Source organism: Castor canadensis, chromosome 6 (genome assembly GCF_047511655.1).
Source record: "Castor canadensis chromosome 6, mCasCan1.hap1v2, whole genome shotgun sequence".
Taxonomy (NCBI): domain Eukaryota; kingdom Metazoa; phylum Chordata; class Mammalia; order Rodentia; family Castoridae; genus Castor; species Castor canadensis.
The window spans coordinates 52947326-53019414 of NC_133391.1; positions in this window are offsets into that span (position 1 = coordinate 52947326).

The following is a 72089-nucleotide window of genomic DNA, read 5'->3' on the forward strand; positions in this document are numbered from 1 at the left end:
AGTTAGATTTTGAAAGGAAAATGTCCTGCTATGGAGGATGGCTCTGATTGTTCCAAATAAGCCTATTCAGCTGAGGTGAAGAAACACAGGTATCAATTGACAGAAAACCATCTGAGTTAGAGGCACGATCATCTATCACATTGTTTTTTATTCGTGTGAGAATTGAGCTACTGTTTGAAAGGAAAACTTCATGCTACTTGAGGATATCAAGGTCGTGGTAGGCGCTCTTTATTCCAAATAGGCCTATTCAGCAGATTGAAGAAACACATATACCACTGCAAAGATAACCATCTATGTTAGAAGCTGCAGAATTGAGCACATTGTTTGCTTGTTGGCATTGAGTCAGTTTTGAAAGGAATTACTCTTGCAACTTAGACTTTTCGAGGTGGAGGTAGGCTCTGGTTGTTCCAAATAGCCCTATTCAGATCAGTTGAAGAAACACATGTATCACTTCAAAGAAGACCATATGTGTGAGAGCTGCAGCATCTAGCACATTGTTTCCCGGTGAGAACTAAATGAGTTTCTGAAAGTAATCCTTCCTCCAACTTATGCTTTTCATGCTTGAGATATGCTGTCTTTGTGCCAAATAGGCCTATTCAGCTGAGTTGAAGAAACAGCTGTACTACTCTAAAGAAAACCATCTATGTTTCAGACTGTACCATCTATCACCTTGTTTCCAAGTGAAAATTGAGTTACTTTTTGAAAGGTGTTCCTCCTACAACTTAGATTTTGAACGTTGGAGATTAGCTCATGTTGTCCTAAGTGGCATAGTCACCTCAGTTGAAAAACCCATATATCAATGCAAAGAAGAACATCTGTGTTAAAAGCTTCATCATCTAGCACATTGTTTCCCTATGAGAATTGAGTAATTTTTGATAGGAACTCCACCTTCAACTTAGATGATTCAAAGTGGAGATAGGCTGTCTTTCTTTCAAATAGGACTACTCACCTGAATTGAATGAACACGTTTCTCTAGAAAGAAAACGATCTGTCATGGAAGCCAGATCAAAAGTCACATTGTTTCCCTGTGAGAATCGAATGAATTTTTGAAAGGAAAACTTCCTGCTACTTAGGTTTTTCAAGGTGTATACAGGCTGTGTTTGTTCCATATTGGGCTGTTCAGCTCAGTTCAACAAACACATGTGTCACTCCAAAGAAACCATCTCTGTTAGAAGCTGCAGCATCTAGCACATTGTTTCCCTGTGAGAACTGAGATTCTTTCTGAAAGCAATACTTCTTGCAAGTTAGGTTTCTCAAGGTGGGGATTGATTTCTTGTTCCAAATAGGCCTATTCATCAGAGTTGAAGAAACACATATATCACTGCAGAGAAAGCCATGTTTGTTAGAAGCTGCAAAAACTAGCAAATTGTTTCCCAGTGAGAATTGATTTCTTTTTAGAAGGGAATACTTCTGCAACATAGGTATCTCAAGGTGTAGAAAGGCTGGTTTTGTTAGAAGTATGTGTGTGCAGCAGAGTTGATGTAACACATGTATCTCTCGAAAGAAAACCATCTGTGTGAACTCTTTGAGCATCGGACACACTGCTCCCTGTGAGAATCGAGTTAGTTTTTGAAAGGAAAAGCGCCGGAAACTTGAGCGTTTCAAGGTGAATGTTGCCTCTCTTTGCTCAAAATAGGCCTATTCATCTCAGTTGAAGAAATACATGTATCACTAAAAAGAAGAACACGTGTGTGACAAGCTGCAGTATCTAACACATGGTTTGCCTGTGAGAAATGAGTTAGTTTAGGAACGTAAACTTCCTGCAACTTTGCTTTCTGTAGGTGGAGATAGGCTCTGTTTGTTTCAAGTAGGCCTATACTGTTGAGTTGAAGAAACACATGTATCTCTCGAAAGAAAACAATCTGTGTTAGAAGCAGAATCATGGAGCACATTGTTTCCCAGTGAGAAATGATGTACTTATTGAAAGCAAAACTCCTGCTCCCTGGAATGTTCGTGGCGGACCTAGGCTCTGTTTGTTCCAAGAAGCTCTATTCAGCTCAGTTGAAAATACACATGTATCACTCCAAAGAAACCATCTCTGTTAGAAGCTGTACCACATACCACATTGTTGCCTTAGGAGAATTCAGTTTCTGATGGAAATACTTCCTGCTCATTAGGTTTGACAAGGAGGCGCTTCACTTTCTTCCAATTAGGCCTCTTAAGCACAGTTGAAGAACCACATGTATCATGCAAAGAAAATCATCTATATTAGAAGTTGCAACATCTAGTACATTGTTTTCCTTGTAGAATTGAGTGAGTTTCTTAAAGTGATACTTCTTGCAACTTATGTTTTTCAAGGTGGAGGTAAGCTCTTGTTCCAAATATTCCTATTTAGATGAGATGAAGAAACACATGTATCTCTCCAAAGAAAACCACCTGTGTTAGAAGCAGGATCTTCCAGCACCTAATTTCCCTGTCAGAATTGAATTAGTTTTTGAAAGGAAAACCTCCTGCTTCTTAGGATTTTCAAGGAGTAGATATGATCTGTTTGTTCCATGTAGTCCTGTTCAGCTTAGTTGAGAAACGGATGTTGAACAAAAAAGAAAGCCATCTGTGTTAGAAGCTGCAGCATCAAGCACATGGTTTCCCTATGAGACCTGAGTTACTTTCTGAAAGTAATACTTCCTACAACTTATGTTTTTCAAGGTGGATATAGGCTCTTTTTGTTCCATAGAGGACTATGTAGCTGTGGTGAAGAAACACATGTATCATACCAAAGAAAATCATTTTGGTTAGAAGCTGCAGCATCTAGCTCCATGTTTCCCTCTGAATATTGAGTTAATTTTAGAAAGGAGTACTTCCTGCAGCTTAGGTTTCTCAAGGTGGAGATGAGCTTACTTTGTTACCAGTATGCCAATTGAGAAGATGTGATGACACACATGAATCTCTCAAAAGAAAATAATCCACCTTAGAGGCAGGAGTACCTAGCACATTGTCTCTGTCTGAGAACTTAGTTTATTTCTGAAATTAATCGATCCTGAAACGTAGGTTTTTCAAGGTGCAGTTAACCTCTCTCTGTGCCAAATATCTCTATTCAGCTGAGTTGAAAGAACACATATATCAATTGAAAAAAACCCGCCGTTCCTAGATGCAGGATCATTGAGCTTACTGTTTCCCTATTAGATTTCAGTTATTTTTTCCAAGAAAAACCTTCTGCTACTTAGCATGTTCAAATAGGCATATTCAGCTCAGTGGAAGAAACACATATGTCCCTGCAAAAAAGGCCATCTGTGTTAGAAGCTACAGCATTTAGCACATTGATTCCCTGTGAGAATGCAGTTATATTCTGATAGCAATACTTCCTGCAACTTAGGTTTTTCCAGCTGGAGCTAGTCTCTCTTCGTTCCAAATATCCCTATTCGGCTGGGTTGAAAAAACACATGTATCTCTCAAAGGGAAACCATCTGTGTTAGAAGCAGGGGCATCTATCACACTGATTCCCTGTGAGAATTGAGCTATTTTTTGAAAGTAAAAGTTCCTTCTACTTAGGAATTTCAAGATAGTGATAGGCTCTTTTTATTTCCAGTAGGCCTACTGAGCAGACCTGAAGAAAGACATATATCACTTCCAAGACAACCATCTATGTTGAAAGCTGCAGCATCTAGCACATTGGTTCCCTGTGAGAATTGAGTTAGGTTTAGAAAGGAATACTTCCTGTTACTTATGTTTCTCTAAGTAGATGTAGGCTTAGTTTCTCACCTGTAGGCCTATTGATTAGAGTGGATGGAATACATGTATCTCTCCAAAGAGTACCATCTGTGTTCAAAGCCAGTGCATCTAGCACTTGGCTCCTTGTGAGAATTGAGTGAATTTGTGAATATAATACTCCCTGCATCTTCGGATTTTCTTTCTGGAGATAGATTCGGGTTGTTCCAAATAGGCCTATTCAGCATAGTTGAAGAAATGTATGTATCAATCGAAAGAAAATCATCTGTGCTAGAAGCAGGATCATCAAGCACATTGTTTCAGAGTGAGAATTGAATTAGTTTTTGAGAAGAAAGCTTCCTGCTACTTCGGTAATTGATGGTTAAGTTAGGCTGTGTTTGTTCCCAATTGCCCTGTTCAGGTCACTTGAAGAAACACTTGGATCACTCTAAGGAAAACCGTCTATGTTAGAAGCTGCAGAATCTGGCAGACTGTTTCACTCTGAGAATTGAGTACGTTTTTGAAAGGAATTCCTCCCATAACTTCGATTTTCCCAAAAGACGTTTGACTTTCTTTGTTCCAAGTAGTCATCCTCACCTCATTTGAAGAAGCACATGTATCAACAGGCAGAAAAACATCTGTGTGAAAAGAAGGATAACCTAGCACATTGTTTTCCTGTGAAAAGGGAGATAGATTTTGAAAGGAAAATGTCCTGCTATGGAGGATGGCTCTGATTGTTCCAAATAAGCCTATTCAGCTGAGGTGAAGAAACACAGGTATCAATTGACAGAAAACCATCTGAGTTAGAGGCACGATCATCTATCACATTGTTTTTTATTCGTGTGAGAATTGAGCTACTGTTTGAAAGGAAAACTTCATGCTACTTGAGGATATCAAGGTCGTGGTAGGCGCTCTTTATTCCAAATAGGCCTATTCAGCAGATTGAAGAAACACATATACCACTGCAAAGATAACCATCTATGTTAGAAGCTGCAGAATTGAGCACATTGTTTGCTTGTTGGCATTGAGTCAGTTTTGAAAGGAATTACTCTTGCAACTTAGACTTTTCGTGGTGGAGGTAGGCTCTGGTTGTTCCAAATAGCCCTATTCAGATCAGTTGAAGAAACACATGTATCACTTCAAAGAAGACCATATGTGTGAGAGCTGCAGCATCTAGCACATTGTTTCCCGGTGAGAACTAAATGAGTTTCTGAAAGTAATCCTTCCTCCAACTTATGCTTTTCATGCTTGAGATATGCTGTCTTTGTGCCAAATAGGCCTATTCAGCTGAGTTGAAGAAACAGCTGTACTACTCTAAAGAAAACCATCTATGTTTCAGACTGTACCATCTATCACCTTGTTTCCAAGTGAAAATTGAGTTACTTTTTGAAAGGTGTTCCTCCTACAACTTAGATTTTGAACGTTGGAGATTAGCTCATGTTGTCCTAAGTGGCATAGTCAGCTCAGTTGAAAAACCCATGTATCAATGCAAAGAAGAACATCTGTGTTAAAAGCTTCATCATCTAGCACATTGTTTCCCTATGAGAATTGAGTAATTTTTGATAGGAACTCCACCTTCAACTTAGATGATTCAAAGTGGAGATAGGCTGTCTTTCTTTCAAATAGGCCTACTCACCTGAATTGAATGAACACATGTTTCTCTAGAAAGAAAACGATCTGTCATGGAAGCCAGATCAAAAGTCACATTGTTTCCCTGTGAGAATCGAATGAATTTTTGAAAGGAAAACTTCCTGCTACTTAGGTTTTTCAAGGTGTATACAGGCTGTTTTTGTTCCATATTGGGCTGTTCAGCTCAGTTCAACAAACACATGTGTCACTCCAAAGAAACCATCTCTGTTAGAAGCTGCAGCATCTAGCACATTGTTTCCCTGTGAGAACTGAGATTCTTTCTGAAAGCAATACTTCTTGCAAGTTAGGTTTCTCAAGGTGGGGATTGGCTTTCTTGTTCCAAATAGGCCTATTCATCAGAGTTGAAGAAACACATATATCACTGCAGAGAAAGCCATGTTTGTTAGAAGCTGCAAAAACTAGCAAATTGTTTCCCAGTGAGAATTGATTTCTTTTTAGAAGGGAATACTTCTGCAACATAGGTATCTCAAGGTGTAGAAAGGCTGGTTTTGTTAGAAGTATGTGTGTGCAGCAGAGTTGATGTAACACATGTATCTCTCGAAAGAAAACCATCTGTGTGAACTATTTGAGCATCGGACACACTGCTCCCTGTGAGAATCGAGTTAGTTTTTGAAAGGAAAAGCGCCGGAAACTTGAGCGTTTCAAGGTGAATGTTGCCTCTCTTTGCTCAAAATAGGCCTATTCATCTCAGTTGAAGAAATACATGTATCACTAAAAAGAAGAACACGTGTGTGACAAGCTGCAGTATCTAACACATGGTTTGCCTGTGAGAAATGAGTTAGTTTAGGAACGTAAACTTCCTGCAACTTTGCTTTCTGTAGGTGGAGATAGGCTCTGTTTGTTTCAAGTAGGCCTATACTGTTGAGTTGAAGAAACACATGTATCTCTCGAAAGAAAACAATCTGTGTTAGAAGCAGAATCATGGAGCACATTGTTTCCCAGTGAGAAGTGATGTACTTATTGAAAGCAAGACTCCTGCTCCCTGGAATGTTCGTGGCGGACCTAGGCTCTGTTTGTTCCAAGAAGCTCTATTCAGCTCAGTTGAAAATACACATGTATCACTCCAAAGAAACCATCTCTGTTAGAAGCTGTACCACATACCACATTGTTGCCTTAGGAGAATTCAGTTTCTGATGGAAATACTTCCTGCTCATTAGGTTTGACAAGGAGGCGCTTCACTTTCTTCCAATTAGGCCTCTTAAGCACAGTTGAAGAACCACATGTATCATGCAAAGAAAATCATCTATATTAGAAGTTGCAACATCTAGTACATTGTTTTCCTTGTAGAATTGAGTGAGTTTCTTAAAGTGATACTTCTTGCAACTTATGTTTTCCAAGGTGGAGGTAAGCTCTTGTTCCAAATATTCCTATTTAGATGAGATGAAGAAACACATGTATCTCTCCAAAGAAAACCACCTGTGTTAGAAGCAGGATCTTCCAGCACCTAATTTCCCTGTCAGAATTGAATTAGTTTTTGAAAGGAAAACCTCCTGCTTCTTAGGATTTTCAAGGAGTAGATATGATCTGTTTGTTCCATGTAGTCCTGTTCAGCTTAGTTGAGAAACGGATGTTGAACAAAAAAGAAAGCCATCTGTGTTAGAAGCTGCAGCATCAAGCACAAGGTTTCCCTATGAGACCTGAGTTACTTTCTGAAAGTAATACTTCCTACAACTTATGTTTTTCAAGGTGGATATAGGCTCTTTTTGTTCCATAGAGGACTATGTAGCTGTGGTGAAGAAACACATGTATCATACCAAAGAAAATCATTTTGGTTAGAAGCTGCAGCATCTAGCTCCATGTTTCCCTCTGAATATTGAGTTAATTTTAGAAAGGAGTACTTCCTGAAGCTTAGGTTTCTCAAGGTGGAGATGAGCTTACTTTGTTACCAGTATGCCAATTGAGAAGATGTGATGACACACATGAATCTCTCAAAAGAAAATAATCCACATTAGAGGCAGGAGTACCTAGCACATTGTCTCTGTCTGAGAACTTAGTTTATTTCTGAAATTAATCGATCCTGAAACGTAGGTTTTTCAAGGTGCAGTTAACCTCTCTCTGTGCCAAATATCTCTATTCAGCTGAGTTGAAAGAACACATATATCAATTGAAAAAAACCCGCCGTTCCTAGATGCAGGATCATTGAGCTTACTGTTTCCCTATTAGATTTCAGTTATTTTTTCCAAGAAAAACCTTCTGCTACTTAGCATGTTCAAATAGGCATATTCAGCTCAGTGGAAGAAACACATATGTCCCTGCAAAAAAGGCCATCTGTGTTAGAAGCTACAGCATTTAGCACATTGATTCCCTGTGAGAATGCAGTTATATTCTGATAGCAATACTTCCTGCAACTTAGGTTTTTCCAGCTGGAGCTAGTCTCTCTTCGTTCCAAATATCCCTATTCGGCTGGGTTGAAAAAAACACATGTATCTCTCAAAGGGAAACCATCTGTGTTAGAAGCAGGGGCATCTATCACACTGATTCCCTGTGAGAATTGAGCTATTTTTTGAAAGTAAAAGTTCCTTCTACTTAGGAATTTCAAGATAGTGATAGGCTCTTTTTATTTCCAGTAGGCCTACTGAGCAGACCTGAAGAAAGACATATATCACTTCCAAGACAACCATCTATGTTGAAAGCTGCAGCATCTAGCACATTGGTTCCCTGTGAGAATTGAGTTAGGTTTAGAAAGGAATACTTCCTGTTACTTATGTTTCTCTAAGTAGATGTAGGCTTAGTTTCTCACCTGTAGGCCTATTGATTAGAGTGGATGGAATACATGTATCTCTCCAAAGAGTACCATCTGTGTTCAAAGCCAGTGCATCTAGCACTTGGCTCCTTGTGAGAATTGAGTGAATTTGTGAATATAATACTCCCTGCATCTTCGGATTTTCTTTCTGGAGATAGATTCGGGTTGTTCCAAATAGGCCTATTCAGCATAGTTGAAGAAATGTATGTATCAATCGAAAGAAAATCATCTGTGCTAGAAGCAGGATCATCAAGCACATTGTTTCAGAGTGAGAATTGAATTAGTTTTTGAGAAGAAAGCTTCCTGCTACTTCGGTAATTGATGGTTAAGTTAGGCTGTGTTTGTTCCCAATTGCCCTGTTCAGGTCACTTGAAGAAACACTTGGATCACTCTAAGGAAAACCGTCTATGTTAGAAGCTGCAGAATCTGGCAGACTGTTTCACTCTGAGAATTGAGTACGTTTTTGAAAGGAATTCCTCCCAAAACTTCGATTTTCCCAAAAGACGTTTGACTTTCTTTGTTCCAAGTAGTCATCCTCACCTCATTTGAAGAAGCACATGTATCAACAGGCAGAAAAACATCTGTGTGAAAAGAAGGATAACCTAGCACATTGTTTTCCTGTGAAAAGGGAGTTAGATTTTGAAAGGAAAATGTCCTGCTATGGAGGATGGCTCTGATTGTTCCAAATAAGCCTATTCAGCTGAGGTGAAGAAACACAGGTATCAATTGACAGAAAACCATCTGAGTTAGAGGCACGATCATCTATCACATTGTTTTTTATTCGTGTGAGAATTGAGCTACTGTTTGAAAGGAAAACTTCATGCTACTTGAGGATATCAAGGTCGTGGTAGGCGCTCTTTATTCCAAATAGGCCTATTCAGCAGATTGAAGAAACACATATACCACTGCAAAGATAACCATCTATGTTAGAAGCTGCAGAATTGAGCACATTGTTTGCTTGTTGGCATTGAGTCAGTTTTGAAAGGAATTACTCTTGCAACTTAGACTTTTCGAGGTGGAGGTAGGCTCTGGTTGTTCCAAATAGCCCTATTCAGATCAGTTGAAGAAACACATGTATCACTTCAAAGAAGACCATATGTGTGAGAGCTGCAGCATCTAGCACATTGTTTCCCGGTGAGAACTAAATGAGTTTCTGAAAGTAATCCTTCCTCCAACTTATGCTTTTCATGCTTGAGATATGCTGTCTTTGTGCCAAATAGGCCTATTCAGCTGAGTTGAAGAAACAGCTGTACTACTCTAAAGAAAACCATCTATGTTTCAGACTGTACCATCTATCACCTTGTTTCCAAGTGAAAATTGAGTTACTTTTTGAAAGGTGTTCCTCCTACAACTTAGATTTTGAACGTTGGAGATTAGCTCATGTTGTCCTAAGTGGCATAGTCACCTCAGTTGAAAAACCCATATATCAATGCAAAGAAGAACATCTGTGTTAAAAGCTTCATCATCTAGCACATTGTTTCCCTATGAGAATTGAGTAATTTTTGATAGGAACTCCACCTTCAACTTAGATGATTCAAAGTGGAGATAGGCTGTCTTTCTTTCAAATAGGACTACTCACCTGAATTGAATGAACACGTTTCTCTAGAAAGAAAACGATCTGTCATGGAAGCCAGATCAAAAGTCACATTGTTTCCCTGTGAGAATCGAATGAATTTTTGAAAGGAAAACTTCCTGCTACTTAGGTTTTTCAAGGTGTATACAGGCTGTGTTTGTTCCATATTGGGCTGTTCAGCTCAGTTCAACAAACACATGTGTCACTCCAAAGAAACCATCTCTGTTAGAAGCTGCAGCATCTAGCACATTGTTTCCCTGTGAGAACTGAGATTCTTTCTGAAAGCAATACTTCTTGCAAGTTAGGTTTCTCAAGGTGGGGATTGGCTTTCTTGTTCCAAATAGGCCTATTCATCAGAGTTGAAGAAACACATATATCACTGCAGAGAAAGCCATGTTTGTTAGAAGCTGCAAAAACTAGCAAATTGTTTCCCAGTGAGAATTGATTTCTTTTTAGAAGGGAATACTTCTGCAACATAGGTATCTCAAGGTGTAGAAAGGCTGGTTTTGTTAGAAGTATGTGTGTGCAGCAGAGTTGATGTAACACATGTATCTCTCGAAAGAAAACCATCTGTGTGAACTCTTTGAGCATCGGACACACTGCTCCCTGTGAGAATCGAGTTAGTTTTTGAAAGGAAAAGCGCCGGAAACTTGAGCGTTTCAAGGTGAATGTTGCCTCTCTTTGCTCAAAATAGGCCTATTCATCTCAGTTGAAGAAATACATGTATCACTAAAAAGAAGAACACGTGTGTGACAAGCTGCAGTATCTAACACATGGTTTGCCTGTGAGAAATGAGTTAGTTTAGGAACGTAAACTTCCTGCAACTTTGCTTTCTGTAGGTGGAGATAGGCTCTGTTTGTTTCAAGTAGGCCTATACTGTTGAGTTGAAGAAACACATGTATCTCTCGAAAGAAAACAATCTGTGTTAGAAGCAGAATCATGGAGCACATTGTTTCCCAGTGAGAAATGATGTACTTATTGAAAGCAAAACTCCTGCTCCCTGGAATGTTCGTGGCGGACCTAGGCTCTGTTTGTTCCAAGAAGCTCTATTCAGCTCAGTTGAAAATACACATGTATCACTCCAAAGAAACCATCTCTGTTAGAAGCTGTACCACATACCACATTGTTGCCTTAGGAGAATTCAGTTTCTGATGGAAATACTTCCTGCTCATTAGGTTTGACAAGGAGGCGCTTCACTTTCTTCCAATTAGGCCTCTTAAGCACAGTTGAAGAACCACATGTATCATGCAAAGAAAATCATCTATATTAGAAGTTGCAACATCTAGTACATTGTTTTCCTTGTAGAATTGAGTGAGTTTCTTAAAGTGATACTTCTTGCAACTTATGTTTTTCAAGGTGGAGGTAAGCTCTTGTTCCAAATATTCCTATTTAGATGAGATGAAGAAACACATGTATCTCTCCAAAGAAAACCACCTGTGTTAGAAGCAGGATCTTCCAGCACCTAATTTCCCTGTCAGAATTGAATTAGTTTTTGAAAGGAAAACCTCCTGCTTCTTAGGATTTTCAAGGAGTAGATATGATCTGTTTGTTCCATGTAGTCCTGTTCAGCTTAGTTGAGAAACGGATGTTGAACAAAAAAGAAAGCCATCTGTGTTAGAAGCTGCAGCACCAAGCACATGGTTTCCCTATGAGACCTGAGTTACTTTCTGAAAGTAATACTTCCTACAACTTATGTTTTTCAAGGTGGATATAGGCTCTTTTTGTTCCATAGAGGACTATGTAGCTGTGGTGAAGAAACACATGTATCATACCAAAGAAAATCATTTTGGTTAGAAGCTGCAGCATCTAGCTCCATGTTTCCCTCTGAATATTGAGTTAATTTTAGAAAGGAGTACTTCCTGCAGCTTAGGTTTCTCAAGGTGGAGATGAGCTTACTTTGTTACCAGTATGCCAATTGAGAAGATGTGATGACACACATGAATCTCTCAAAAGAAAATAATCCACCTTAGAGGCAGGAGTACCTAGCACATTGTCTCTGTCTGAGAACTTAGTTTATTTCTGAAATTAATCGATCCTGAAACGTAGGTTTTTCAAGGTGCAGTTAACCTCTCTCTGTGCCAAATATCTCTATTCAGCTGAGTTGAAAGAACACATATATCAATTGAAAAAAACCCGCCGTTCCTAGATGCAGGATCATTGAGCTTACTGTTTCCCTATTAGATTTCAGTTATTTTTTCCAAGAAAAACCTTCTGCTACTTAGCATGTTCAAATAGGCATATTCAGCTCAGTGGAAGAAACACATATGTCCCTGCAAAAAAGGCCATCTGTGTTAGAAGCTACAGCATTTAGCACATTGATTCCCTGTGAGAATGCAGTTATATTCTGATAGCAATACTTCCTGCAACTTAGGTTTTTCCAGCTGGAGCTAGTCTCTCTTCGTTCCAAATATCCCTATTCGGCTGGGTTGAAAAAACACATGTATCTCTCAAAGGGAAACCATCTGTGTTAGAAGCAGGGGCATCTATCACACTGATTCCCTGTGAGAATTGAGCTATTTTTTGAAAGTAAAAGTTCCTTCTACTTAGGAATTTCAAGATAGTGATAGGCTCTTTTTATTTCCAGTAGGCCTACTGAGCAGACCTGAAGAAAGACATATATCACTTCCAAGACAACCATCTATGTTGAAAGCTGCAGCATCTAGCACATTGGTTCCCTGTGAGAATTGAGTTAGGTTTAGAAAGGAATACTTCCTGTTACTTATGTTTCTCTAAGTAGATGTAGGCTTAGTTTCTCACCTGTAGGCCTATTGATTAGAGTGGATGGAATACATGTATCTCTCCAAAGAGTACCATCTGTGTTCAAAGCCAGTGCATCTAGCACTTGGCTCCTTGTGAGAATTGAGTGAATTTGTGAATATAATACTCCCTGCATCTTCGGATTTTCTTTCTGGAGATAGATTCGGGTTGTTCCAAATAGGCCTATTCAGCATAGTTGAAGAAATGTATGTATCAATCGAAAGAAAATCATCTGTGCTAGAAGCAGGATCATCAAGCACATTGTTTCAGAGTGAGAATTGAATTAGTTTTTGAGAAGAAAGCTTCCTGCTACTTCGGTAATTGATGGTTAAGTTAGGCTGTGTTTGTTCCCAATTGCCCTGTTCAGGTCACTTGAAGAAACACTTGGATCACTCTAAGGAAAACCGTCTATGTTAGAAGCTGCAGAATCTGGCAGACTGTTTCACTCTGAGAATTGAGTACGTTTTTGAAAGGAATTCCTCCCATAACTTCGATTTTCCCAAAAGACGTTTGACTTTCTTTGTTCCAAGTAGTCATCCTCACCTCATTTGAAGAAGCACATGTATCAACAGGCAGAAAAACATCTGTGTGAGAAGAAGGATAACCTAGCACATTGTTTTCCTGTGAAAAGGGAGTTAGATTTTGAAAGGAAAATGTCCTGCTATGGAGGATGGCTCTGATTGTTCCAAATAAGCCTATTCAGCTGAGGTGAAGAAACACAGGTATCAATTGACAGAAAACCATCTGAGTTAGAGGCACGATCATCTATCACATTGTTTTTTATTCGTGTGAGAATTGAGCTACTGTTTGAAAGGAAAACTTCATGCTACTTGAGGATATCAAGGTCGTGGTAGGCGCTCTTTATTCCAAATAGGCCTATTCAGCAGATTGAAGAAACACATATACCACTGCAAAGATAACCATCTATGTTAGAAGCTGCAGAATTGAGCACATTGTTTGCTTGTTGGCATTGAGTCAGTTTTGAAAGGAATTACTCTTGCAACTTAGACTTTTCGAGGTGGAGGTAGGCTCTGGTTGTTCCAAATAGCCCTATTCAGATCAGTTGAAGAAACACATGTATCACTTCAAAGAAGACCATATGTGTGAGAGCTGCAGCATCTAGCACATTGTTTCCCGGTGAGAACTAAATGAGTTTCTGAAAGTAATCCTTCCTCCAACTTATGCTTTTCATGCTTGAGATATGCTGTCTTTGTGCCAAATAGGCCTATTCAGCTGAGTTGAAGAAACAGCTGTACTACTCTAAAGAAAACCATCTATGTTTCAGACTGTACCATCTATCACCTTGTTTCCAAGTGAAAATTGAGTTACTTTTTGAAAGGTGTTCCTCCTACAACTTAGATTTTGAACGTTGGAGATTAGCTCATGTTGTCCTAAGTGGCATAGTCAGCTCAGTTGAAAAACCCATGTATCAATGCAAAGAAGAACATCTGTGTTAAAAGCTTCATCATCTAGCACATTGTTTCCCTATGAGAATTGAGTAATTTTTGATAGGAACTCCACCTTCAACTTAGATGATTCAAAGTGGAGATAGGCTGTCTTTCTTTCAAATAGGCCTACTCACCTGAATTGAATGAACACATGTTTCTCTAGAAAGAAAACGATCTGTCATGGAAGCCAGATCAAAAGTCACATTGTTTCCCTGTGAGAATCGAATGAATTTTTGAAAGGAAAACTTCCTGCTACTTAGGTTTTTCAAGGTGTATACAGGCTGTTTTTGTTCCATATTGGGCTGTTCAGCTCAGTTCAACAAACACATGTGTCACTCCAAAGAAACCATCTCTGTTAGAAGCTGCAGCATCTAGCACATTGTTTCCCTGTGAGAACTGAGATTCTTTCTGAAAGCAATACTTCTTGCAAGTTAGGTTTCTCAAGGTGGGGATTGGCTTTCTTGTTCCAAATAGGCCTATTCATCAGAGTTGAAGAAACACATATATCACTGCAGAGAAAGCCATGTTTGTTAGAAGCTGCAAAAACTAGCAAATTGTTTCCCAGTGAGAATTGATTTCTTTTTAGAAGGGAATACTTCTGCAACATAGGTATCTCAAGGTGTAGAAAGGCTGGTTTTGTTAGAAGTATGTGTGTGCAGCAGAGTTGATGTAACACATGTATCTCTCGAAAGAAAACCATCTGTGTGAACTATTTGAGCATCGGACACACTGCTCCCTGTGAGAATCGAGTTAGTTTTTGAAAGGAAAAGCGCCGGAAACTTGAGCGTTTCAAGGTGAATGTTGCCTCTCTTTGCTCAAAATAGGCCTATTCATCTCAGTTGAAGAAATACATGTATCACTAAAAAGAAGAACACGTGTGTGACAAGCTGCAGTATCTAACACATGGTTTGCCTGTGAGAAATGAGTTAGTTTAGGAACGTAAACTTCCTGCAACTTTGCTTTCTGTAGGTGGAGATAGGCTCTGTTTGTTTCAAGTAGGCCTATACTGTTGAGTTGAAGAAACACATGTATCTCTCGAAAGAAAACAATCTGTGTTAGAAGCAGAATCATGGAGCACATTGTTTCCCAGTGAGAAGTGATGTACTTATTGAAAGCAAGACTCCTGCTCCCTGGAATGTTCGTGGCGGACCTAGGCTCTGTTTGTTCCAAGAAGCTCTATTCAGCTCAGTTGAAAATACACATGTATCACTCCAAAGAAACCATCTCTGTTAGAAGCTGTACCACATACCACATTGTTGCCTTAGGAGAATTCAGTTTCTGATGGAAATACTTCCTGCTCATTAGGTTTGACAAGGAGGCGCTTCACTTTCTTCCAATTAGGCCTCTTAAGCACAGTTGAAGAACCACATGTATCATGCAAAGAAAATCATCTATATTAGAAGTTGCAACATCTAGTACATTGTTTTCCTTGTAGAATTGAGTGAGTTTCTTAAAGTGATACTTCTTGCAACTTATGTTTTCCAAGGTGGAGGTAAGCTCTTGTTCCAAATATTCCTATTTAGATGAGATGAAGAAACACATGTATCTCTCCAAAGAAAACCACCTGTGTTAGAAGCAGGATCTTCCAGCACCTAATTTCCCTGTCAGAATTGAATTAGTTTTTGAAAGGAAAACCTCCTGCTTCTTAGGATTTTCAAGGAGTAGATATGATCTGTTTGTTCCATGTAGTCCTGTTCAGCTTAGTTGAGAAACGGATGTTGAACAAAAAAGAAAGCCATCTGTGTTAGAAGCTGCAGCATCAAGCACAAGGTTTCCCTATGAGACCTGAGTTACTTTCTGAAAGTAATACTTCCTACAACTTATGTTTTTCAAGGTGGATATAGGCTCTTTTTGTTCCATAGAGGACTATGCAGCTGTGGTGAAGAAACACATGTATCATACCAAAGAAAATCATTTTGGTTAGAAGCTGCAGCATCTAGCTCCATGTTTCCCTCTGAATATTGAGTTAATTTTAGAAAGGAGTACTTCCTGAAGCTTAGGTTTCTCAAGGTGGAGATGAGCTTACTTTGTTACCAGTATGCCAATTGAGAAGATGTGATGACACACATGAATCTCTCAAAAGAAAATAATCCACATTAGAGGCAGGAGTACCTAGCACATTGTCTCTGTCTGAGAACTTAGTTTATTTCTGAAATTAATCGATCCTGAAACGTAGGTTTTTCAAGGTGCAGTTAACCTCTCTCTGTGCCAAATATCTCTATTCAGCTGAGTTGAAAGAACACATATATCAATTGAAAAAAACCCGCCGTTCCTAGATGCAGGATCATTGAGCTTACTGTTTCCCTATTAGATTTCAGTTATTTTTTCCAAGAAAAACCTTCTGCTACTTAGCATGTTCAAATAGGCATATTCAGCTCAGTGGAAGAAACACATATGTCCCTGCAAAAAAGGCCATCTGTGTTAGAAGCTACAGCATTTAGCACATTGATTCCCTGTGAGAATGCAGTTATATTCTGATAGCAATACTTCCTGCAACTTAGGTTTTTCCAGCTGGAGCTAGTCTCTCTTCGTTCCAAATATCCCTATTCGGCTGGGTTGAAAAAAACACATGTATCTCTCAAAGGGAAACCATCTGTGTTAGAAGCAGGGGCATCTATCACACTGATTCCCTGTGAGAATTGAGCTATTTTTTGAAAGTAAAAGTTCCTTCTACTTAGGAATTTCAAGATAGTGATAGGCTCTTTTTATTTCCAGTAGGCCTACTGAGCAGACCTGAAGAAAGACATATATCACTTCCAAGACAACCATCTATGTTGAAAGCTGCAGCATCTAGCACATTGGTTCCCTGTGAGAATTGAGTTAGGTTTAGAAAGGAATACTTCCTGTTACTTATGTTTCTCTAAGTAGATGTAGGCTTAGTTTCTCACCTGTAGGCCTATTGATTAGAGTGGATGGAATACATGTATCTCTCCAAAGAGTACCATCTGTGTTCAAAGCCAGTGCATCTAGCACTTGGCTCCTTGTGAGAATTGAGTGAATTTGTGAATATAATACTCCCTGCATCTTCGGATTTTCTTTCTGGAGATAGATTCGGGTTGTTCCAAATAGGCCTATTCAGCATAGTTGAAGAAATGTATGTATCAATCGAAAGAAAATCATCTGTGCTAGAAGCAGGATCATCAAGCACATTGTTTCAGAGTGAGAATTGAATTAGTTTTTGAGAAGAAAGCTTCCTGCTACTTCGGTAATTGATGGTTAAGTTAGGCTGTGTTTGTTCCCAATTGCCCTGTTCAGGTCACTTGAAGAAACACTTGGATCACTCTAAGGAAAACCGTCTATGTTAGAAGCTGCAGAATCTGGCAGACTGTTTCACTCTGAGAATTGAGTACGTTTTTGAAAGGAATTCCTCCCATAACTTCGATTTTCCCAAAAGACGTTTGACTTTCTTTGTTCCAAGTAGTCATCCTCACCTCATTTGAAGAAGCACATGTATCAACAGGCAGAAAAACATTTGTGTGAAAAGAAGGATAACCTAGCACATTGTTTTCCTGTGAAAAGGGAGTTAGATTTTGAAAGGAAAATGTCCTGCTATGGAGGATGGCTCTGATTGTTCCAAATAAGCCTATTCAGCTGAGGTGAAGAAACACAGGTATCAATTGACAGAAAACCATCTGAGTTAGAGGCACGATCATCTATCACATTGTTTTTTATTCGTGTGAGAATTGAGCTACTGTTTGAAAGGAAAACTTCATGCTACTTGAGGATATCAAGGTCGTGGTAGGCGCTCTTTATTCCAAATAGGCCTATTCAGCAGATTGAAGAAACACATATACCACTGCAAAGATAACCATCTATGTTAGAAGCTGCAGAATTGAGCACATTGTTTGCTTGTTGGCATTGAGTCAGTTTTGAAAGGAATTACTCTTGCAACTTAGACTTTTCGAGGTGGAGGTAGGCTCTGGTTGGTCCAAATAGCCCTATTCAGATCAGTTGAAGAAACACATGTATCACTTCAAAGAAGACCATATGTGTGAGAGCTGCAGCATCTAGCACATTGTTTCCCGGTGAGAACTAAATGAGTTTCTGAAAGTAATCCTTCCTCCAACTTATGCTTTTCATGCTTGAGATATGCTGTCTTTGTGCCAAATAGGCCTATTCAGCTGAGTTGAAGAAACAGCTGTACTACTCTAAAGAAAACCATCTATGTTTCAGACTGTACCATCTATCACCTTGTTTCCAAGTGAAAATTGAGTTACTTTTTGAAAGGTGTTCCTCCTACAACTTAGATTTTGAACGTTGGAGATTAGCTCATGTTGTCCTAAGTGGCATAGTCAGCTCAGTTGAAAAACCCATGTATCAATGCAAAGAAGAACATCTGTGTTAAAAGCTTCATCATCTAGCACATTGTTTCCCTATGAGAATTGAGTAATTTTTGATAGGAACTCCACCTTCAACTTAGATGATTCAAAGTGGAGATAGGCTGTCTTTCTTTCAAATAGGCCTACTCACCTGAATTGAATGAACACATGTTTCTCTAGAAAGAAAACGATCTGTCATGGAAGCCAGATCAAAAGTCACATTGTTTCCCTGTGAGAATCGAATGAATTTTTGAAAGGAAAACTTCCTGCTACTTAGGTTTTTCAAGGTGTATACAGGCTGTTTTTGTTCCATATTGGGCTGTTCAGCTCAGTTCAACAAACACATGTGTCACTCCAAAGAAACCATCTCTGTTAGAAGCTGCAGCATCTAGCACATTGTTTCCCTGTGAGAACTGAGATTCTTTCTGAAAGCAATACTTCTTGCAAGTTAGGTTTCTCAAGGTGGGGATTGGCTTTCTTGTTCCAAATAGGCCTATTCATCAGAGTTGAAGAAACACATATATCACTGCAGAGAAAGCCATGTTTGTTAGAAGCTGCAAAAACTAGCAAATTGTTTCCCAGTGAGAATTGATTTCTTTTTAGAAGGGAATACTTCTGCAACATAGGTATCTCAAGGTGTAGAAAGGCTGGTTTTGTTAGAAGTATGTGTGTGCAGCAGAGTTGATGTAACACATGTATCTCTCGAAAGAAAACCATCTGTGTGAACTCTTTGAGCATCGGACACACTGCTCCCTGTGAGAATCGAGTTAGTTTTTGAAAGGAAAAGCGCCGGAAACTTGAGCGTTTCAAGGTGAATGTTGCCTCTCTTTGCTCAAAATAGGCCTATTCATCTCAGTTGAAGAAATACATGTATCACTAAAAAGAAGAACACGTGTGTGACAAGCTGCAGTATCTAACACATGGTTTGCCTGTGAGAAATGAGTTAGTTTAGGAACGTAAACTTCCTGCAACTTTGCTTTCTGTAGGTGGAGATAGGCTCTGTTTGTTTCAAGTAGGCCTATACTGTTGAGTTGAAGAAACACATGTATCTCTCGAAAGAAAACAATCTGTGTTAGAAGCAGAATCATGGAGCACATTGTTTCCCAGTGAGAAGTGATGTACTTATTGAAAGCAAAACTCCTGCTCCCTGGAATGTTCGTGGCGGACCTAGGCTCTGTTTGTTCCAAGAAGCTCTATTCAGCTCAGTTGAAAATACACATGTATCACTCCAAAGAAACCATCTCTGTTAGAAGCTGTACCACATACCACATTGTTGCCTTAGGAGAATTCAGTTTCTGATGGAAATACTTCCTGCTCATTAGGTTTGACAAGGAGGCACTTCACTTTCTTCCAATTAGGCCTCTTAAGCACAGTTGAAGAACCACATGTATCATGCAAAGAAAATCATCTATATTAGAAGTTGCAACATCTAGTACATTGTTTTCCTTGTAGAATTGAGTGAGTTTCTTAAAGTGATACTTCTTGCAACTTATGTTTTTCAAGGTGGAGGTAAGCTCTTGTTCCAAATATTCCTATTTAGATGAGATGAAGAAACACATGTATCTCTCCAAAGAAAACCACCTGTGTTAGAAGCAGGATCTTCCAGCACCTAATTTCCCTGTCAGAATTGAATTAGTTTTTGAAAGGAAAACCTCCTGCTTCTTAGGATTTTCAAGGAGTAGATATGATCTGTTTGTTCCATGTAGTCCTGTTCAGCTTAGTTGAGAAACGTATGTTGAACAACAAAGAAAGCCATCTGTGTTAGAAGCTGCAGCATCAAGCACATGGTTTCCCTATGAGACCTGAGTTACTTTCTGAAAGTAATACTTCCTACAACTTATGTTTTTCAAGGTGGATATAGGCTCTTTTTGTTCCATAGAGGACTATGTAGCTGTGGTGAAGAAACACATGTATCATACCAAAGAAAATCATTTTGGTTAGAAGCTGCAGCATCTAGCTCCATGTTTCCCTCTGAATATTGAGTTAATTTTAGAAAGGAGTACTTCCTGCCGCTTAGGTTTCTCAAGGTGGAGATGAGCTTACTTTGTTACCAGTATGCCAATTGAGAAGATGTGATGACACACATGAATCTCTCAAAAGAAAATAATCCACATTAGAGGCAGGAGTACCTAGCACATTGTCTCTGTCTGAGAACTTAGTTTATTTCTGAAATTAATCGATCCTGAAACGTAGGTTTTTCAAGGTGCAGTTAACCTCTCTCTGTGCCAAATATCTCTATTCAGCTGAGTTGAAAGAACACATATATCAATTGAAAAAAACCCGCCGTTCCTAGATGCAGGATCATTGAGCTTACTGTTTCCCTATTAGATTTCAGTTATTTTTTCCAAGAAAAACCTTCTGCTACTTAGCATGTTCAAATAGGCATATTCAGCTCAGTGGAAGAAACACATATGTCCCTGCAAAAAAGGCCATCTGTGTTAGAAGCTACAGCATTTAGCACATTGATTCCCTGTGAGAATGCAGTTATATTCTGATAGCAATACTTCCTGCAACTTAGGTTTTTCCAGCTGGAGCTAGTCTCTCTTCGTTCCAAATATCCCTATTCGGCTGGGTTGAAAAAACACATGTATCTCTCAAAGGGAAACCATCTGTGTTAGAAGCAGGGGCATCTATCACACTGATTCCCTGTGAGAATTGAGCTATTTTTTGAAAGTAAAAGTTCCTTCTACTTAGGAATTTCAAGATAGTGATAGGCTCTTTTTATTTCCAGTAGGCCTACTGAGCAGACCTGAAGAAAGACATATATCACTTCCAAGACAACCATCTATGTTGAAAGCTGCAGCATCTAGCACATTGGTTCCCTGTGAGAATTGAGTTAGGTTTAGAAAGGAATACTTCCTGTTACTTATGTTTCTCTAAGTAGATGTAGGCTTAGTTTCTCACCTGTAGGCCTATTGATTAGAGTGGATGGAATACATGTATCTCTCCAAAGAGTACCATCTGTGTTCAAAGCCAGTGCATCTAGCACTTGGCTCCTTGTGAGAATTGAGTGAATTTGTGAATATAATACTCCCTGCATCTTCGGATTTTCTTTCTGGAGATAGATTCGGGTTGTTCCAAATAGGCCTATTCAGCATAGTTGAAGAAATGTATGTATCAATCGAAAGAAAATCATCTGTGCTAGAAGCAGGATCATCAAGCACATTGTTTCAGAGTGAGAATTGAATTAGTTTTTGAGAAGAAAGCTTCCTGCTACTTCGGTAATTGATGGTTAAGTTAGGCTGTGTTTGTTCCCAATTGCCCTGTTCAGGTCACTTGAAGAAACACTTGGATCACTCTAAGGAAAACCGTCTATGTTAGAAGCTGCAGAATCTGGCAGACTGTTTCACTCTGAGAATTGAGTACGTTTTTGAAAGGAATTCCTCCCATAACTTCGATTTTCCCAAAAGACGTTTGACTTTCTTTGTTCCAAGTAGTCATCCTCACCTCATTTGAAGAAGCACATGTATCAACAGGCAGAAAAACATCTGTGTGAAAAGAAGGATAACCTAGCACATTGTTTTCCTGTGAAAAGGGAGTTAGATTTTGAAAGGAAAATGTCCTGCTATGGAGGATGGCTCTGATTGTTCCAAATAAGCCTATTCAGCTGAGGTGAAGAAACACAGGTATCAATTGACAGAAAACCATCTGAGTTAGAGGCACGATCATCTATCACATTGTTTTTTATTCGTGTGAGAATTGAGCTACTGTTTGAAAGGAAAACTTCATGCTACTTGAGGATATCAAGGTCGTGGTAGGCGCTCTTTATTCCAAATAGGCCTATTCAGCAGATTGAAGAAACACATATACCACTGCAAAGATAACCATCTATGTTAGAAGCTGCAGAATTGAGCACATTGTTTGCTTGTTGGCATTGAGTCAGTTTTGAAAGGAATTACTCTTGCAACTTAGACTTTTCGAGGTGGAGGTAGGCTCTGGTTGGTCCAAATAGCCCTATTCAGATCAGTTGAAGAAACACATGTATCACTTCAAAGAAGACCATATGTGTGAGAGCTGCAGCATCTAGCACATTGTTTCCCGGTGAGAACTAAATGAGTTTCTGAAAGTAATCCTTCCTCCAACTTATGCTTTTCATGCTTGAGATATGCTGTCTTTGTGCCAAATAGGCCTATTCAGCTGAGTTGAAGAAACAGCTGTACTACTCTAAAGAAAACCATCTATGTTTCAGACTGTACCATCTATCACCTTGTTTCCAAGTGAAAATTGAGTTACTTTTTGAAAGGTGTTCCTCCTACAACTTAGATTTTGAACGTTGGAGATTAGCTCATGTTGTCCTAAGTGGCATAGTCAGCTCAGTTGAAAAACCCATGTATCAATGCAAAGAAGAACATCTGTGTTAAAAGCTTCATCATCTAGCACATTGTTTCCCTATGAGAATTGAGTAATTTTTGATAGGAACTCCACCTTCAACTTAGATGATTCAAAGTGGAGATAGGCTGTCTTTCTTTCAAATAGGCCTACTCACCTGAATTGAATGAACACATGTTTCTCTAGAAAGAAAACGATCTGTCATGGAAGCCAGATCAAAAGTCACATTGTTTCCCTGTGAGAATCGAATGAATTTTTGAAAGGAAAACTTCCTGCTACTTAGGTTTTTCAAGGTGTATACAGGCTGTTTTTGTTCCATATTGGGCTGTTCAGCTCAGTTCAACAAACACATGTGTCACTCCAAAGAAACCATCTCTGTTAGAAGCTGCAGCATCTAGCACATTGTTTCCCTGTGAGAACTGAGATTCTTTCTGAAAGCAATACTTCTTGCAAGTTAGGTTTCTCAAGGTGGGGATTGGCTTTCTTGTTCCAAATAGGCCTATTCATCAGAGTTGAAGAAACACATATATCACTGCAGAGAAAGCCATGTTTGTTAGAAGCTGCAAAAACTAGCAAATTGTTTCCCAGTGAGAATTGATTTCTTTTTAGAAGGGAATACTTCTGCAACATAGGTATCTCAAGGTGTAGAAAGGCTGGTTTTGTTAGAAGTATGTGTGTGCAGCAGAGTTGATGTAACACATGTATCTCTCGAAAGAAAACCATCTGTGTGAACTATTTGAGCATCGGACACACTGCTCCCTGTGAGAATCGAGTTAGTTTTTGAAAGGAAAAGCGCCGGAAACTTGAGCGTTTCAAGGTGAATGTTGCCTCTCTTTGCTCAAAATAGGCCTATTCATCTCAGTTGAAGAAATACATGTATCACTAAAAAGAAGAACACGTGTGTGACAAGCTGCAGTATCTAACACATGGTTTGCCTGTGAGAAATGAGTTAGTTTAGGAACGTAAACTTCCTGCAACTTTGCTTTCTGTAGGTGGAGATAGGCTCTGTTTGTTTCAAGTAGGCCTATACTGTTGAGTTGAAGAAACACATGTATCTCTCGAAAGAAAACAATCTGTGTTAGAAGCAGAATCATGGAGCACATTGTTTCCCAGTGAGAAGTGATGTACTTATTGAAAGCAAGACTCCTGCTCCCTGGAATGTTCGTGGCGGACCTAGGCTCTGTTTGTTCCAAGAAGCTCTATTCAGCTCAGTTGAAAATACACATGTATCACTCCAAAGAAACCATCTCTGTTAGAAGCTGTACCACATACCACATTGTTGCCTTAGGAGAATTCAGTTTCTGATGGAAATACTTCCTGCTCATTAGGTTTGACAAGGAGGCGCTTCACTTTCTTCCAATTAGGCCTCTTAAGCACAGTTGAAGAACCACATGTATCATGCAAAGAAAATCATCTATATTAGAAGTTGCAACATCTAGTACATTGTTTTCCTTGTAGAATTGAGTGAGTTTCTTAAAGTGATACTTCTTGCAACTTATGTTTTCCAAGGTGGAGGTAAGCTCTTGTTCCAAATATTCCTATTTAGATGAGATGAAGAAACACATGTATCTCTCCAAAGAAAACCACCTGTGTTAGAAGCAGGATCTTCCAGCACCTAATTTCCCTGTCAGAATTGAATTAGTTTTTGAAAGGAAAACCTCCTGCTTCTTAGGATTTTCAAGGAGTAGATATGATCTGTTTGTTCCATGTAGTCCTGTTCAGCTTAGTTGAGAAACGGATGTTGAACAAAAAAGAAAGCCATCTGTGTTAGAAGCTGCAGCATCAAGCACAAGGTTTCCCTATGAGACCTGAGTTACTTTCTGAAAGTAATACTTCCTACAACTTATGTTTTTCAAGGTGGATATAGGCTCTTTTTGTTCCATAGAGGACTATGTAGCTGTGGTGAAGAAACACATGTATCATACCAAAGAAAATCATTTTGGTTAGAAGCTGCAGCATCTAGCTCCATGTTTCCCTCTGAATATTGAGTTAATTTTAGAAAGGAGTACTTCCTGAAGCTTAGGTTTCTCAAGGTGGAGATGAGCTTACTTTGTTACCAGTATGCCAATTGAGAAGATGTGATGACACACATGAATCTCTCAAAAGAAAATAATCCACATTAGAGGCAGGAGTACCTAGCACATTGTCTCTGTCTGAGAACTTAGTTTATTTCTGAAATTAATCGATCCTGAAACGTAGGTTTTTCAAGGTGCAGTTAACCTCTCTCTGTGCCAAATATCTCTATTCAGCTGAGTTGAAAGAACACATATATCAATTGAAAAAAACCCGCCGTTCCTAGATGCAGGATCATTGAGCTTACTGTTTCCCTATTAGATTTCAGTTATTTTTTCCAAGAAAAACCTTCTGCTACTTAGCATGTTCAAATAGGCATATTCAGCTCAGTGGAAGAAACACATATGTCCCTGCAAAAAAGGCCATCTGTGTTAGAAGCTACAGCATTTAGCACATTGATTCCCTGTGAGAATGCAGTTATATTCTGATAGCAATACTTCCTGCAACTTAGGTTTTTCCAGCTGGAGCTAGTCTCTCTTCGTTCCAAATATCCCTATTCGGCTGGGTTGAAAAAAACACATGTATCTCTCAAAGGGAAACCATCTGTGTTAGAAGCAGGGGCATCTATCACACTGATTCCCTGTGAGAATTGAGCTATTTTTTGAAAGTAAAAGTTCCTTCTACTTAGGAATTTCAAGATAGTGATAGGCTCTTTTTATTTCCAGTAGGCCTACTGAGCAGACCTGAAGAAAGACATATATCACTTCCAAGACAACCATCTATGTTGAAAGCTGCAGCATCTAGCACATTGGTTCCCTGTGAGAATTGAGTTAGGTTTAGAAAGGAATACTTCCTGTTACTTATGTTTCTCTAAGTAGATGTAGGCTTAGTTTCTCACCTGTAGGCCTATTGATTAGAGTGGATGGAATACATGTATCTCTCCAAAGAGTACCATCTGTGTTCAAAGCCAGTGCATCTAGCACTTGGCTCCTTGTGAGAATTGAGTGAATTTGTGAATATAATACTCCCTGCATCTTCGGATTTTCTTTCTGGAGATAGATTCGGGTTGTTCCAAATAGGCCTATTCAGCATAGTTGAAGAAATGTATGTATCAATCGAAAGAAAATCATCTGTGCTAGAAGCAGGATCATCAAGCACATTGTTTCAGAGTGAGAATTGAATTAGTTTTTGAGAAGAAAGCTTCCTGCTACTTCGGTAATTGATGGTTAAGTTAGGCTGTGTTTGTTCCCAATTGCCCTGTTCAGGTCACTTGAAGAAACACTTGGATCACTCTAAGGAAAACCGTCTATGTTAGAAGCTGCAGAATCTGGCAGACTGTTTCACTCTGAGAATTGAGTACGTTTTTGAAAGGAATTCCTCCCATAACTTCGATTTTCCCAAAAGACGTTTGACTTTCTTTGTTCCAAGTAGTCATCCTCACCTCATTTGAAGAAGCACATGTATCAACAGGCAGAAAAACATCTGTGTGAAAAGAAGGATAACCTAGCACATTGTTTTCCTGTGAAAAGGGAGTTAGATTTTGAAAGGAAAATGTCCTGCTATGGAGGATGGCTCTGATTGTTCCAAATAAGCCTATTCAGCTGAGGTGAAGAAACACAGGTATCAATTGACAGAAAACCATCTGAGTTAGAGGCACGATCATCTATCACATTGTTTTTTATTCGTGTGAGAATTGAGCTACTGTTTGAAAGGAAAACTTCATGCTACTTGAGGATATCAAGGTCGTGGTAGGCGCTCTTTATTCCAAATAGGCCTATTCAGCAGATTGAAGAAACACATATACCACTGCAAAGATAACCATCTATGTTAGAAGCTGCAGAATTGAGCACATTGTTTGCTTGTTGGCATTGAGTCAGTTTTGAAAGGAATTACTCTTGCAACTTAGACTTTTCGAGGTGGAGGTAGGCTCTGGTTGTTCCAAATAGCCCTATTCAGATCAGTTGAAGAAACACATGTATCACTTCAAAGAAGACCATATGTGTGAGAGCTGCAGCATCTAGCACATTGTTTCCCGGTGAGAACTAAATGAGTTTCTGAAAGTAATCCTTCCTCCAACTTATGCTTTTCATGCTTGAGATATGCTGTCTTTGTGCCAAATAGGCCTATTCAGCTGAGTTGAAGAAACAGCTGTACTACTCTAAAGAAAACCATCTATGTTTCAGACTGTACCATCTATCACCTTGTTTCCAAGTGAAAATTGAGTTACTTTTTGAAAGGTGTTCCTCCTACAACTTAGATTTTGAACGTTGGAGATTAGCTCATGTTGTCCTAAGTGGCATAGTCACCTCAGTTGAAAAACCCATGTATCAATGCAAAGAAGAACATCTGTGTTAAAAGCTTCATCATCTAGCACATTGTTTCCCTATGAGAATTGAGTAATTTTTGATAGGAACTCCACCTTCAACTTAGATGATTCAAAGTGGAGATAGGCTGTCTTTCTTTCAAATAGGCCTACTCACCTGAATTGAATGAACACATGTTTCTCTAGAAAGAAAACGATCTGTCATGGAAGCCAGATCAAAAGTCACATTGTTTCCCTGTGAGAATCGAATGAATTTTTGAAAGGAAAACTTCCTGCTACTTAGGTTTTTCAAGGTGTATACAGGCTGTTTTTGTTCCATATTGGGCTGTTCAGCTCAGTTCAACAAACACATGTGTCACTCCAAAGAAACCATCTCTGTTAGAAGCTGCAGCATCTAGCACATTGTTTCCCTGTGAGAACTGAGATTCTTTCTGAAAGCAATCCTTCTTGCAAGTTAGGTTTCTCAAGGTGGGGATTGGCTTTCTTGTTCCAAATAGGCCTATTCATCACGGTTGAAGAAACACATATATCACTGCAGAGAAAGCCATGTTTGTTAGAAGCTGCAAAAACTAGCAAATTGTTTCCCAGTGAGAATTGATTTCTTTTTAGAAGGGAATACTTCTGCAACATAGGTATCTCAAGGTGTAGAAAGGCTGGTTTTGTTAGAAGTATGTGTGTGCAGCAGAGTTGATGTAACACATGTATCTCTCGAAAGAAAACCATCTGTGTGAACTCTTTGAGCATCGGACACACTGCTCCCTGTGAGAATCGAGTTAGTTTTTGAAAGGAAAAGCGCCGGAAACTTGAGCGTTTCAAGGTGAATGTTGCCTCTCTTTGCTCAAAATAGGCCTATTCATCTCAGTTGAAGAAATACATGTATCACTAAAAAGAAGAACACGTGTGTGACAAGCTGCAGTATCTAACACATGGTTTGCCTGTGAGAAATGAGTTAGTTTAGGAACGTAAACTTCCTGCAACTTTGCTTTCTGTAGGTGGAGATAGGCTCTGTTTGTTTCAAGTAGGCCTATACTGTTGAGTTGAAGAAACACATGTATCTCTCGAAAGAAAACAATCTGTGTTAGAAGCAGAATCATGGAGCACATTGTTTCCCAGTGAGAAGTGATGTACTTATTGAAAGCAAAACTCCTGCTCCCTGGAATGTTCGTGGCGGACCTAGGCTCTGTTTGTTCCAAGAAGCTCTATTCAGCTCAGTTGAAAATACACATGTATCACTCCAAAGAAACCATCTCTGTTAGAAGCTGTACCACATACCACATTGTTGCCTTAGGAGAATTCAGTTTCTGATGGAAATACTTCCTGCTCATTAGGTTTGACAAGGAGGCGCTTCACTTTCTTCCAATTAGGCCTCTTAAGCACAGTTGAAGAACCACATGTATCATGCAAAGAAAATCATCTATATTAGAAGTTGCAACATCTAGTACATTGTTTTCCTTGTAGAATTGAGTGAGTTTCTTAAAGTGATACTTCTTGCAACTTATGTTTTCCAAGGTGGAGGTAAGCTCTTGTTCCAAATATTCCTATTTAGATGAGATGAAGAAACACATGTATCTCTCCAAAGAAAACCACCTGTGTTAGAAGCAGGATCTTCCAGCACCTAATTTCCCTGTCAGAATTGAATTAGTTTTTGAAAGGAAAACCTCCTGCTTCTTAGGATTTTCAAGGAGTAGATATGATCTGTTTGTTCCATGTAGTCCTGTTCAGCTTAGTTGAGAAACGGATGTTGAACAAAAAAGAAAGCCATCTGTGTTAGAAGCTGCAGCATCAAGCACATGGTTTCCCTATGAGACCTGAGTTACTTTCTGAAAGTAATACTTCCTACAACTTATGTTTTTCAAGGTGGATATAGGCTCTTTTTGTTCCATAGAGGACTATGTAGCTGTGGTGAAGAAACACATGTATCATACCAAAGAAAATCATTTTGGTTAGAAGCTGCAGCATCTAGCTCCATGTTTCCCTCTGAATATTGAGTTAATTTTAGAAAGGAGTACTTCCTGCAGCTTAGGTTTCTCAAGGTGGAGATGAGCTTACTTTGTTACCAGTATGCCAATTGAGAAGATGTGATGACACACATGAATCTCTCAAAAGAAAATAATCCACCTTAGAGGCAGGAGTACCTAGCACATTGTCTCTGTCTGAGAACTTAGTTTATTTCTGAAATTAATCGATCCTGAAACGTAGGTTTTTCAAGGTGCAGTTAACCTCTCTCTGTGCCAAATATCTCTATTCAGCTGAGTTGAAAGAACACATATATCAATTGAAAAAAACCCGCCGTTCCTAGATGCAGGATCATTGAGCTTACTGTTTCCCTATTAGATTTCAGTTATTTTTTCCAAGAAAAACCTTCTGCTACTTAGCATGTTCAAATAGGCATATTCAGCTCAGTGGAAGAAACACATATGTCCCTGCAAAAAAGGCCATCTGTGTTAGAAGCTACAGCATTTAGCACATTGATTCCCTGTGAGAATGCAGTTATATTCTGATAGCAATACTTCCTGCAACTTAGGTTTTTCCAGCTGGAGCTAGTCTCTCTTCGTTCCAAATATCCCTATTCGGCTGGGTTGAAAAAACACATGTATCTCTCAAAGGGAAACCATCTGTGTTAGAAGCAGGGGCATCTATCACACTGATTCCCTGTGAGAATTGAGCTATTTTTTGAAAGTAAAAGTTCCTTCTACTTAGGAATTTCAAGATAGTGATAGGCTCTTTTTATTTCCAGTAGGCCTACTGAGCAGACCTGAAGAAAGACATATATCACTTCCAAGACAACCATCTATGTTGAAAGCTGCAGCATCTAGCACATTGGTTCCCTGTGAGAATTGAGTTAGGTTTAGAAAGGAATACTTCCTGTTACTTATGTTTCTCTAAGTAGATGTAGGCTTAGTTTCTCACCTGTAGGCCTATTGATTAGAGTGGATGGAATACATGTATCTCTCCAAAGAGTACCATCTGTGTTCAAAGCCAGTGCATCTAGCACTTGGCTCCTTGTGAGAATTGAGTGAATTTGTGAATATAATACTCCCTGCATCTTCGGATTTTCTTTCTGGAGATAGATTCGGGTTGTTCCAAATAGGCCTATTCAGCATAGTTGAAGAAATGTATGTATCAATCGAAAGAAAATCATCTGTGCTAGAAGCAGGATCATCAAGCACATTGTTTCAGAGTGAGAATTGAATTAGTTTTTGAGAAGAAAGCTTCCTGCTACTTCGGTAATTGATGGTTAAGTTAGGCTGTGTTTGTTCCCAATTGCCCTGTTCAGGTCACTTGAAGAAACACTTGGATCACTCTAAGGAAAACCGTCTATGTTAGAAGCTGCAGAATCTGGCAGACTGTTTCACTCTGAGAATTGAGTACGTTTTTGAAAGGAATTCCTCCCATAACTTCGATTTTCCCAAAAGACGTTTGACTTTCTTTGTTCCAAGTAGTCATCCTCACCTCATTTGAAGAAGCACATGTATCAACAGGCAGAAAAACATCTGTGTGAAAAGAAGGATAACCTAGCACATTGTTTTCCTGTGAAAAGGGAGTTAGATTTTGAAAGGAAAATGTCCTGCTATGGAGGATGGCTCTGATTGTTCCAAATAAGCCTATTCAGCTGAGGTGAAGAAACACAGGTATCAATTGACAGAAAACCATCTGAGTTAGAGGCACGATCATCTATCACATTGTTTTTTATTCGTGTGAGAATTGAGCTACTGTTTGAAAGGAAAACTTCATGCTACTTGAGGATATCAAGGTCGTGGTAGGCGCTCTTTATTCCAAATAGGCCTATTCAGCAGATTGTAGAAACACATATACCACTGCAAAGATAACCATCTATGTTAGAAGCTGCAGAATTGAGCACATTGTTTGCTTGTTGGCATTGAGTCAGTTTTGAAAGGAATTACTCTTGCAACTTAGACTTTTCGAGGTGGAGGTAGGCTCTGGTTGTTCCAAATAGCCCTATTCAGATCAGTTGAAGAAACACATGTATCACTTCAAAGAAGACCATATGTGTGAGAGCTGCAGCATCTAGCACATTGTTTCCCGGTGAGAACTAAATGAGTTTCTGAAAGTAATCCTTCCTCCAACTTATGCTTTTCATGCTTGAGATATGCTGTCTTTGTGCCAAATAGGCCTATTCAGCTGAGTTGAAGAAACAGCTGTACTACTCTAAAGAAAACCATCTATGTTTCAGACTGTACCATCTATCACCTTGTTTCCAAGTGAAAATTGAGTTACTTTTTGAAAGGTGTTCCTCCTACAACTTAGATTTTGAACGTTGGAGATTAGCTCATGTTGTCCTAAGTGGCATAGTCACCTCAGTTGAAAAACCCATGTATCAATGCAAAGAAGAACATCTGTGTTAAAAGCTTCATCATCTAGCACATTGTTTCCCTATGAGAATTGAGTAATTTTTGATAGGAACTCCACCTTCAACTTAGATGATTCAAAGTGGAGATAGGCTGTCTTTCTTTCAAATAGGCCTACTCACCTGAATTGAATGAACACATGTTTCTCTAGAAAGAAAACGATCTGTCATGGAAGCCAGATCAAAAGTCACATTGTTTCCCTGTGAGAATCGAATGAATTTTTGAAAGGAAAACTTCCTGCTACTTAGGTTTTTCAAGGTGTATACAGGCTGTTTTTGTTCCATATTGGGCTGTTCAGCTCAGTTCAACAAACACATGTGTCACTCCAAAGAAACCATCTCTGTTAGAAGCTGCAGCATCTAGCACATTGTTTCCCTGTGAGAACTGAGATTCTTTCTGAAAGCAATCCTTCTTGCAAGTTAGGTTTCTCAAGGTGGGGATTGGCTTTCTTGTTCCAAATAGGCCTATTCATCACGGTTGAAGAAACACATATATCACTGCAGAGAAAGCCATGTTTGTTAGAAGCTGCAAAAACTAGCAAATTGTTTCCCAGTGAGAATTGATTTCTTTTTAGAAGGGAATACTTCTGCAACATAGGTATCTCAAGGTGTAGAAAGGCTGGTTTTGTTAGAAGTATGTGTGTGCAGCAGAGTTGATGTAACACATGTATCTCTCGAAAGAAAACCATCTGTGTGAACTCTTTGAGCATCGGACACACTGCTCCCTGTGAGAATCGAGTTAGTTTTTGAAAGGAAAAGCGCCGGAAACTTGAGCGTTTCAAGGTGAATGTTGCCTCTCTTTGCTCAAAATAGGCCTATTCATCTCAGTTGAAGAAATACATGTATCACTAAAAAGAAGAACACGTGTGTGACAAGCTGCAGTATCTAACACATGGTTTGCCTGTGAGAAATGAGTTAGTTTAGGAACGTAAACTTCCTGCAACTTTGCTTTCTGTAGGTGGAGATAGGCTCTGTTTGTTTCAAGTAGGCCTATACTGTTGAGTTGAAGAAACACATGTATCTCTCGAAAGAAAACAATCTGTGTTAGAAGCAGAATCATGGAGCACATTGTTTCCCAGTGAGAAGTGATGTACTTATTGAAAGCAAAACTCCTGCTCCCTGGAATGTTCGTGGCGGACCTAGGCTCTGTTTGTTCCAAGAAGCTCTATTCAGCTCAGTTGAAAATACACATGTATCACTCCAAAGAAACCATCTCTGTTAGAAGCTGTACCACATACCACATTGTTGCCTTAGGAGAATTCAGTTTCTGATGGAAATACTTCCTGCTCATTAGGTTTGACAAGGAGGCGCTTCACTTTCTTCCAATTAGGCCTCTTAAGCACAGTTGAAGAACCACATGTATCATGCAAAGAAAATCATCTATATTAGAAGTTGCAACATCTAGTACATTGTTTTCCTTGTAGAATTGAGTGAGTTTCTTAAAGTGATACTTCTTGCAACTTATGTTTTCCAAGGTGGAGGTAAGCTCTTGTTCCAAATATTCCTATTTAGATGAGATGAAGAAACACATGTATCTCTCCAAAGAAAACCACCTGTGTTAGAAGCAGGATCTTCCAGCACCTAATTTCCCTGTCAGAATTGAATTAGTTTTTGAAAGGAAAACCTCCTGCTTCTTAGGATTTTCAAGGAGTAGATATGATCTGTTTGTTCCATGTAGTCCTGTTCAGCTTAGTTGAGAAACGGATGTTGAACAAAAAAGAAAGCCATCTGTGTTAGAAGCTGCAGCATCAAGCACATGGTTTCCCTATGAGACCTGAGTTACTTTCTGAAAGTAATACTTCCTACAACTTATGTTTTTCAAGGTGGATATAGGCTCTTTTTGTTCCATAGAGGACTATGTAGCTGTGGTGAAGAAACACATGTATCATACCAAAGAAAATCATTTTGGTTAGAAGCTGCAGCATCTAGCTCCATGTTTCCCTCTGAATATTGAGTTAATTTTAGAAAGGAGTACTTCCTGCAGCTTAGGTTTCTCAAGGTGGAGATGAGCTTACTTTGTTACCAGTATGCCAATTGAGAAGATGTGATGACACACATGAATCTCTCAAAAGAAAATAATCCACCTTAGAGGCAGGAGTACCTAGCACATTGTCTCTGTCTGAGAACTTAGTTTATTTCTGAAATTAATCGATCCTGAAACGTAGGTTTTTCAAGGTGCAGTTAACCTCTCTCTGTGCCAAATATCTCTATTCAGCTGAGTTGAAAGAACACATATATCAATTGAAAAAAACCCGCCGTTCCTAGATGCAGGATCATTGAGCTTACTGTTTCCCTATTAGATTTCAGTTATTTTTTCCAAGAAAAACCTTCTGCTACTTAGCATGTTCAAATAGGCATATTCAGCTCAGTGGAAGAAACACATATGTCCCTGCAAAAAAGGCCATCTGTGTTAGAAGCTACAGCATTTAGCACATTGATTCCCTGTGAGAATGCAGTTATATTCTGATAGCAATACTTCCTGCAACTTAGGTTTTTCCAGCTGGAGCTAGTCTCTCTTCGTTCCAAATATCCCTATTCGGCTGGGTTGAAAAAACACATGTATCTCTCAAAGGGAAACCATCTGTGTTAGAAGCAGGGGCATCTATCACACTGATTCCCTGTGAGAATTGAGCTATTTTTTGAAAGTAAAAGTTCCTTCTACTTAGGAATTTCAAGATAGTGATAGGCTCTTTTTATTTCCAGTAGGCCTACTGAGCAGACCTGAAGAAAGACATATATCACTTCCAAGACAACCATCTATGTTGAAAGCTGCAGCATCTAGCACATTGGTTCCCTGTGAGAATTGAGTTAGGTTTAGAAAGGAATACTTCCTGTTACTTATGTTTCTCTAAGTAGATGTAGGCTTAGTTTCTCACCTGTAGGCCTATTGATTAGAGTGGATGGAATACATGTATCTCTCCAAAGAGTACCATCTGTGTTCAAAGCCAGTGCATCTAGCACTTGGCTCCTTGTGAGAATTGAGTGAATTTGTGAATATAATACTCCCTGCATCTTCGGATTTTCTTTCTGGAGATAGATTCGGGTTGTTCCAAATAGGCCTATTCAGCATAGTTGAAGAAATGTATGTATCAATCGAAAGAAAATCATCTGTGCTAGAAGCAGGATCATCAAGCACATTGTTTCAGAGTGAGAATTGAATTAGTTTTTGAGAAGAAAGCTTCCTGCTACTTCGGTAATTGATGGTTAAGTTAGGCTGTGTTTGTTCCCAATTGCCCTGTTCAGGTCACTTGAAGAAACACTTGGATCACTCTAAGGAAAACCGTCTATGTTAGAAGCTGCAGAATCTGGCAGACTGTTTCACTCTGAGAATTGAGTACGTTTTTGAAAGGAATTCCTCCCATAACTTCGATTTTCCCAAAAGACGTTTGACTTTCTTTGTTCCAAGTAGTCAGCCTCACCTCATTTGAAGAAGCACATGTATCAACAGGCAGAAAAACATCTGTGTGAAAAGAAGGATAACCTAGCACATTGTTTTCCTGTGAAAAGGGAGTTAGATTTTGAAAGGAAAATGTCCTGCTATGGAGGATGGCTCTGATTGTTCCAAATAAGCCTATTCAGCTGAGGTGAAGAAACACAGGTATCAATTGACAGAAAACCATCTGAGTTAGAGGCACGATCATCTATCACATTGTTTTTTATTCGTGTGAGAATTGAGCTACTGTTTGAAAGGAAAACTTCATGCTACTTGAGGATATCAAGGTCGTGGTAGGCGCTCTTTATTCCAAATAGGCCTATTCAGCAGATTGAAGAAACACATATACCACTGCAAAGATAACCATCTATGTTAGAAGCTGCAGAATTGAGCACATTGTTTGCTTGTTGGCATTGAGTCAGTTTTGAAAGGAATTACTCTTGCAACTTAGACTTTTCGAGGTGGAGGTAGGCTCTGGTTGTTCCAAATAGCCCTATTCAGATCAGTTGAAGAAACACATGTATCACTTCAAAGAAGACCATATGTGTGAGAGCTGCAGCATCTAGCACATTGTTTCCCGGTGAGAACTAAATGAGTTTCTGAAAGTAATCCTTCCTCCAACTTATGCTTTTCATGCTTGAGATATGCTGTCTTTGTGCCAAATAGGCCTATTCAGCTGAGTTGAAGAAACAGCTGTACTACTCTAAAGAAAACCATCTATGTTTCAGACTGTACCATCTATCACCTTGTTTCCAAGTGAAAATTGAGTTACTTTTTGAAAGGTGTTCCTCCTACAACTTAGATTTTGAACGTTGGAGATTAGCTCATGTTGTCCTAAGTGGCATAGTCACCTCAGTTGAAAAACCCATGTATCAATGCAAAGAAGAACATCTGTGTTAAAAGCTTCATCATCTAGCACATTGTTTCCCTATGAGAATTGAGTAATTTTTGATAGGAACTCCACCTTCAACTTAGATGATTCAAAGTGGAGATAGGCTGTCTTTCTTTCAAATAGGCCTACTCACCTGAATTGAATGAACACATGTTTCTCTAGAAAGAAAACGATCTGTCATGGAAGCCAGATCAAAAGTCACATTGTTTCCCTGTGAGAATCGAATGAATTTTTGAAAGGAAAACTTCCTGCTACTTAGGTTTTTCAAGGTGTATACAGGCTGTTTTTGTTCCATATTGTGCTGTTCAGCTCAGTTCAACAAACACATGTGTCACTCCAAAGAAACCATCTCTGTTAGAAGCTGCAGCATCTAGCACATTGTTTCCCTGTGAGAACTGAGATTCTTTCTGAAAGCAATACTTCTTGCAAGTTAGGTTTCTCAAGGTGGGGATTGGCTTTCTTGTTCCAAATAGGCCTATTCATCAGAGTTGAAGAAACACATATATCACTGCAGAGAAAGCCATGTTTGTTAGAAGCTGCAAAAACTAGCAAATTGTTTCCCAGTGAGAATTGATTTCTTTTTAGAAGGGAATACTTCTGCAACATAGGTATCTCAAGGTGTAGAAAGGCTGGTTTTGTTAGAAGTATGTGTGTGCAGCAGAGTTGATGTAACACATGTATCTCTCGAAAGAAAACCATCTGTGTGAACTCTTTGAGCATCGGACACACTGCTCCCTGTGAGAATCGAGTTAGTTTTTGAAAGGAAAAGCGCCGGAAACTTGAGCGTTTCAAGGTGAATGTTGCCTCTCTTTGTTCAAAATAGGCCTATTCATCTCAGTTGAAGAAATACATGTATCACTAAAAAGAAGAACACGTGTGTGACAAGCTGCAGTATCTAACACATGGTTTGCCTGTGAGAAATGAGTTAGTTTAGGAACGTAAACTTCCTGCAACTTTGCTTTCTGTAGGTGGAGATAGGCTCTGTTTGTTTCAAGTAGGCCTATACTGTTGAGTTGAAGAAACACATGTATCTCTCGAAAGAAAACAATCTGTGTTAGAAGCAGAATCATGGAGCACATTGTTTCCCAGTGAGAAGTGATGTACTTATTGAAAGCAAAACTCCTGCTTCCTGGAATGTTCGTGGCGGACCTCGGCTCTGTTTGTTCCAAGAAGCTCTATTCAGCTCAGTTGAAAATACACATGTATCACTCCAAAGAAACCATCTCTGTTAGAAGCTGTACCACATACCACATTGTTGCCTTAGGAGAATTCAGTTTCTGATGGAAATACTTCCTGCTCATTAGGTTTGACAAGGAGGCGCTTCACTTTCTTCCAATTAGGCCTCTTAAGCACAGTTGAAGAACCACATGTATCATGCAAAGAAAATCATCTATATTAGAAGTTGCAACATCTAGTACATTGTTTTCCTTGTAGAATTGAGTGAGTTTCTTAAAGTGATACTTCTTGCAACTTATGTTTTCCAAGGTGGAGGTAAGCTCTTGTTCCAAATATTCCTATTTAGATGAGATGAAGAAACACATGTATCTCTCCAAAGAAAACCACCTGTGTTAGAAGCAGGATCTTCCAGCACCTAATTTCCCTGTCAGAATTGAATTAGTTTTTGAAAGGAAAACCTCCTGCTTCTTAGGATTTTCAAGGAGTAGATATGATCTGTTTGTTCCATGTAGTCCTGTTCAGCTTAGTTGAGAAACGGATGTTGAACAAAAAAGAAAGCCATCTGTGTTAGAAGCTGCAGCATCAAGCACATGGTTTCCCTATGAGACCTGAGTTACTTTCTGAAAGTAATACTTCCTACAACTTATGTTTTTCAAGGTGGATATAGGCTCTTTTTGTTCCATAGAGGACTATGTAGCTGTGGTGAAGAAACACATGTATCATACCAAAGAAAATCATTTTGGTTAGAAGCTGCAGCATCTAGCTCCATGTTTCCCTCTGAATATTGAGTTAATTTTAGAAAGGAGTACTTCCTGCAGCTTAGGTTTCTCAAGGTGGAGATGAGCTTACTTTGTTACCAGTATGCCAATTGAGAAGATGTGATGACACACATGAATCTCTCAAAAGAAAATAATCCACCTTAGAGGCAGGAGTACCTAGCACATTGTCTCTGTCTGAGAACTTAGTTTATTTCTGAAATTAATCGATCCTGAAACGTAGGTTTTTCAAGGTGCAGTTAACCTCTCTCTGTGCCAAATATCTCTATTCAGCTGAGTTGAAAGAACACATATATCAATTGAAAAAAACCCGCCGTTCCTAGATGCAGGATCATTGAGCTTACTGTTTCCCTATTAGATTTCAGTTATTTTTTCCAAGAAAAACCTTCTGCTACTTAGCATGTTCAAATAGGCATATTCAGCTCAGTGGAAGAAACACATATGTCCCTGCAAAAAAGGCCATCTGTGTTAGAAGCTACAGCATTTAGCACATTGATTCCCTGTGAGAATGCAGTTATATTCTGATAGCAATACTTCCTGCAACTTAGGTTTTTCCAGCTGGAGCTAGTCTCTCTTCGTTCCAAATATCCCTATTCGGCTGGGTTGAAAAAACACATGTATCTCTCAAAGGGAAACCATCTGTGTTAGAAGCAGGGGCATCTATCACACTGATTCCCTGTGAGAATTGAGCTATTTTTTGAAAGTAAAAGTTCCTTCTACTTAGGAATTTCAAGATAGTGATAGGCTCTTTTTATTTCCAGTAGGCCTACTGAGCAGACCTGAAGAAAGACATATATCACTTCCAAGACAACCATCTATGTTGAAAGCTGCAGCATCTAGCACATTGGTTCCCTGTGAGAATTGACTTAGGTTTAGAAAGGAATACTTCCTGTTACTTATGTTTCTCTAAGTAGATGTAGGCTTAGTTTCTCACCTGTAGGCCTATTGATTAGAGTGGATGGAATACATGTATCTCTCCAAAGAGTACCATCTGTGTTCAAAGCCAGTGCATCTAGCACTTGGCTCCTTGTGAGAATTGAGTGAATTTGTGAATATAATACTCCCTGCATCTTCGGATTTTCTTTCTGGAGATAGATTCGGGTTGTTCCAAATAGGCCTATTCAGCATAGTTGAAGAAATGTATGTATCAATCGAAAGAAAATCATCTGTGCTAGAAGCAGGATCATCAAGCACATTGTTTCAGAGTGAGAATTGAATTAGTTTTTGAGAAGAAAGCTTCCTGCTACTTCGGTAATTGATGGTTAAGTTAGGCTGTGTTTGTTCCCAATTGCCCTGTTCAGGTCACTTGAAGAAACACTTGGATCACTCTAAGGAAAACCGTCTATGTTAGAAGCTGCAGAATCTGGCAGACTGTTTCACTCTGAGAATTGAGTACGTTTTTGAAAGGAATTCCTCCCATAACTTCGATTTTCCCAAAAGACGTTTGACTTTCTTTGTTCCAAGTAGTCATCCTCACCTCATTTGAAGAAGCACATGTATCAACAGGCAGAAAAACATCTGTGTGAAAAGAAGGATAACCTAGCACATTGTTTTCCTGTGAAAAGGGAGTTAGATTTTGAAAGGAAAATGTCCAGCTATGGAGGATGGCTCTGATTGTTCCAAATAAGCCTATTCAGCTGAGGTGAAGAAACACAGGTATCAATTGACAGAAAACCATCTGAGTTAGAGGCACGATCATCTATCACATTGTTTTTTATTCGTGTGAGAATTGAGCTACTGTTTGAAAGGAAAACTTCATGCTACTTGAGGATATCAAGGTCGTGGTAGGCGCTCTTTATTCCAAATAGGCCTATTCAGCAGATTGAAGAAACACATATACCACTGCAAAGATAACCATCTATGTTAGAAGCTGCAGAATTGAGCACATTGTTTGCTTGTTGGCATTGAGTCAGTTTTGAAAGGAATTACTCTTGCAACTTAGACTTTTCGAGGTGGAGGTAGGCTCTGGTTGTTCCAAATAGCCCTATTCAGATCAGTTGAAGAAACACATGTATCACTTCAAAGAAGACCATATGTGTGAGAGCTGCAGCATCTAGCACATTGTTTCCCGGTGAGAACTAAATGAGTTTCTGAAAGTAATCCTTCCTCCAACTTATGCTTTTCATGCTTGAGATATGCTGTCTTTGTGCCAAATAGGCCTATTCAGCTGAGTTGAAGAAACAGCTGTACTACTCTAAAGAAAACCATCTATGTTTCAGACTGTACCATCTATCACCTTGTTTCCAAGTGAAAATTGAGTTACTTTTTGAAAGGTGTTCCTCCTACAACTTAGATTTTGAACGTTGGAGATTAGCTCATGTTGTCCTAAGTGGCATAGTCACCTCAGTTGAAAAACCCATGTATCAATGCAAAGAAGAACATCTGTGTTAAAAGCTTCATCATCTAGCACATTGTTTCCCTATGAGAATTGAGTAATTTTTGATAGGAACTCCACCTTCAACTTAGATGATTCAAAGTGGAGATAGGCTGTCTTTCTTTCAAATAGGCCTACTCACCTGAATTGAATGAACACATGTTTCTCTAGAAAGAAAACGATCTGTCATGGAAGCCAGATCAAAAGTCACATTGTTTCCCTGTGAGAATCGAATGAATTTTTGAAAGGAAAACTTCCTGCTACTTAGGTTTTTCAAGGTGTATACAGGCTGTTTTTGTTCCATATTGTGCTGTTCAGCTCAGTTCAACAAACACATGTGTCACTCCAAAGAAACCATCTCTGTTAGAAGCTGCAGCATCTAGCACATTGTTTCCCTGTGAGAACTGAGATTCTTTCTGAAAGCAATACTTCTTGCAAGTTAGGTTTCTCAAGGTGGGGATTGGCTTTCTTGTTCCAAATAGGCCTATTCATCAGAGTTGAAGAAACACATATATCACTGCAGAGAAAGCCATGTTTGTTAGAAGCTGCAAAAACTAGCAAATTGTTTCCCAGTGAGAATTGATTTCTTTTTAGAAGGGAATACTTCTGCAACATAGGTATCTCAAGGTGTAGAAAGGCTGGTTTTGTTAGAAGTATGTGTGTGCAGCAGAGTTGATGTAACACATGTATCTCTCGAAAGAAAACCATCTGTGTGAACTCTTTGAGCATCGGACACACTGCTCCCTGTGAGAATCGAGTTAGTTTTTGAAAGGAAAAGCGCCGGAAACTTGAGCGTTTCAAGGTGAATGTTGCCTCTCTTTGCTCAAAATAGGCCTATTCATCTCAGTTGAAGAAATACATGTATCACTAAAAAGAAGAACACGTGTGTGACAAGCTGCAGTATCTAACACATGGTTTGCCTGTGAGAAATGAGTTAGTTTAGGAACGTAAACTTCCTGCAACTTTGCTTTCTGTAGGTGGAGATAGGCTCTGTTTGTTTCAAGTAGGCTTATACTGTTGAGTTGAAGAAACACATGTATCTCTCGAAAGAAAACAATCTGTGTTAGAAGCAGAATCATGGAGCACATTGTTTCCCAGTGAGAAGTGATGTACTTATTGAAAGCAAAACTCCTGCTCCCTGGAATGTTCGTGGCGGACCTAGGCTCTGTTTGTTCCAAGAAGCTCTATTCAGCTCAGTTGAAAATACACATGTATCACTCCAAAGAAACCATCTCTGTTAGAAGCTGTACCACATACCACATTGTTGCCTTAGGAGAATTCAGTTTCTGATGGAAATACTTCCTGCTCATTAGGTTTGACAAGGAGGCGCTTCACTTTCTTCCAATTAGGCCTCTTAAGCACAGTTGAAGAACCACATGTATCATGCAAAGAAAATCATCTATATTAGAAGTTGCAACATCTAGTACATTGTTTTCCTTGTAGAATTGAGTGAGTTTCTTAAAGTGATACTTCTTGCAACTTATGTTTTCCAAGGTGGAGGTAAGCTCTTGTTCCAAATATTCCTATTTAGATGAGATGAAGAAACACATGTATCTCTCCAAAGAAAACCACCTGTGTTAGAAGCAGGATCTTCCAGCACCTAATTTCCCTGTCAGAATTGAATTAGTTTTTGAAAGGAAAACCTCCTGCTTCTTAGGATTTTCAAGGAGTAGATATGATCTGTTTGTTCCATGTAGTCCTGTTCAGCTTAGTTGAGAAACGGATGTTGAACAAAAAAGAAAGCCATCTGTGTTAGAAGCTGCAGCATCAAGCACATGGTTTCCCTATGAGACCTGAGTTACTTTCTGAAAGTAATACTTCGTACAACTTATGTTTTTCAAGGTGGATATAGGCTCTTTTTGTTCCATAGAGGACTATGTAGCTGTGGTGAAGAAACACATGTATCATACCAAAGAAAATCATTTTGGTTAGAAGCTGCAGCATCTAGCTCCATGTTTCCCTCTGAATATTGAGTTAATTTTAGAAAGGAGTACTTCCTGCAGCTTAGGTTTCTCAAGGTGGAGATGAGCTTACTTTGTTACCAGTATGCCAATTGAGAAGATGTGATGACACACATGAATCTCTCAAAAGAAAATAATCCACCTTAGAGGCAGGAGTACCTAGCACATTGTCTCTGTCTGAGAACTTAGTTTATTTCTGAAATTAATCGATCCTGAAACGTAGGTTTTTCAAGGTGCAGTTAACCTCTCTCTGTGCCAAATATCTCTATTCAGCTGAGTTGAAAGAACACATATATCAATTGAAAAAAACCCGCCGTTCCTAGATGCAGGATCATTGAGCTTACTGTTTCCCTATTAGATTTCAGTTATTTTTTCCAAGAAAAACCTTCTGCTACTTAGCATGTTCAAATAGGCATATTCAGCTCAGTGGAAGAAACACATATGTCCCTGCAAAAAAGGCCATCTGTGTTAGAAGCTACAGCATTTAGCACATTGATTCCCTGTGAGAATGCAGTTATATTCTGATAGCAATACTTCCTGCAACTTAGGTTTTTCCAGCTGGAGCTAGTCTCTCTTCGTTCCAAATATCCCTATTCGGCTGGGTTGAAAAAACACATGTATCTCTCAAAGGGAAACCATCTGTGTTAGAAGCAGGGGCATCTATCACACTGATTCCCTGTGAGAATTGAGCTATTTTTTGAAAGTAAAAGTTCCTTCTACTTAGGAATTTCAAGATAGTGATAGGCTCTTTTTATTTCCAGTAGGCCTACTGAGCAGACCTGAAGAAAGACATATATCACTTCCAAGACAACCATCTATGTTGAAAGCTGCAGCATCTAGCACATTGGTTCCCTGTGAGAATTGAGTTAGGTTTAGAAAGGAATACTTCCTGTTACTTATGTTTCTCTAAGTAGATGTAGGCTTAGTTTCTCACCTGTAGGCCTATTGATTAGAGTGGATGGAATACATGTATCTCTCCAAAGAGTACCATCTGTGTTCAAAGCCAGTGCATCTAGCACTTGGCTCCTTGTGAGAATTGAGTGAATTTGTGAATATAATACTCCCTGCATCTTCGGATTTTCTTTCTGGAGATAGATTCGGGTTGTTCCAAATAGGCCTATTCAGCATAGTTGAAGAAATGTATGTATCAATCGAAAGAAAATCATCTGTGCTAGAAGCAGGATCATCAAGCACATTGTTTCAGAGTGAGAATTGAATTAGTTTTTGAGAAGAAAGCTTCCTGCTACTTCGGTAATTGATGGTTAAGTTAGGCTGTGTTTGTTCCCAATTGCCCTGTTCAGGTCACTTGAAGAAACACTTGGATCACTCTAAGGAAAACCGTCTATGTTAGAAGCTGCAGAATCTGGCAGACTGTTTCACTCTGAGAATTGAGTACGTTTTTGAAAGGAATTCCTCCCATAACTTCGATTTTCCCAAAAGACGTTTGACTTTCTTTGTTCCAAGTACTCATCCTCACCTCATTTGAAGAAGCACATGTATCAACAGGCAGAAAAACATCTGTGTGAGAAGAAGGATAACCTAGCACATTGTTTTCCTGTGAAAAGGGAGTTAGATTTTGAAAGGAAAATGTCCTGCTATGGAGGATGGCTCTGATTGTTCCAAATAAGCCTATTCAGCTGAGGTGAAGAAACACAGGTATCAATTGACAGAAAACCATCTGAGTTAGAGGCACGATCATCTATCACATTGTTTTTTATTCGTGTGAGAATTGAGCTACTGTTTGAAAGGAAAACTTCATGCTACTTGAGGATATCAAGGTCGTGGTAGGCGCTCTTTATTCCAAATAGGCCTATTCAGCAGATTGAAGAAACACATATACCACTGCAAAGATAACCATCTATGTTAGAAGCTGCAGAATTGAGCACATTGTTTGCTTGTTGGCATTGAGTCAGTTTTGAAAGGAATTACTCTTGCAACTTAGACTTTTCGAGGTGGAGGTAGGCTCTGGTTGTTCCAAATAGCCCTATTCAGATCAGTTGAAGAAACACATGTATCACTTCAAAGAAGACCATATGTGTGAGAGCTGCAGCATCTAGCACATTGTTTCCCGGTGAGAACTAAATGAGTTTCTGAAAGTAATCCTTCCTCCAACTTATGCTTTTCATGCTTGAGATATGCTGTCTTTGTGCCAAATAGGCCTATTCAGCTGAGTTGAAGAAACAGCTGTACTACTCTAAAGAAAACCATCTATGTTTCAGACTGTACCATCTATCACCTTGTTTCCAAGTGAAAATTGAGTTACTTTTTGAAAGGTGTTCCTCCTACAACTTAGATTTTGAACGTTGGAGATTAGCTCATGTTGTCCTAAGTGGCATAGTCAGCTCAGTTGAAAAACCCATGTATCAATGCAAAGAAGAACATCTGTGTTAAAAGCTTCATCATCTAGCACATTGTTTCCCTATGAGAATTGAGTAATTTTTGATAGGAACTCCACCTTCAACTTAGATGATTCAAAGTGGAGATAGGCTGTCTTTCTTTCAAATAGGCCTACTCACCTGAATTGAATGAACACATGTTTCTCTAGAAAGAAAACGATCTGTCATGGAAGCCAGATCAAAAGTCACATTGTTTCCCTGTGAGAATCGAATGAATTTTTGAAAGGAAAACTTCCTGCTACTTAGGTTTTTCAAGGTGTATACAGGCTGTTTTTGTTCCATATTGGGCTGTTCAGCTCAGTTCAACAAACACATGTGTCACTCCAAAGAAACCATCTCTGTTAGAAGCTGCAGCATCTAGCACATTGTTTCCCTGTGAGAACTGAGATTCTTTCTGAAAGCAATACTTCTTGCAAGTTAGGTTTCTCAAGGTGGGGATTGGCTTTCTTGTTCCAAATAGGCCTATTCATCAGAGTTGAAGAAACACATATATCACTGCAGAGAAAGCCATGTTTGTTAGAAGCTGCAAAAACTAGCAAATTGTTTCCCAGTGAGAATTGATTTCTTTTTAGAAGGGAATACTTCTGCAACATAGGTATCTCAAGGTGTAGAAAGGCTGGTTTTGTTAGAAGTATGTGTGTGCAGCAGAGTTGATGTAACACATGTATCTCTCGAAAGAAAACCATCTGTGTGAACTCTTTGAGCATCGGACACACTGCTCCCTGTGAGAATCGAGTTAGTTTTTGAAAGGAAAAGCGCCGGAAACTTGAGCGTTTCAAGGTGAATGTTGCCTCTCTTTGTTCAAAATAGGCCTATTCATCTCAGTTGAAGAAATACATGTATCACTAAAAAGAAGAACACGTGTGTGACAAGCTGCAGTATCTAACACATGGTTTGCCTGTGAGAAATGAGTTAGTTTAGGAACGTAAACTTCCTGCAACTTTGCTTTCTGTAGGTGGAGATAGGCTCTGTTTGTTTCAAGTAGGCCTATACTGTTGAGTTGAAGAAACACATGTATCTCTCGAAAGAAAACAATCTGTGTTAGAAGCAGAATCATGGAGCACATTGTTTCCCAGTGAGAAGTGATGTACTTATTGAAAGCAAAACTCCTGCTCCCTGGAATGTTCGTGGCGGACCTAGGCTCTGTTTGTTCCAAGAAGCTCTATTCAGCTCAGTTGAAAATACACATGTATCACTCCAAAGAAACCATCTCTGTTAGAAGCTGTACCACATACCACATTGTTGCCTTAGGAGAATTCAGTTTCTGATGGAAATACTTCCTCCTCATTAGGTTTGACAAGGAGGCGCTTCACTTTCTTCCAATTAGGCCTCTTAAGCACAGTTGAAGAACCACATGTATCATGCAAAGAAAATCATCTATATTAGAACTTGCAACATCTAGTACATTGTTTTCCTTGTAGAATTGAGTGAGTTTCTTAAAGTGATACTTCTTGCAACTTATGTTTTTCAAGGTGGAGGTAAGCTCTTGTTCCAAATATTCCTATTTAGATGAGATGAAGAAACACATGTATCTCTCCAAAGAAAACCACCTGTGTTAGAAGCAGGATCTTCCAGCACCTAATTTCCCTGTCAGAATTGAATTAGTTTTTGAAAGGAAAACCTCCTGCTTCTTAGGATTTTCAAGGAGTAGATATGATCTGTTTGTTCCATGTAGTCCTGTTCAGCTTAGTTGAGAAACGGATGTTGAACAACAAAGAAAGCCATCTGTGTTAGAAGCTGCAGCATCAAGCACATGGTTTCCCTATGAGACCTGAGTTACTTTCTGAAAGTAATACTTCCTACAACTTATGTTTTTCAAGGTGGATATAGGCTCTTTTTGTTCCATAGAGGACTATGTAGCTGTGGTGAAGAAACACATGTATCATACCAAAGAAAATCATTTTGGTTAGAAGCTGCAGCATCTAGCTCCATGTTTCCCTCTGAATATTGAGTTAATTTTAGAAAGGAGTACTTCCTGCCGCTTAGGTTTCTCAAGGTGGAGATGAGCTTACTTTGTTACCAGTATGCCAATTGAGAAGATGTGATGACACACATGAATCTCTCAAAAGAAAATAATCCACATTAGAGGCAGGAGTACCTAGCACATTGTCTCTGTCTGAGAACTTAGTTTATTTCTGAAATTAATCGATCCTGAAACGTAGGTTTTTCAAGGTGCAGTTAACCTCTCTCTGTGCCAAATATCTCTATTCAGCTGAGTTGAAAGAACACATATATCAATTGAAAAAAACCCGCCGTTCCTAGATGCAGGATCATTGAGCTTACTGTTTCCCTATTAGATTTCAGTTATTTTTTCCAAGAAAAACCTTCTGCTACTTAGCATGTTCAAATAGGCATATTCAGCTCAGTGGAAGAAACACATATGTCCCTGCAAAAAAGGCCATCTGTGTTAGAAGCTACAGCATTTAGCACATTGATTCCCTGTGAGAATGCAGTTATATTCTGATAGCAATACTTCCTGCAACTTAGGTTTTTCCAGCTGGAGCTAGTCTCTCTTCGTTCCAAATATCCCTATTCGGCTGGGTTGAAAAAACACATGTATCTCTCAAAGGGAAACCATCTGTGTTAGAAGCAGGGGCATCTATCACACTGATTCCCTGTGAGAATTGAGCTATTTTTTGAAAGTAAAAGTTCCTTCTACTTAGGAATTTCAAGATAGTGATAGGCTCTTTTTATTTCCAGTAGGCCTACTGAGCAGACCTGAAGAAAGACATATATCACTTCCAAGACAACCATCTATGTTGAAAGCTGCAGCATCTAGCACATTGGTTCCCTGTGAGAATTGAGTTAGGTTTAGAAAGGAATACTTCCTGTTACTTATGTTTCTCTAAGTAGATGTAGGCTTAGTTTCTCACCTGTAGGCCTATTGATTAGAGTGGATGGAATACATGTATCTCTCCAAAGAGTACCATCTGTGTTCAAAGCCAGTGCATCTAGCACTTGGCTCCTTGTGAGAATTGAGTGAATTTGTGAATATAATACTCCCTGCATCTTCGGATTTTCTTTCTGGAGATAGATTCGGGTTGTTCCAAATAGGCCTATTCAGCATAGTTGAAGAAATGTATGTATCAATCGAAAGAAAATCATCTGTGCTAGAAGCAGGATCATCAAGCACATTGTTTCAGAGTGAGAATTGAATTAGTTTTTGAGAAGAAAGCTTCCTGCTACTTCGGTAATTGATGGTTAAGTTAGGCTGTGTTTGTTCCCAATTGCCCTGTTCAGGTCACTTGAAGAAACACTTGGATCACTCTAAGGAAAACCGTCTATGTTAGAAGCTGCAGAATCTGGCAAACTGTTTCACTCTGAGAATTGAGTACGTTTTTGAAAGGAATTCCTCCCATAACTTCGATTTTCCCAAAAGACGTTTGACTTTCTTTGTTCCAAGTAGTCATCCTCACCTCATTTGAAGAAGCACATGTATCAACAGGCAGAAAAACATCTGTGTGAAAAGAAGGATAACCTAGCACATTGTTTTCCTGTGAAAAGGGAGTTAGATTTTGAAAGGAAAATGTCCTGCTATGGAGGATGGCTCTGATTGTTCCAAATAAGCCTATTCAGCTGAGGTGAAGAAACACAGGTATCAATTGACAGAAAACCATCTGAGTTAGAGGCACGATCATCTATCACATTGTTTTTTATTCGTGTGAGAATTGAGCTACTGTTTGAAAGGAAAACTTCATGCTACTTGAGGATATCAAGGTCGTGGTAGGCGCTCTTTATTCCAAATAGGCCTATTCAGCAGATTGAAGAAACACATATACCACTGCAAAGATAACCATCTATGTTAGAAGCTGCAGAATTGAGCACATTGTTTGCTTGTTGGCATTGAGTCAGTTTTGAAAGGAATTACTCTTGCAACTTAGACTTTTCGAGGTGGAGGTAGGCTCTGGTTGTTCCAAATAGCCCTATTCAGATCAGTTGAAGAAACACATGTATCACTTCAAAGAAGACCATATGTGTGAGAGCTGCAGCATCTAGCACATTGTTTCCCGGTGAGAACTAAATGAGTTTCTGAAAGTAATCCTTCCTCCAACTTATGCTTTTCATGCTTGAGATATGCTGTCTTTGTGCCAAATAGGCCTATTCAGCTGAGTTGAAGAAACAGCTGTACTACTCTAAAGAAAACCATCTATGTTTCAGACTGTACCATCTATCACCTTGTTTCCAAGTGAAAATTGAGTTACTTTTTGAAAGGTGTTCCTCCTACAACTTAGATTTTGAACGTTGGAGATTAGCTCATGTTGTCCTAAGTGGCATAGTCAGCTCAGTTGAAAAACCCATGTATCAATGCAAAGAAGAACATCTGTGTTAAAAGCTTCATCATCTAGCACATTGTTTCCCTATGAGAATTGAGTAATTTTTGATAGGAACTCCACCTTCAACTTAGATGATTCAAAGTGGAGATAGGCTGTCTTTCTTTCAAATAGGCCTACTCACCTGAATTGAATGAACACATGTTTCTCTAGAAAGAAAACGATCTGTCATGGAAGCCAGATCAAAAGTCACATTGTTTCCCTGTGAGAATCGAATGAATTTTTGAAAGGAAAACTTCCTGCTACTTAGGTTTTTCAAGGTGTATACAGGCTGTTTTTGTTCCATATTGGGCTGTTCAGCTCAGTTCAACAAACACATGTGTCACTCCAAAGAAACCATCTCTGTTAGAAGCTGCAGCATCTAGCACATTGTTTCCCTGTGAGAACTGAGATTCTTTCTGAAAGCAATACTTCTTGCAAGTTAGGTTTCTCAAGGTGGGGATTGGCTTTCTTGTTCCAAATAGGCCTATTCATCAGAGTTGAAGAAACACATATATCACTGCAGAGAAAGCCATGTTTGTTAGAAGCTGCAAAAACTAGCAAATTGTTTCCCAGTGAGAATTGATTTCTTTTTAGAAGGGAATACTTCTGCAACATAGGTATCTCAAGGTGTAGAAAGGCTGGTTTTGTTAGAAGTATGTGTGTGCAGCAGAGTTGATGTAACACATGTATCTCTCGAAAGAAAACCATCTGTGTGAACTCTTTGAGCATCGGACACACTGCTCCCTGTGAGAATCGAGTTAGTTTTTGAAAGGAAAAGCGCCGGAAACTTGAGCGTTTCAAGGTGAATGTTGCCTCTCTTTGCTCAAAATAGGCCTATTCATCTCAGTTGAAGAAATACATGTATCACTAAAAAGAAGAACACGTGTGTGACAAGCTGCAGTATCTAACACATGGTTTGCCTGTGAGAAATGAGTTAGTTTAGGAACGTAAACTTCCTGCAACTTTGCTTTCTGTAGGTGGAGATAGGCTCTGTTTGTTTCAAGTAGGCCTATACTGTTGAGTTGAAGAAACACATGTATCTCTCGAAAGAAAACAATCTGTGTTAGAAGCAGAATCATGGAGCACATTGTTTCCCAGTGAGAAGTGATGTACTTATTGAAAGCAAAACTCCTGCTCCCTGGAATGTTCGTGGCGGACCTAGGCTCTGTTTGTTCCAAGAAGCTCTATTCAGCTCAGTTGAAAATACACATGTATCACTCCAAAGAAACCATCTCTGTTAGAAGCTGTACCACATACCACATTGTTGCCTTAGGAGAATTCAGTTTCTGATGGAAATACTTCCTGCTCATTAGGTTTGACAAGGAGGCACTTCACTTTCTTCCAATTAGGCCTCTTAAGCACAGTTGAAGAACCACATGTATCATGCAAAGAAAATCATCTATATTAGAAGTTGCAACATCTAGTACATTGTTTTCCTTGTAGAATTGAGTGAGTTTCTTAAAGTGATACTTCTTGCAACTTATGTTTTTCAAGGTGGAGGTAAGCTCTTGTTCCAAATATTCCTATTTAGATGAGATGAAGAAACACATGTATCTCTCCAAAGAAAACCACCTGTGTTAGAAGCAGGATCTTCCAGCACCTAATTTCCCTGTCAGAATTGAATTAGTTTTTGAAAGGAAAACCTCCTGCTTCTTAGGATTTTCAAGGAGTAGATATGATCTGTTTGTTCCATGTAGTCCTGTTCAGCTTAGTTGAGAAACGTATGTTGAACAACAAAGAAAGCCATCTGTGTTAGAAGCTGCAGCATCAAGCACATGGTTTCCCTATGAGACCTGAGTTACTTTCTGAAAGTAATACTTCCTACAACTTATGTTTTTCAAGGTGGATATAGGCTCTTTTTGTTCCATAGAGGACTATGTAGCTGTGGTGAAGAAACACATGTATCATACCAAAGAAAATCATTTTGGTTAGAAGCTGCAGCATCTAGCTCCATGTTTCCCTCTGAATATTGAGTTAATTTTAGAAAGGAGTACTTCCTGCCGCTTAGGTTTCTCAAGGTGGAGATGAGCTTACTTTGTTACCAGTATGCCAATTGAGAAGATGTGATGACACACATGAATCTCTCAAAAGAAAATAATCCACATTAGAGGCAGGAGTACCTAGCACATTGTCTCTGTCTGAGAACTTAGTTTATTTCTGAAATTAATCGATCCTGAAACGTAGGTTTTTCAAGGTGCAGTTAACCTCTCTCTGTGCCAAATATCTCTATTCAGCTGAGTTGAAAGAACACATATATCAATTGAAAAAAACCCGCCGTTCCTAGATGCAGGATCATTGAGCTTACTGTTTCCCTATTAGATTTCAGTTATTTTTTCCAAGAAAAACCTTCTGCTACTTAGCATGTTCAAATAGGCATATTCAGCTCAGTGGAAGAAACACATATGTCCCTGCAAAAAAGGCCATCTGTGTTAGAAGCTACAGCATTTAGCACATTGATTCCCTGTGAGAATGCAGTTATATTCTGATAGCAATACTTCCTGCAACTTAGGTTTTTCCAGCTGGAGCTAGTCTCTCTTCGTTCCAAATATCCCTATTCGGCTGGGTTGAAAAAACACATGTATCTCTCAAAGGGAAACCATCTGTGTTAGAAGCAGGGGCATCTATCACACTGATTCCCTGTGAGAATTGAGCTATTTTTTGAAAGTAAAAGTTCCTTCTACTTAGGAATTTCAAGATAGTGATAGGCTCTTTTTATTTCCAGTAGGCCTACTGAGCAGACCTGAAGAAAGACATATATCACTTCCAAGACAACCATCTATGTTGAAAGCTGCAGCATCTAGCACATTGGTTCCCTGTGAGAATTGAGTTAGGTTTAGAAAGGAATACTTCCTGTTACTTATGTTTCTCTAAGTAGATGTAGGCTTAGTTTCTCACCTGTAGGCCTATTGATTAGAGTGGATGGAATACATGTATCTCTCCAAAGAGTACCATCTGTGTTCAAAGCCAGTGCATCTAGCACTTGGCTCCTTGTGAGAATTGAGTGAATTTGTGAATATAATACTCCCTGCATCTTCGGATTTTCTTTCTGGAGATAGATTCGGGTTGTTCCAAATAGGCCTATTCAGCATAGTTGAAGAAATGTATGTATCAATCGAAAGAAAATCATCTGTGCTAGAAGCAGGATCATCAAGCACATTGTTTCAGAGTGAGAATTGAATTAGTTTTTGAGAAGAAAGCTTCCTGCTACTTCGGTAATTGATGGTTAAGTTAGGCTGTGTTTGTTCCCAATTGCCCTGTTCAGGTCACTTGAAGAAACACTTGGATCACTCTAAGGAAAACCGTCTATGTTAGAAGCTGCAGAATCTGGCAGACTGTTTCACTCTGAGAATTGAGTACGTTTTTGAAAGGAATTCCTCCCATAACTTCGATTTTCCCAAAAGACGTTTGACTTTCTTTGTTCCAAGTAGTCATCCTCACCTCATTTGAAGAAGCACATGTATCAACAGGCAGAAAAACATCTGTGTGAAAAGAAGGATAACCTAGCACATTGTTTTCCTGTGAAAAGGGAGTTAGATTTTGAAAGGAAAATGTCCTGCTATGGAGGATGGCTCTGATTGTTCCAAATAAGCCTATTCAGCTGAGGTGAAGAAACACAGGTATCAATTGACAGAAAACCATCTGAGTTAGAGGCACGATCATCTATCACATTGTTTTTTATTCGTGTGAGAATTGAGCTACTGTTTGAAAGGAAAACTTCATGCTACTTGAGGATATCAAGGTCGTGGTAGGCGCTCTTTATTCCAAATAGGCCTATTCAGCAGATTGAAGAAACACATATACCACTGCAAAGATAACCATCTATGTTAGAAGCTGCAGAATTGAGCACATTGTTTGCTTGTTGGCATTGAGTCAGTTTTGAAAGGAATTACTCTTGCAACTTAGACTTTTCGAGGTGGAGGTAGGCTCTGGTTGTTCCAAATAGCCCTATTCAGATCAGTTGAAGAAACACATGTATCACTTCAAAGAAGACCATATGTGTGAGAGCTGCAGCATCTAGCACATTGTTTCCCGGTGAGAACTAAATGAGTTTCTGAAAGTAATCCTTCCTCCAACTTATGCTTTTCATGCTTGAGATATGCTGTCTTTGTGCCAAATAGGCCTATTCAGCTGAGTTGAAGAAACAGCTGTACTACTCTAAAGAAAACCATCTATGTTTCAGACTGTACCATCTATCACCTTGTTTCCAAGTGAAAATTGAGTTACTTTTTGAAAGGTGTTCCTCCTACAACTTAGATTTTGAACGTTGGAGATTAGCTCATGTTGTCCTAAGTGGCATAGTCAGCTCAGTTGAAAAACCCATGTATCAATGCAAAGAAGAACATCTGTGTTAAAAGCTTCATCATCTAGCACATTGTTTCCCTATGAGAATTGAGTAATTTTTGATAGGAACTCCACCTTCAACTTAGATGATTCAAAGTGGAGATAGGCTGTCTTTCTTTCAAATAGGCCTACTCACCTGAATTGAATGAACACATGTTTCTCTAGAAAGAAAACGATCTGTCATGGAAGCCAGATCAAAAGTCACATTGTTTCCCTGTGAGAATCGAATGAATTTTTGAAAGGAAAACTTCCTGCTACTTAGGTTTTTCAAGGTGTATACAGGCTGTGTTTGTTCCATATTGGGCTGTTCAGCTCAGTTCAACAAACACATGTGTCACTCCAAAGAAACCATCTCTGTTAGAAGCTGCAGCATCTAGCACATTGTTTCCCTGTGAGAACTGAGATTCTTTCTGAAAGCAATACTTCTTGCAAGTTAGGTTTCTCAAGGTGGGGATTGGCTTTCTTGTTCCAAATAGGCCTATTCATCAGAGTTGAAGAAACACATATATCACTGCAGAGAAAGCCATGTTTGTTAGAAGCTGCAAAAACTAGCAAATTGTTTCCCAGTGAGAATTGATTTCTTTTTAGAAGGGAATACTTCTGCAACATAGGTATCTCAAGGTGTAGAAAGGCTGGTTTTGTTAGAAGTATGTGTGTGCAGCAGAGTTGATGTAACACATGTATCTCTCGAAAGAAAACCATCTGTGTGAACTCTTTGAGCATCGGACACACTGCTCCCTGTGAGAATCGAGTTAGTTTTTGAAAGGAAAAGCGCCGGAAACTTGAGCGTTTCAAGGTGAATGTTGCCTCTCTTTGTTCAAAATAGGCCTATTCATCTCAGTTGAAGAAATACATGTATCACTAAAAAGAAGAACACGTGTGTGACAAGCTGCAGTATCTAACACATGGTTTGCCTGTGAGAAATGAGTTAGTTTAGGAACGTAAACTTCCTGCAACTTTGCTTTCTGTAGGTGGAGATAGGCTCTGTTTGTTTCAAGTAGGCCTATACTGTTGAGTTGAAGAAACACATGTATCTCTCGAAAGAAAACAATCTGTGTTAGAAGCAGAATCATGGAGCACATTGTTTCCCAGTGAGAAGTGATGTACTTATTGAAAGCAAAACTCCTGCTCCCTGGAATGTTCGTGGCGGACCTAGGCTCTGTTTGTTCCAAGAAGCTCTATTCAGCTCAGTTGAAAATACACATGTATCACTCCAAAGAAACCATCTCTGTTAGAAGCTGTACCACATACCACATTGTTGCCTTAGGAGAATTCAGTTTCTGATGGAAATACTTCCTGCTCATTAGGTTTGACAAGGAGGCGCTTCACTTTCTTCCAATTAGGCCTCTTAAGCACAGTTGAGGAACCACATGTATCATGCAAAGAAAATCATCTATATTAGAAGTTGCAACATCTAGTACATTGTTTTCCTTGTAGAATTGAGTGAGTTTCTTAAAGTGATACTTCTTGCAACTTATGTAATTCAAGGTGGAGATAAGCTCTTGTTCCAAATATTCCTATTTAGATGAGATGAAGAAACACATGTATCTCTCCAAAGAAAACCACCTGTGTTAGAAGCAGGATCTTCCATCACCTAATTTCCCTGTCAGAATTGAATTAGTTTTTGAAAGGAAAACCTCCTGCTTCTTAGGATTTTCAAGGAGTAGATATGATCTGTTTGTTCCATGTAGTCCTGTTCAGCTTAGTTGAGAAACGGATGTTGAACAACAAAGAAAGCCATCTGTGTTAGAAGCTGCAGCATCAAGCACATGGTTTCCCTATGAGACCTGAGTTACTTTCTGAAAGTAATACTTCCTACAACTTATGTTTTTCAAGGTGGATATAGGCTCTTTTTGTTCCATAGAGGACTATGTAGCTGAGGTGAAGAAACACATGTATCATACCAAAGAAAATCATTTTGGTTAGAAGCTGCAGCATCTAGCTCCATGTTTCCCTCTGAATATTGAGTTAATTTTAGAAAGGAGTACTTCCTGCAGCTTAGGTTTCTCAAGGTGGAGATGAGCTTACTTTGTTACCAGTATGCCAATTGAGAAGATGTGATGACACACATGAATCTCTCAAAAGAAAATAATCCACATTAGAGGCAGGAGTACCTAGCACATTGTCTCTGTCTGAGAACTTAGTTTATTTCTGAAATTAATCGATCCTGAAACGTAGGTTTTTCAAGGTGCAGTTAACCTCTCTCTGTGCCAAATATCTCTATTCAGCTGAGTTGAAGAACACATATATCAATTGAAAAAAACCCGCCGTTCCTAGATGCAGGATCATTGAGCTTACTGTTTCCCTATTAGATTTCAGTTATTTTTTCCAAGAAAAACCTTCTGCTACTTAGCATGTTCAAATAGGCATATTCAGCTCAGTGGAAGAAACACATATGTCCCTGCAAAAAAGGCCATCTGTGTTAGAAGCTACAGCATTTAGCACATTGATTCCCTGTGAGAATGCAGTTATATTCTGATAGCAATACTTCCTGCAACTTAGGTTTTTCCAGCTGGAGCTAGTCTCTCTTCGTTCCAAATATCCCTATTCGGCTGGGTTGAAAAAACACATGTATCTCTCAAAGGGAAACCATCTGTGTTAGAAGCAGGGGCATCTATCACACTGATTCCCTGTGAGAATTGAGCTATTTTTTGAAAGTAAAAGTTCCTTCTACTTAGGAATTTCAAGATAGTGATAGGCTCTTTTTATTTCCAGTAGGCCTACTGAGCAGACCTGAAGAAAGACATATATCACTTCCAAGACAACCATCTATGTTGAAAGCTGCAGCATCTAGCACATTGGTTCCCTGTGAGAATTGAGTTAGGTTTAGAAAGGAATACTTCCTGTTACTTATGTTTCTCTAAGTAGATGTAGGCTTAGTTTCTCACCTGTAGGCCTATTGATTAGAGTGGATGGAATACATGTATCTCTCCAAAGAGTACCATCTGTGTTCAAAGCCAGTGCATCTAGCACTTGGCTCCTTGTGAGAATTGAGTGAATTTGTGAATATAATACTCCCTGCATCTTCGGATTTTCTTTCTGGAGATAGATTCGGGTTGTTCCAAATAGGCCTATTCAGCATAGTTGAAGAAATGTATGTATCAATCGAAAGAAAATCATCTGTGCTAGAAGCAGGATCATCAAGCACATTGTTTCAGAGTGAGAATTGAATTAGTTTTTGAGAAGAAAGCTTCCTGCTACTTCGGTAATTGATGGTTAAGTTAGGCTGTGTTTGTTCCCAATTGCCCTGTTCAGGTCACTTGAAGAAACACTTGGATCACTCTAAGGAAAACCGTCTATGTTAGAAGCTGCAGAATCTGGCAGACTGTTTCACTCTGAGAATTGAGTACGTTTTTGAAAGGAATTCCTCCCATAACTTCGATTTTCCCAAAAGACGTTTGACTTTCTTTGTTCCAAGTAGTCATCCTCACCTCATTTGAAGAAGCACATGTATCAACAGGCAGAAAAACATCTGTGTGAGAAGAAGGATAACCTAGCACATTGTTTTCCTGTGAAAAGGGAGTTAGATTTTGAAAGGAAAATGTCCTGCTATGGAGGATGGCTCTGATTGTTCCAAATAAGCCTATTCAGCTGAGGTGAAGAAACACAGGTATCAATTGACAGAAAACCATCTGAGTTAGAGGCACGATCATCTATCACATTGTTTTTTATTCGTGTGAGAATTGAGCTACTGTTTGAAAGGAAAACTTCATGCTACTTGAGGATATCAAGGTCGTGGTAGGCGCTCTTTATTCCAAATAGGCCTATTCAGCAGATTGAAGAAACACATATACCACTGCAAAGATAACCATCTATGTTAGAAGCTGCAGAATTGAGCACATTGTTTGCTTGTTGGCATTGAGTCAGTTTTGAAAGGAATTACTCTTGCAACTTAGACTTTTCGAGGTGGAGGTAGGCTCTGGTTGTTCCAAATAGCCCTATTCAGATCAGTTGAAGAAACACATGTATCACTTCAAAGAAGACCATATGTGTGAGAGCTGCAGCATCTAGCACATTGTTTCCCGGTGAGAACTAAATGAGTTTCTGAAAGTAATCCTTCCTCCAACTTATGCTTTTCATGCTTGAGATATGCTGTCTTTGTGCCAAATAGGCCTATTCAGCTGAGTTGAAGAAACAGCTGTACTACTCTAAAGAAAACCATCTATGTTTCAGACTGTACCATCTATCACCTTGTTTCCAAGTGAAAATTGAGTTACTTTTTGAAAGGTGTTCCTCCTACAACTTAGATTTTGAACGTTGGAGATTAGCTCATGTTGTCCTAAGGGGCATAGTCACCTCAGTTGAAAAACCCATGTATCGCTGCAAAGAAGAACATCTGTGTTAAAAGCTTCATCATCTAGCACATTGTTTCCCTATGAGAATTGAGTAATTTTTGATAGGAACTCCACCTTCAACTTAGATGATTCAAAGTGGAGATTGGCTGTCTTTGTTTCAAATAGGCCTACTCACGTGAATTGAATGAACACATGTTTCTCTAGAAAGAAAACCATCTGTCATGGAAGCCAGATCAAAAGTCACATTGTTTCCCTGTGAGAATCGAATGAATTTTTGAAAGGAAAACTTCCTGCTACTTAGGTTTTTCAAGGTGTATACAGGCTGTGTTTGTTCCATATTGGGCTGTTCAGCTCAGTTCAACAAACACATGTGTCACTCCAAAGAAACCATCTCTGTTAGAAGCTGCAGCATCTAGCACATTGTTTCCCTGTGAGAACTGAGATTCTTTCTGAAAGCAATCCTTCTTGCAAGTTAGGTTTCTCAAGGTGGGGATTGGCTTTCTTGTTCCAAATAGGCCTATTCATCAGAGTTGAAGAAACACATATATCACTGCAGAGAAAGCCATGTTTGTTAGAAGCTGCAAAAACTAGCAAATTGTTTCCCAGTGAGAATTGATTTCTTTTTAGAAGGGAATACTTCTGCAACATAGGTATCTCAAGGTGTAGAAAGGCTGGTTTTGTTAGAAGTATGTGTGTGCAGCAGAGTTGATGTAACACATGTATCTCTCGAAAGAAAACCATCTGTGTGAACTATTTGAGCATCGGACACACTGCTCCCTGTGAGAATCGAGTTAGTTTTTGAAAGGAAAAGCGCCGGAAACTTGAGCGTTTCAAGGTGAATGTTGCCTCTCTTTGTTCAAAATAGGCCTATTCATCTCAGTTGAAGAAATACATGTATCAATAAAAAGAAGACCACGAGTGTGACAAGCTGCAGTATCTAACACATGGTTTGCCTGTGAGAAATGAGTTAGTTTAGGAACGTAAACTTCCTGTAACTTTGCTTTCTGTAGGTGGAGATAGGCTCTGTTTGTTTCAAGTAGGCCTATACTGTTGAGTTGAAGAAACACATGTATCTCTCGAAAGAAAACAATCTGTGTTAGAAGCAGAATCATGGAGCACATTGTTTCCCAGTGAGAAGTGATGTACTTATTGAAAGCAAAACTCCTGCTCCCTGGAATGTTCGTGGCGGACCTAGGCTCTGTTTGTTCCAAGAAGCTCTATTCAGCTCAGTTGAAAATACACATGTATCACTCCAAAGAAACCATCTCTGTTAGAAGCTGTACCACATACCACATTGTTGCCTTAGGAGAATTCAGTTTCTGATGGAAATACTTCCTGCTCATTAGGTTTGACAAGGAGGCGCTTCACTTTCTTCCAATTAGGCCTCTTAAGCACAGTTGAAGAACCACATGTATCATGCAAAGAAAATCATCTATATTAGAAGTTGCAACATCTAGTACATTGTTTTCCTTGTAGAATTGAGTGAGTTTCTTAAAGTGATACTTCTTGCAACTTATGTTTTCCAAGGTGGAGGTAAGCTCTTGTTCCAAATATTCCTATTTAGATGAGATGAAGAAACACATGTATCTCTCCAAAGAAAACCACCTGTGTTAGAAGCAGGATGTTCCAGCACCTAATTTCCCTGTCAGAATTGAATTAGTTTTTGAAAGGAAAACCTCCTGCTTCTTAGGATTTTCAAGGAGTAGATATGATCTGTTTGTTCCATGTAGTCCTGTTCAGCTTAGTTGAGAAACGGATGTTGAACAAAAAAGAAAGCCATCTGTGTTAGAAGCTGCAGCATCAAGCACAAGGTTTCCCTATGAGACCTGAGTTACTTTCTGAAAGTAATACTTCCTACAACTTATGTTTTTCAAGGTGGATATAGGCTCTTTTTGTTCCATAGAGGACTATGTAGCTGTGGTGAAGAAACACATGTATCATACCAAAGAAAATCATTTTGGTTAGAAGCTGCAGCATCTAGCTCCATGTTTCCCTCTGAATATTGAGTTAATTTTAGAAAGGAGTACTTCCTGCAGCTTAGGTTTCTCAAGGTGGAGATGAGCTTACTTTGTTACCAGTATGCCAATTGAGAAGATGTGATGACACACATGAATCTCTCAAAAGAAAATAATCCACATTAGAGGCAGGAGTACCTAGCACATTGTCTCTGTCTGAGAACTTAGTTTATTTCTGAAATTAATCGATCCTGAAACGTAGGTTTTTCAAGGTGCAGTTAACCTCTCTCTGTGCCAAATATCTCTATTCAGCTGAGTTGAAAGAACACATATATCAATTGAAAAAAACCCGCCGTTCCTAGATGCAGGATCATTGAGCTTACTGTTTCCCTATTAGATTTCAGTTATTTTTTCCAAGAAAAACCTTCTGCTACTTAGCATGTTCAAATAGGCATATTCAGCTCAGTGGAAGAAACACATATGTCCCTGCAAAAAAGGCCATCTGTGTTAGAAGCTACAGCATTTAGCACATTGATTCCCTGTGAGAATGCAGTTATATTCTGATAGCAATACTTCCTGCAACTTAGGTTTTTCCAGCTGGAGCTAGTCTCTCTTCGTTCCAAATATCCCTATTCGGCTGGGTTGAAAAAACACATGTATCTCTCAAAGTGAAACCATCTGTGTTAGAAGCAGGGGCATCTATCACACTGATTCCCTGTGAGAATTGAGCTATTTTTTGAAAGTAAAAGTTCCTTCTACTTAGGAATTTCAAGATAGTGATAGGCTCTTTTTATTTCCAGTAGGCCTACTGAGCAGACCTGAAGAAAGACATATATCACTTCCAAGACAACCATCTATGTTGAAAGCTGCAGCATCTAGCACATTGGTTCCCTGTGAGAATTGAGTTAGGTTTAGAAAGGAATACTTCCTGTTACTTATGTTTCTCTAAGTAGATGTAGGCTTAGTTTCTCACCTGTAGGCCTATTGATTAGAGTGGATGGAATACATGTATCTCTCCAAAGAGTACCATCTGTGTTCAAAGCCAGTGCATCTAGCACTTGGCTCCTTGTGAGAATTGAGTGAATTTGTGAATATAATACTCCCTGCATCTTCGGATTTTCTTTCTGGAGATAGATTCGGGTTGTTCCAAATAGGCCTATTCAGCATAGTTGAAGAAATGTATGTATCAATCGAAAGAAAATCATCTGTGCTAGAAGCAGGATCATCAAGCACATTGTTTCAGAGTGAGAATTGAATTAGTTTTTGAGAAGAAAGCTTCCTGCTACTTCGGTAATTGATGGTTAAGTTAGGCTGTGTTTGTTCCCAATTGCCCTGTTCAGGTCACTTGAAGAAACACTTGGATCACTCTAAGGAAAACCGTCTATGTTAGAAGCTGCAGAATCTGGCAGACTGTTTCACTCTGAGAATTGAGTACGTTTTTGAAAGGAATTCCTCCCATAACTTCGATTTTCCCAAAAGACGTTTGACTTTCTTTGTTCCAAGTAGTCATCCTCACCTCATTTGAAGAAGCACATGTATCAACAGGCAGAAAAACATCTGTGTGAGAAGAAGGATAACCTAGCACATTGTTTTCCTGTGAAAAGGGAGTTAGATTTTGAAAGGAAAATGTCCTGCTATGGAGGATGGCTCTGATTGTTCCAAATAAGCCTATTCAGCTGAGGTGAAGAAACACAGGTATCAATTGACAGAAAACCATCTGAGTTAGAGGCACGATCATCTATCACATTGTTTTTTATTCGTGTGAGAATTGAGCTACTGTTTGAAAGGAAAACTTCATGCTACTTGAGGATATCAAGGTCGTGGTAGGCGCTCTTTATTCCAAATAGGCCTATTCAGCAGATTGAAGAAACACATATACCACTGCAAAGATAACCATCTATGTTAGAAGCTGCAGAATTGAGCACATTGTTTGCTTGTTGGCATTGAGTCAGTTTTGAAAGGAATTACTCTTGCAACTTAGACTTTTCGAGGTGGAGGTAGGCTCTGGTTGTTCCAAATAGCCCTATTCAGATCAGTTGAAGAAACACATGTATCACTTCAAAGAAGACCATATGTGTGAGAGCTGCAGCATCTAGCACATTGTTTCCCGGTGAGAACTAAATGAGTTTCTGAAAGTAATCCTTCCTCCAACTTATGCTTTTCATGCTTGAGATATGCTGTCTTTGTGCCAAATAGGCCTATTCAGCTGAGTTGAAGAAACAGCTGTACTACTCTAAAGAAAACCATCTATGTTTCAGACTGTACCATCTATCACCTTGTTTCCAAGTGAAAATTGAGTTACTTTTTGAAAGGTGTTCCTCCTACAACTTAGATTTTGAACGTTGGAGATTAGCTCATGTTGTCCTAAGTGGCATAGTCAGCTCAGTTGAAAAACCCATGTATCAATGCAAAGAAGAACATCTGTGTTAAAAGCTTCATCATCTAGCACATTGTTTCCCTATGAGAATTGAGTAATTTTTGATAGGAACTCCACCTTCAACTTAGATGATTCAAAGTGGAGATAGGCTGTCTTTCTTTCAAATAGGCCTACTCACCTGAATTGAATGAACACATGTTTCTCTAGAAAGAAAACGATCTGTCATGGAAGCCAGATCAAAAGTCACATTGTTTCCCTGTGAGAATCGAATGAATTTTTGAAAGGAAAACTTCCTGCTACTTAGGTTTTTCAAGGTGTATACAGGCTGTTTTTGTTCCATATTGGGCTGTTCAGCTCAGTTCAACAAACACATGTGTCACTCCAAAGAAACCATCTCTGTTAGAAGCTGCAGCATCTAGCACATTGTTTCCCTGTGAGAACTGAGATTCTTTCTGAAAGCAATACTTCTTGCAAGTTAGGTTTCTCAAGGTGGGGATTGGCTTTCTTGTTCCAAATAGGCCTATTCATCAGAGTTGAAGAAACACATATATCACTGCAGAGAAAGCCATGTTTGTTAGAAGCTGCAAAAACTAGCAAATTGTTTCCCAGTGAGAATTGATTTCTTTTTAGAAGGGAATACTTCTGCAACATAGGTATCTCAAGGTGTAGAAAGGCTGGTTTTGTTAGAAGTATGTGTGTGCAGCAGAGTTGATGTAACACATGTATCTCTCGAAAGAAAACCATCTGTGTGAACTCTTTGAGCATCGGACACACTGCTCCCTGTGAGAATCGAGTTAGTTTTTGAAAGGAAAAGCGCCGGAAACTTGAGCGTTTCAAGGTGAATGTTGCCTCTCTTTGCTCAAAATAGGCCTATTCATCTCAGTTGAAGAAATACATGTATCAGTAAAAAGAAGAACACGTGTGTGACAAGCTGCAGTATCTAACACATGGTTTGCCTGTGAGAAATCAGTTAGTTTAGGAACGTAAACTTCCTGCAACTTTGCTTTCTGTAGGTGGAGATAGGCTCTGTTTGTTTCAAGTAGGCCTATACTGTTGAGTTGAAGAAACACATGTATCTCTCGAAAGAAAACAATCTGTGTTAGAAGCAGAATCATGGAGCACATTGTTTCCCAGTGAGAAGTGATGTACTTATTGAAAGCAAAACTCCTGCTCCCTGGAATGTTCGTGGCGGACCTAGGCTCTGTTTGTTCCAAGAAGCTCTATTCAGCTCAGTTGAAAATACACATGTATCACTCCAAAGAAACCATCTCTGTTAGAAGCTGTACCACATACCACATTGTTGCCTTAGGAGAATTCAGTTTCTGATGGAAATACTTCCTGCTCATTAGGTTTGACAAGGAGGCGCTTCACTTTCTTCCAATTAGGCCTCTTAAGCACAGTTGAGGAACCACATGTATCATGCAAAGAAAATCATCTATATTAGAAGTTGCAACATCTAGTACATTGTTTTCCTTGTAGAATTGAGTGAGTTTCTTAAAGTGATACTTCTTGCAACTTATGTTTTTCAAGGTGGAGATAAGCTCTTGTTCCAAATATTCCTATTTAGATGAGATGAAGAAACACATGTATCTCTCCAAAGAAAACCACCTGTGTTAGAAGCAGGATCTTCCATCACCTAATTTCCCTGTCAGAATTGAATTAGTTTTTGAAAGGAAAAACTCCTGCTTCTTAGGATTTTCAAGGAGTAGATATGATCTGTTTGTTCCATGTAGTCCTGTTCAGCTTAGTTGAGAAACGGATGTTGAACAACAAAGAAAGCCATCTGTGTTAGAAGCTGGAGCATCAAGCACATGGTTTCCCTATGAGACCTGAGTTACTTTCTGAAAGTAATACTTCCTACAACTTATGTTTTTCAAGGTGGATATAGGCTCTTTTTGTTCCATAGAGGACTATGTAGCTGAGGTGAAGAAACACATGTATCATACCAAAGAAAATCATTTTGGTTAGAAGCTGCAGCATCTAGCTCCATGTTTCCCTCTGAATATTGAGTTAATTTTAGAAAGGAGTACTTCCTGCAGCTTAGGTTTCTCAAGGTGGAGATGAGCTTACTTTGTTACCAGTATGCCAATTGAGAAGATGTGATGACACACATGAATCTCTCAAAAGAAAATAATCCACATTAGAGGCAGGAGTACCTAGCACATTGTCTCTGTCTGAGAACTTAGTTTATTTCTGAAATTAATCGATCCTGAAAGGTAGGTTTTTCAAGGTGCAGTTAACCTCTCTCTGTGCCAAATATCTCTATTCAGCTGAGTTGAAGAACACATATATCAATTGAAAAAAACCCGCCGTTCCTAGATGCAGGATCATTGAGCTTACTGTTTCCCTATTAGATTTCAGTTATTTTTTCCAAGAAAAACCTTCTGCTACTTAGCATGTTCAAATAGGCATATTCAGCTCAGTGGAAGAAACACATATGTCCCTGCAAAAAAGGCCATCTGTGTTAGAAGCTACAGCATTTAGCACATTGATTCCCTGTGAGAATGCAGTTATATTCTGATAGCAATACTTCCTGCAACTTAGGTTTTTCCAGCTGGAGCTAGTCTCTCTTCGTTCCAAATATCCCTATTCGGCTGGGTTGAAAAAACACATGTATCTCTCAAAGGGAAACCATCTGTGTTAGAAGCAGGGGCATCTATCACACTGATTCCCTGTGAGAATTGAGCTATTTTTTGAAAGTAAAAGTTCCTTCTACTTAGGAATTTCAAGATAGTGATAGGCTCTTTTTATTTCCAGTAGGCCTACTGAGCAGACCTGAAGAAAGACATATATCACTTCCAAGACAACCATCTATGTTGAAAGCTGCAGCATCTAGCACATTGGTTCCCTGTGAGAATTGAGTTAGGTTTAGAAAGGAATACTTCCTGTTACTTATGTTTCTCTAAGTAGATGTAGGCTTAGTTTCTCACCTGTAGGCCTATTGATTAGAGTGGATGGAATACATGTATCTCTCCAAAGAGTACCATCTGTGTTCAAAGCCAGTGCATCTAGCACTTGGCTCCTTGTGAGAATTGAGTGAATTTGTGAATATAATACTCCCTGCATCTTCGGATTTTCTTTCTGGAGATAGATTCGGGTTGTTCCAAATAGGCCTATTCAGCATAGTTGAAGAAATGTATGTATCAATCGAAAGAAAATCATCTGTGCTAGAAGCAGGATCATCAAGCACATTGTTTCAGAGTGAGAATTGAATTAGTTTTTGAGAAGAAAGCTTCCTGCTACTTCGGTAATTGATGGTTAAGTTAGGCTGTGTTTGTTCCCAATTGCCCTGTTCAGGTCACTTGAAGAAACACTTGGATCACTCTAAGGAAAACCGTCTATGTTAGAAGCTGCAGAATCTGGCAGACTGTTTCACTCTGAGAATTGAGTACGTTTTTGAAAGGAATTCCTCCCATAACTTCGATTTTCCCAAAAGACGTTTGACTTTCTTTGTTCCAAGTAGTCATCCTCACCTCATTTGAAGAAGCACATGTATCAACAGGCAGAAAAACATCTGTGTGAGAAGAAGGATAACCTAGCACATTGTTTTCCTGTGAAAAGGGAGTTAGATTTTGAAAGGAAAATGTCCTGCTATGGAGGATGGCTCTGATTGTTCCAAATAAGCCTATTCAGCTGAGGTGAAGAAACACAGGTATCAATTGACAGAAAACCATCTGAGTTAGAGGCACGATCATCTATCACATTGTTTTTTATTCGTGTGAGAATTGAGCTACTGTTTGAAAGGAAAACTTCATGCTACTTGAGGATATCAAGGTCGTGGTAGGCGCTCTTTATTCCAAATAGGCCTATTCAGCAGATTGAAGAAACACATATACCACTGCAAAGATAACCATCTATGTTAGAAGCTGCAGAATTGAGCACATTGTTTGCTTGTTGGCATTGAGTCAGTTTTGAAAGGAATTACTCTTGCAACTTAGACTTTTCGAGGTGGAGGTAGGCTCTGGTTGTTCCAAATAGCCCTATTCAGATCAGTTGTAGAAACACATGTATCACTTCAAAGAAGACCATATGTGTGAGAGCTGCAGCATCTAGCACATTGTTTCCCGGTGAGAACTAAATGAGTTTCTGAAAGTAATCCTTCCTCCAACTTATGCTTTTCATGCTTGAGATATGCTGTCTTTGTGCCAAATAGGCCTATTCAGCTGAGTTGAAGAAACAGCTGTACTACTCTAAAGAAAACCATCTATGTTTCAGACTGTACCATCTATCACCTTGTTTCCAAGTGAAAATTGAGTTACTTTTTGAAAGGTGTTCCTCCTACAACTTAGATTTTGAACGTTGGAGATTAGCTCATGTTGTCCTAAGTGGCATAGTCAGCTCAGTTGAAAAACCCATGTATCAATGCAAAGAAGAACATCTGTGTTAAAAGCTTCATCATCTAGCACATTGTTTCCCTATGAGAATTGAGTAATTTTTGATAGGAACTCCACCTTCAACTTAGATGATTCAAAGTGGAGATAGGCTGTCTTTCTTTCAAATAGGCCTACTCACCTGAATTGAATGAACACATGTTTCTCTAGAAAGAAAACGATCTGTCATGGAAGCCAGATCAAAAGTCACATTGTTTCCCTGTGAGAATCGAATGAATTTTTGAAAGGAAAACTTCCTGCTACTTAGGTTTTTCAAGGTGTATACAGGCTGTGTTTGTTCCATATTGGGCTGTTCAGCTCAGTTCAACAAACACATGTGTCACTCCAAAGAAACCATCTCTGTTAGAAGCTGCAGCATCTAGCACATTGTTTCCCTGTGAGAACTGAGATTCTTTCTGAAAGCAATACTTCTTGCAAGTTAGGTTTCTCAAGGTGGGGATTGGCTTTCTTGTTCCAAATAGGCCTATTCATCAGAGTTGAAGAAACACATATATCACTGCAGAGAAAGCCATGTTTGTTAGAAGCTGCAAAAACTAGCAAATTGTTTCCCAGTGAGAATTGATTTCTTTTTAGAAGGGAATACTTCTGCAACATAGGTATCTCAAGGTGTAGAAAGGCTGGTTTTGTTAGAAGTATGTGTGTGCAGCAGAGTTGATGTAACACATGTATCTCTCGAAAGAAAACCATCTGTGTGAACTCTTTGAGCATCGGACACACTGCTCCCTGTGAGAATCGAGTTAGTTTTTGAAAGGAAAAGCGCCGGAAACTTGAGCGTTTCAAGGTGAATGTTGCCTCTCTTTGTTCAAAATAGGCCTATTCATCTCAGTTGAAGAAATACATGTATCACTAAAAAGAAGAACACGTGTGTGACAAGCTGCAGTATCTAACACATGGTTTGCCTGTGAGAAATGAGTTAGTTTAGGAACGTAAACTTCCTGCAACTTTGCTTTCTGTAGGTGGAGATAGGCTCTGTTTGTTTCAAGTAGGCCTATACTGTTGAGTTGAAGAAACACATGTATCTCTCGAAAGAAAACAATCTGTGTTAGAAGCAGAATCATGGAGCACATTGTTTCCCAGTGAGAAGTGATGTACTTATTGAAAGCAAAACTCCTGCTCCCTGGAATGTTCGTGGCGGACCTAGGCTCTGTTTGTTCCAAGAAGCTCTATTCAGCTCAGTTGAAAATACACATGTATCACTCCAAAGAAACCATCTCTGTTAGAAGCTGTACCACATACCACATTGTTGCCTTAGGAGAATTCAGTTTCTGATGGAAATACTTCCTGCTCATTAGGTTTGACAAGGAGGCGCTTCACTTTCTTCCAATTAGGCCTCTTAAGCACAGTTGAAGAACCACATGTATCATGCAAAGAAAATCATCTATATTAGAAGTTGCAACATCTAGTACATTGTTTTCCTTGTAGAATTGAGTGAGTTTCTTAAAGTGATACTTCTTGCAACTTATGTTTTCCAAGGTGGAGGTAAGCTCTTGTTCCAAATATTCCTATTTAGATGAGATGAAGAAACACATGTATCTCTCCAAAGAAAACCACCTGTGTTAGAAGCAGGATCTTCCAGCACCTAATTTCCCTGTCAGAATTGAATTAGTTTTTGAAAGGAAAACCTCCTGCTTCTTAGGATTTTCAAGGAGTAGATATGATCTGTTTGTTCCATGTAGTCCTGTTCAGCTTAGTTGAGAAACGGATGTTGAACAACAAAGAAAGCCATCTGTGTTAGAAGCTGCAGCATCAAGCACATGGTTTCCCTATGAGACCTGAGTTACTTTCTGAAAGTAATACTTCCTACAACTTATGTTTTTCAAGGTGGATATAGGCTCTTTTTGTTCCATAGAGGACTATGTAGCTGTGGTGAAGAAACACATGTATCATACCAAAGAAAATCATTTTGGTTAGAAGCTGCAGCATCTAGCTCCATGTTTCCCTCTGAATATTGAGTTAATTTTAGAAAGGAGTACTTCCTGCAGCTTAGGTTTCTCAAGGTGGAGATGAGCTTACTTTGTTACCAGTATGCCAATTGAGAAGATGTGATGACACACATGAATCTCTCAAAAGAAAATAATCCACATTAGAGGCAGGAGTACCTAGCACATTGTCTCTGTCTGAGAACTTAGTTTATTTCTGAAATTAATCGATCCTGAAACGTAGGTTTTTCAAGGTGCAGTTAACCTCTCTCTGTGCCAAATATCTATATTCAGCTGAGTTGAAAGAACACATATATCAATTGAAAAAAACCCGCCGTTCCTAGATGCAGGATCATTGAGCTTACTGTTTCTCTATTAGATTTCAGTTATTTTTTCCAAGAAAAACCTTCTGCTACTTAGCATGTTCAAATAGGCATATTCAGCTCAGTGGAAGAAACACATATGTCCCTGCAAAAAAGGCCATCTGTGTTAGAAGCTACAGCATTTAGCACATTGATTCCCTGTGAGAATGCAGTTATATTCTGATAGCAATACTTCCTGCAACTTAGGTTTTTCCAGCTGGAGCTAGTCTCTCTTCGTTCCAAATATCCCTATTCGGCTGGGTTGAAAAAACACATGTATCTCTCAAAGTGAAACCATCTGTGTTAGAAGCAGCGGCATCTATCACACTGATTCCCTGTGAGAATTGAGCTATTTTTTGAAAGTAAAAGTTCCTTCTACTTAGGAATTTCAAGATAGTGATAGGCTCTTTTTATTTCCAGTAGGCCTACTGAGCAGACCTGAAGAAAGACATATATCACTTCCAAGACAACCATCTATGTTGAAAGCTGCAGCATCTAGCACATTGGTTCCCTGTGAGAATTGAGTTAGGTTTAGAAAGGAATACTTCCTGTTACTTATGTTTCTCTAAGTAGATGTAGGCTTAGTTTCTCACCTGTAGGCCTATTGATTAGAGTGGATGGAATACATGTATCTCTCCAAAGAGTACCATCTGTGTTCAAAGCCAGTGCATCTAGCACTTGGCTCCTTGTGAGAATTGAGTGAATTTGTGAATATAATACTCCCTGCATCTTCGGATTTTCTTTCTGGAGATAGATTCGGGTTGTTCCAAATAGGCCTATTCAGCATAGTTGAAGAAATGTATGTATCAATCGAAAGAAAATCATCTGTGCTAGAAGCAGGATCATCAAGCACATTGTTTCAGAGTGAGAATTGAATTAGTTTTTGAGAAGAAAGCTTCCTGCTACTTCGGTAATTGATGGTTAAGTTAGGCTGTGTTTGTTCCCAATTGCCCTGTTCAGGTCACTTGAAGAAACACTTGGATCACTCTAAGGAAAACCGTCTATGTTAGAAGCTGCAGAATCTGGCAGACTGTTTCACTCTGAGAATTGAGTACGTTTTTGAAAGGAATTCCTCCCATAACTTCGATTTTCCCAAAAGACGTTTGACTTTCTTTGTTCCAAGTAGTCATCCTCACCTCATTTGAAGAAGCACATGTATCAACAGGCAGAAAAACATCTGTGTGAGAAGAAGGATAACCTAGCACATTGTTTTCCTGTGAAAAGGGAGTTAGATTTTGAAAGGAAAATGTCCTGCTATGGAGGATGGCTCTGATTGTTCCAAATAAGCCTATTCAGCTGAGGTGAAGAAACACAGGTATCAATTGACAGAAAACCATCTGAGTTAGAGGCACGATCATCTATCACATTGTTTTTTATTCGTGTGAGAATTGAGCTACTGTTTGAAAGGAAAACTTCATGCTACTTGAGGATATCAAGGTCGTGGTAGGCGCTCTTTATTCCAAATAGGCCTATTCAGCAGATTGAAGAAACACATATACCACTGCAAAGATAACCATCTATGTTAGAAGCTGCAGAATTGAGCACATTGTTTGCTTGTTGGCATTGAGTCAGTTTTGAAAGGAATTACTCTTGCAACTTAGACTTTTCGAGGTGGAGGTAGGCTCTGGTTGTTCCAAATAGCCCTATTCAGATCAGTTGAAGAAACACATGTATCACTTCAAAGAAGACCATATGTGTGAGAGCTGCAGCATCTAGCACATTGTTTCCCGGTGAGAACTAAATGAGTTTCTGAAAGTAATCCTTCCTCCAACTTATGCTTTTCATGCTTGAGATATGCTGTCTTTGTGCCAAATAGGCCTATTCAGCTGAGTTGAAGAAACAGCTGTACTACTCTAAAGAAAACCATCTATGTTTCAGACTGTACCATCTATCACCTTGTTTCCAAGTGAAAATTGAGTTACTTTTTGAAAGGTGTTCCTCCTACAACTTAGATTTTGAACGTTGGAGATTAGCTCATGTTGTCCTAAGTGGCATAGTCAGCTCAGTTGAAAAACCCATGTATCAATGCAAAGAAGAACATCTGTGTTAAAAGCTTCATCATCTAGCACATTGTTTCCCTATGAGAATTGAGTAATTTTTGATAGGAACTCCACCTTCAACTTAGATGATTCAAAGTGGAGATAGGCTGTCTTTCTTTCAAATAGGCCTACTCACCTGAATTGAATGAACACATGTTTCTCTAGAAAGAAAACGATCTGTCATGGAAGCCAGATCAAAAGTCACATTGTTTCCCTGTGAGAATCGAATGAATTTTTGAAAGGAAAACTTCCTGCTACTTAGGTTTTTCAAGGTGTATACAGGCTGTTTTTGTTCCATATTGGGCTGTTCAGCTCAGTTCAACAAACACATGTGTCACTCCAAAGAAACCATCTCTGTTAGAAGCTGCAGCATCTAGCACATTGTTTCCCTGTGAGAACTGAGATTCTTTCTGAAAGCAATACTTCTTGCAAGTTAGGTTTCTCAAGGTGGGGATTGGCTTTCTTGTTCCAAATAGGCCTATTCATCAGAGTTGAAGAAACACATATATCACTGCAGAGAAAGCCATGTTTGTTAGAAGCTGCAAAAACTAGCAAATTGTTTCCCAGTGAGAATTGATTTCTTTTTAGAAGGGAATACTTCTGCAACATAGGTATCTCAAGGTGTAGAAAGGCTGGTTTTGTTAGAAGTATGTGTGTGCAGCAGAGTTGATGTAACACATGTATCTCTCGAAAGAAAACCATCTGTGTGAACTCTTTGAGCATCGGACACACTGCTCCCTGTGAGAATCGAGTTAGTTTTTGAAAGGAAAAGCGCCGGAAACTTGAGCGTTTCAAGGTGAATGTTGCCTCTCTTTGCTCAAAATAGGCCTATTCATCTCAGTTGAAGAAATACATGTATCACTAAAAAGAAGACCACGTGTGTGACAAGCTGCAGTATCTAACACATGGTTTGCCTGTGAGAAATGAGTTAGTTTAGGAACGTAAACTTCCTGCAACTTTGCTTTCTGTAGGTGGAGATAGGCTCTGTTTGTTTCAAGTAGGCCTATACTGTTGAGTTGAAGAAACACATGTATCTCTCGAAAGAAAACAATCTGTGTTAGAAGCAGAATCATGGAGCACATTGTTTCCCATTGAGAAGTGATGTACTTATTGAAAGCAAAACTCCTGCTCCCTGGAATGTTTGTGGCGGACCTAGGCTCTGTTTGTTCCAAGAAGCTCTATTCAGCTCAGTTGAAAATACACAGGTATCACTCCAAAGAAACCATCTCTGTTAGAAGCTGTACCACATACCACATTGTTGCCTTAGGAGAATTCAGTTTCTGATGGAAATACTTCCTGCTCATTAGGTTTGACAAGGAGGCGCTTCACTTTCTTCCAATTAGGCCTCTTAAGCACAGTTGAAGAACCACATGTATCATGCAAAGAAAATCATCTATATTAGAAGTTGCAACATCTAGTACATTGTTTTCCTTGTAGAATTGAGTGAGTTTCTTAAAGTGATACTTCTTGCAACTTATGTTTTCCAAGGTGGAGGTAAGCTCTTGTTCCAAATATTCCTATTTAGATGAGATGAAGAAACACATGTATCTCTCCAAAGAAAACCACCTGTGTTAGAAGCAGGATCTTCCAGCACCTAATTTCCCTGTCAGAATTGAATTAGTTTTTGAAAGGAAAACCTCCTGCTTCTTAGGATTTTCAAGGAGTAGATATGATCTGTTTGTTCCATGTAGTCCTGTTCAGCTTAGTTGAGAAACGGATGTTGAACAACAAAGAAAGCCATCTGTGTTAGAAGCTGCAGCATCAAGCACATGGTTTCCCTATGAGACCTGAGTTACTTTCTGAAAGTAATACTTCCTACAACTTATGTTTTTCAAGGTGGATATAGGCTCTTTTTGTTCCATAGAGGACTATGTAGCTGTGGTGAAGAAACACATGTATCATACCAAAGAAAATCATTTT